The following is a 72,089-nucleotide window of genomic DNA, read 5'->3' on the forward strand; positions in this document are numbered from 1 at the left end:
CTCTGATGATTAAGTCACTCGAGTATAAATACTCTCAGAAATGTTGGCAGCACGGATTGTGTCCTCTTCAGTCTAACAAAATATTAGTCAGTGAAATTTTAAGCACAGCAAATGTAAAATCTGTCACTATTAAATCATGTACCTACCCGCATGAGAATTCAAAATACTTTAAATAACTCCATATGAATTTCCATATTTGTCCTATTGCTTTTTACAGTAAAGACACTTCTGCTCACTCCAAAAATCCACCTTCTAAGGATGACTTCTTCTTCTTTCTGACGCTGTGAAGTAGTCAGCCAGCACGTGTATCATTTCCTTACTGCCTTCGTAAAGGAATAAAGCTCAACAAGCTGCACTGCAGCAGCTCCTTGATAGACAAGTTTATTGAAACAATTTCTAAAAGCAGGTATTTCTGAATGTACTCCATCAATCCCAACAGCTCAGAAAAACAGTTGTTCAGTGTCCAAACGAAGTGTGCATGTTACAAATTGTACACTTTTCATATACTCATTTATACCACATGACATGAGCATAAAATACAATGATTTCTCCTGTTATTCCATATGCCAATTTATTGCTACAGTTCCCCCCAAAAGTAGGGCACACCTAGGAATAGCTCTCAATCCAAGGCTATTACAGCTGTTCTCATGCCTTGAGCTTCAAGATCAAGGGACCAGTGTTCTGATATAAATCAGCAGGGTTTTGTAACGTGTTTTCTTTTAGATTTACATTGAAATCCAATGCTTTTCTTGCAAGACTATTCTTAGATGTTATTTAGTGGGAACATTTGAATATTTACTATGATATAAATACTTCAAATTATAGGATATAAAATTTTCTTCACCTTCCTTTTGCTTGACATCTTTAGCTATACCAATCAGAAGAAACAGGCTCCATGTACAAAGTATAAAAAAAAAATAGAGGAAACAAAAGAAAAGACAAGTACAGAACTTAATCAACTTGCACAAGGAAAGAAGGCTCAGAGTTCATGGGCAAACTCTTAACTCCTACAAAATGAAAGGTGTTTGGGACGTTGGAAGTGCTGTCATGTACACTTGTGCAATACTCACAAGTTCTCACTGTATATCTGCATTAAAAAACCCCCAAACAACTCATTAAGCACTGATTGTAGTTTTCCAATGTGTTTTAAGAACAGTCTTAAGAGTTCCATCTTCCGAATGAAAAAGAATTGGTTTAGCTATTCTAATTTGAGTGCAGCACAGCTACTTCTTAAAGGCCAGGTTACATTTGAATATGTCTACTCCAGCTCAAATGACTTTGAGATACTTAAAATGTTCTGCCAGCCCTTTTGAGCAATAATCTGATCGGGTTGTCCTCAAAATAAATGAAAACCTCATTCCAACAGTACAAAGTCTCCATATCCAGTGTGAAAGCAAGATGGTGGTATAAATATATGCATACACTGCATTACACATAATATATCGTAACACATTCCAGTTCGCCGTGGAACAATTAACAGGAGTAGATGTCTGTCTTATCATGGGTACAAAGTCATTTTGTAAACAAGATCTTGAGAAACTTGAAAGGAAACAAAAACAAAATCTGACTTCTGAAAAGATGACAATCTTGGGACTCCATTTTTGTTTTTTTTTTAAAGGGTTGGGGTTTTTTTTTCTTCTTTTTTTCCTTTTTTTTTTTAAGGATGTGGTATATAAGAATGCACTTTGTATTAAAACAAAGATCAATACTTTACAGTTTAAGAAACTTTACATATGTACATAAATTACACATCAGGAATGGTTTTAAAGCTCAAAACGAGTCGTCAGAAAAGTCTACTTTCCTTCTATTAAAATCTTGATCTCTTTTACGTTGTGATCGTTCGCAACCGTCACAGCGTGATCGAGCGCCCGGACGCTTGCCAGCAGCTTTATGATCTGCTTTATGTGCTCCCTGAAAGTGAGGAAGGTAAAGTCAAGACAGGAAAGGAACAATCATGTACAAGAATTAATATTTCAACAGAAGACTACCTTACGAATCCATATAGCAAGTGAGTTTCCAGTAACTTCACCTGATTTCCTTCCCTACTTCCTTAGTGCGATAAAGTTTAGTACTGAAATCGAAACATTTATTTTGGGAGTAAGAATTAATCACACAATATAGTTTAACATAGAATAGAATAGACCACACCACACCACGTTGGAAGACACCTTGAAGATCATTGCGTCCAACCCATCATCCAACACCACCTAATCAACTAACCCATGCAACCAAGCATCCTGTCAAGTCTCCTCCTGAACACCGCCAGTGATGGCAACTCCACCACCTCCCTGGGCAGCCCATTCCATTGGGCAATCACTCTCTCTGTGTAAAACTTCCTCCTGACCTCCAGCCTGAACCTCCCCTGGCACAGCCTCCCCCCTTCAGGTAGTTGTAGAGAGCAATAAGGTCACCCCTGAGTTTCCTCTTCTCCAGCCTAAGCAGCCCCAGCTCCCTCAGCCTCTCCTCATAGGGCTTGTGTTCCAAGCCCCTCACCAACTTTCTTGCCCTTCTCTGGACACGCTCCAGCAAGTCAACATCCTTCCTAAACTGAGGGGCCCAGAACTGGACACAGGACTCGAGGTGTGGCCTAACCAGTGCAGTGTACAGGGGCAGAATGACCTCCCTGCTCCTGCTGGCCACACTGTTCCTGATGCAGGCCAGGATGCCATTGGCCCTCTGCAGTAGGTGCAGCAGGTGCAGTATGAGCTCAAGAAAAAGTCTTAGATTACTAATAGTACTGTGCAATGAGTCACAGTTCTCTTGGCAACAATAAAAAAAATAATCAAGGAAAGCAGCAAGTATGCTTTAATGTATGCCTTAAAAATGATGAAGCTTGGACCAATAAGCTGCATTACAATTCAGGTCACTCTAGGAAGCTTAGAGAGTGAACAAACTGCTAGGGGGACTGTACTTCTTCAGGTGCCAACAATAATTTTGGTACCCTGAGAGGAGGATGGATGTGAAATTTAGACCAGTATCATAAAAAAAAAAAATATTAGAAGCTCAAAATTAATCTTACAAATGAGCCTAGCTCATCTGTGAAAAAGCATCCAATGTTTGGAAAATGAGCACCAACAGGCACAGGTGAAGATACACTTCCCTCTCAGGAGAAATTACTGCACTTTAATTACAAAGAGCTGCAATAGGTTTTTATATGAAAAGATGTAACATTCTTCAGTTATAAAAAAGTAGTATTTCTACTGCAGATTTATCTGCTTACAGGAGGCAATGACAACAGATGTGTTAAATCTAGGGAAAAGCAGGAGGACTGAAGATAGAAATTATATTACAACTCAGTATGAAAACAAGGAGTAACTGGATGTTTCTCTGTAATTTCTCACTACACAGTTTTACCATGTTATCATTTCAGCTGGTAAAGAAAGTTCTTTCAGTTTAGAAACAGGCTACCAAAAGAAAGTTTAATCTTTGCTGGATTCTCTCTCCCTGCTTTTATTTCAATGTTGGCATCATGCTAGGCTAGGCATTTTGGTTTCAGAAAAGGAGGAGTAACAAGTCTATTTAAATCTGAATCATGAGGAAATTTAAATTGGTATGTGAGCCTACTATTCTACTTTGGACACAGAGTGCTGCAGCAAAACCTAAGAGCAGATAAAAAGTTGTTTGAACACAACCCAGCGTGGCACAAAACTCAGTGTTCTCTGCAAAGGAGATGATTCATATGGCACAGCCAAAGGTGACCCTAAAGATAGAAAAATGTCTAATAACCAACATGGTAAACTGGAAAAAAAAAATATATACCAGAAAAAATATCCCTTATCTCTTAACCAAGCCTCTTCTGCTACAATTCAAAGGAAACATCTATCCCTATGTTTTGGTGCTATGCCCAAGATCAAAATGGAAGAAGCATCTAATCCACCACAGAGCCTCAATAATTGAGGAGTAACTCAACAATGGCTCAAGCAAGTTCAGCTATCAAGAATGACTAATGCAGGCAGCAAGTGGGTTCATCTTTCCAAGTTTCAGGTTCAGAACTATTGACCTTGAAACCCCTCCTTCTTGTGCAACAGCACAGAAAAAAAAAAAATCACAGAATATATTTGGTTGGAAAAGACTTTCAAGCTCATCTAAATCTTCCAATCTTGTTAATATTCCTGCTTATCAGTGCAACAGTTTTATGTTCATTGTTGCTTATAATGATATACCCATAGCATATCACATGACTTGGCCAGCAGCAATGTTTGTGCATCAAATCCAAACTTCTAATTTTGTTGGTTATCAGGTACAAATAAAATGACTCTTCAATATAGGGAAAAACATGTTCACCTTGTTGTGTGTAAATAAAGTCAGAGCTTTGGTACTATACCCAAAAGCACAGTTTGCAATTTAAAAGCCATGATGCAGGAATTGGCAACAGACTCACAAGGGGGAAAGTCCAAAATCAGTAGCTATAAAATTTGCCAGAATCAGTGACAGTAAGCAGCAGTGCAAAAGATACTATGAATGTTTAAAGATTTCCAGCAGGTGATGTTTTCAGACACCATAGAAATCTCCTTATCTACCATACTGTTTCTTAAGTTTGAATGGAGCCATACAAAGACTGTTGATGCATAACAACAGGGGTAACTAAGCAATATAAAACCTAAGAACTGCAACTCAAATTACCTTGCATTTCTTTTCTCCACATCAGAGCAACCAATGCTGTTTCTATAAATTGTATCAGCCAGATGAACAAGGTATCTACAGAAGTTTTCTAGCTGAGGAATAGTCTTATCTCCTTTCAGATTAGCAAACCACTGTTTAGGAAAGCAAGCAATTACCTAGAGATAACAGGAAAAAGAAAATTAAAACCCAATGTAACCACATTATAGAAGTTACCTAACATGACTTGAGTATTCTCTTTAGAAGACTGCAGCAGCAAAGCCCAACTGAGTGACACAGTGGGAAACCCACCAAAACAACTCTCACAAATACTCAAAATTCAAACAGTAACTCTGAAATCTACACTCTCTTCAGTTTGTGTATGTAAAAATACATCTATTTTTCACAGACATCACAACTTTGAGATATAAAACTAAGACTTTATAGGTAGCCTCAACTTTTAGCTGCTTTTTTTTTTCCTTCATATGAGATTTGTGAATTACAAATTATTTTAAACACAATGAGATTTTACTTACACTTTGAGCTTTCTTAATGCTCTCCTCTCCATACTCAGAGTTTTGAAAAGCCATAAGAATGTATCTGTTTAACAGACCATCTATTGACAGTTCCTGGAGAGTTTTGTTTGAAAGGATTCCATACCACTGGAGAAAATTTCCTAATAACTGAAAATACAACACACGGGGGGGAAAAAAAGTGTTAAAAAATGTACTGAAAGCAGGAAGCTGATCAAACACTCTAGAGCCTCTTCAAATGCAAGAGCATGACCAAAGTAAGCAGTGCACATATGCCTTCTGTTAGCTTCACAACTATTCAGCACCCATACAGTATCAACCCAGAGTGCTACAAATTATTGTACAACCACCACCACAGCTTTGCTCATATTTTGCACAAGAAATCAGAACAAAAAAAGAAGTGTTAAGCCACTTTGTTATCAGAACTTAATGTCAATGCCAAGCCACATGAGGCCTAGCATATGCCATACAGGGGCAAATTCACAATCCCAGACAATGAAATCTCCAGCTACTCTGTCACCATACCCTTATTTCCAAGGCATGGTGAGACAGGAGACGCAGAAAGCATCACATGGGAGTGCTAAGCCAACCGTCTAGCTGCAACTCTCCATGGGGGTATGGCTTGTGGAGAATTGCTACCAGCCTCACACAAGTGAAGACAAAGCAGTGGTTCACTGTTGAGGCAGATCAGGAGGAAATTGTACAAGTGCTTTCCTCCTAGCTTCTATTTCTGCTCGTCTGTGATGCTATAACTGACTTGCTAGCGCAAGACAGATGCATTTTTAATGCTTGCCTAAAATAAAGCAGTGCTAACAGTGTGCATACTTCTAAAGTTCCCAGGCTCTGAGAGATATTGCCAGAAGCACACAATTTCACTCTTAAGAGAGACACAAGCCCTAAATAAGTGAACTGTTTTACTTTTAAGAACAGCATTTTAATCAATGAGCTTTGTGCATTTTTCCTCTAGACAGCATTTAAAAAGTTGACTTTTATTCCTTTCACAGTGTAAGATACCAGTGCCAAACACTTTAAATAAATGAAGTGACTGCAAATCCACTTAGAATACAGTATCCCTCACTGCTGCCATTTAAATAGAAAATTCCAGATAAGACTTCTGTTTGAAGGATCATGGAAATCAGCAGTTCAATCAGCACGGGTCTCATACTCTCCTGTTTAGTTGTGAGTTTATTTTCTTCACAGCCTTTTATGGGAAATAAACTACAACAGTCACGGCTGTTGTGTGTTTTCCACACACAGAGACTTTCTTTCACGCTCTTCATTTCAATTAAACTAAGATTACAACTGCCCTTATACTCCAAACACAGCAGTGAGCTTTTCAAAAGGGACCAAGTCATTTTCATGAGGATTCTAACACTATTTACCAAAAAAAACCCCAACCAAGCCCAAACCAAACCAACCAAGTTCTCTCATTCCCACATGAATTAAATGAAAGCAGCATATTTTATTCTGACAAGCACAATGATATTATAAAAAACCCTGACTTGAGTATGCTATGTAAACCCACAATGCAAAAGTTAAAGTGATGGTGCTTTCACATGGCAATCTTTTTGAAGAGTGAATGGTGAATTATCAAACACTAAGAATCCTTAGAATTCCTTTACGTGAATTTAAAGCAATTTCCACCTACCATTTTCCACAAATGTGATGAGGATTTTATTGCTACACTGTCTAGACCAAAAGGTTTACCAGAGGTATTTACTGACTTACCTTAACAGAGGACCAAAACTGACGTTGGAAAAACAAATATGGACCAGAGTTCTTGTTTTCTAAGATGCTGGAAAGTAAGAGATTTCTTTAATGAGCAACCAAGACCACCTCTGTCTGGAGTTTGCTGGCTTCCTCCTTCCCACACACACTTCATTTCTATAAATACGCCCTTCCATCCTGCTTGTCTTGGCTAAATCCTCACAGCACAACAATGAATCTCCTGCATCCAGCCAGTGAACCATATTGGGGAGAAAACCCCTGTTAACTATGGACAGAAGACATTGTCCATAGTTAATAAAGGTCTAACACCATAGTTGAAAGCAAACTTACTTTTTTGGATATAAGGGCATGAATACATCATCATCTAGTGTTCTCCTCATTCTTAGCAACAATGCCTTTAAAAGCATCTGAAACAGACAAATTTGTTTTTTAAGTGTCCAAAGCACTGCTTAGTAGTTAACCACTCAGAGACTGATTCTCAAAGCAGCAAGGAACATTTGTGACCCTAAGAGTAAAAGACATACATACTGAAGCACACATATAAATAAAGCTTTAAGAGATGTTTATAATCATTAACAAAGAAGAAATTTGACAGTTTCCATTGCCTTCAAGTTTTACTGAATTGTTTTAAGGTCAAGCTTTGCTACACAAGTAGCTTCTGTGAAGAAAGAATATATAGAATAGAATTAACCAGGTTGGAAGAGACCTTTGAGTTCATCGAGTCCAACACTATCTAATCAACTAAACCATGGCACCAAGCACCCCATCCAGCCTCCTTTTGTCCTTTTTAACCTCCTGCTGACTTTCCCACAGACCTGCACTTTAGCCTATCACCTGTTATTCTAAGGGCAGTGCATACACTGCAGTAGCTACCGCACCTGATCTCATGACATTTGCTCTTGTATTCATAAGGCACTTAGGAAAGCGATCACGTCTCAAGGCAACACACCTGAAAATGTTACAAAGACCTAAAAAAAAGAAAAACTTGACTATTTGTAGCTAACTCCTAAAACAAAACTACAGACCAACAAGTCTTAGTACATTTCAGATCTCTTTTTGTCTCTAGCATCTAATTCAGGGAGTCTTCAAGTTTCTCCTCCTGTACTTGACTCTTCATAGTCAGCTGTAGGGCATTTTATAGTTATGCAAATAAGTATCAAATATTTATAATATAGTTACAGTAACTATAATATAACTGCAAAATTCTCTTTCCTGCTCCTCACCAAGCATGATGTCTTCTCCAATGTAGTGCATTAAAAAAATGCATTCAAATTCCTTAACTTATGCAAGCTATTTAAGAAAAAAAACCAAAAACTTACTTGGGTGTTTTTGTTTTCTGCATTCACCACTGTGGGATATCCATCTACTAGTTTCTGTACAATTGCTACCATCCTAGATGTTTGTGTTGTAGAAAAAGGATCCCATATATTTTCAGAAATTACTGGAAGAAATGAAAGAATTACTCCACCTTGCAAAGTCTTAAATACAGGTGCCAAGACAGGCAACAATTCACAAAACATTACAATCTGAAAGCACAGACAAGCATTAGCTTCCACACATCCACCTTTTCCTCCCATTTTCTGTGGCTCTACCTGTTAATTTAGGAAGAATAACTCTCTCTACGATGGTAGGCAATAGTGAAATATCAGCATCATCTTTCACTTGCTCCTGTTCTTCACAGCCATAGAACAGCAATGATTCAAACCACAACATAGTCTCAAAATCTCGACACTTGCCCTAAAAAAAAAGACTTGAGGTTAGATTCCTAGACAGAGATCTGAAGTCAACATATTAAAAACCCCCAGTATTGAATATTCAAGTTTGACATTCACAAAACACAACAAAACTACTTTGAAACAGTCTCCAAACTGTGCTAAGCAGGCAGGGTAAGCAGCAACTGAGCACAATAACAACTTGAAAATCTTGTCCTGTGTGTCAGATGCTGATCTCCACTGGAAACAAAAAAACATTAGAAAAAAACCCAAAATAGTGCCTCAAAACCAAACAGTCCCTAATCTGGCACAAGGATGGGCAAATCCCTTAATCTGCTCTGGCCCCCCTACATCTGAAGCACTGATACTACTTCTTTCAGAAACACAGGCTAGCCTGATTTGTGAGAAGTGAAGACAATGTTCTGCCTCTTCGCCTTCACAGGTCAGATTAATGTACATGGACAACCCAGCCCTACCAAAACCAGAGAGGATGAGAAGCAAAGTCCATTTTTCATAAACCAGCTAAATGAACCAATTTACTCTACAACCAAAAGATTGCTAGATTCAATGAAAGTGAAAATGGGTGGAAATAAGACTGTTGGGGGCTTTTTTGGTAGTCATCACCCTGCAGATTTAAACTTCCAATTACACCTGAGCCAAACGAAAGCCCACAGATTAGGCAGAAATGACAACTATAGTTCATTTGTGCTGCATTATAAAGTGATGCTTTCTGCATTAAGCACCTCTTTTTTTGAATGCCTTGTAATTTTTCTAACTTAAAAAAAAACATGCTTAACAGTGCCAGCAACACAGAGTACTGGAAACACTTAGATTTGAGAATTCTGTGCCATGTCTCCAGTTAACCCGAGATTTGTTTTGCCGGCCTGGGAACTCAAACAGAAATAGCCAGGGGGAAAGGCTAAAGTACAAAAACAGTTTTAAATTTAATGAGGACATCTTCCACAGATGTTTTTTTCCTCCCCTTCCTTTATTCAAATTAAATACTATGAATGCTCTCTAAAGAGGATTCATGCTTCCCTTCCTCTGCAATCAGAGCAGAGGTGATGGAAGATCCCCTTCTACAAATAGTCCCTTAGTAGTTTGGAAAAGAAAAAACATAAAATCCTTCTGAATAAGGACATTCAGTCATTTGTGAGACTGTACTGCAGGGTGAGCTAAGTTTTGAAAGGGAAGAAGACAATCTGCCTTATTAGCCTAGTTTCCTAAATATACCCCAAGCTTATGCAACTGCACTCACTCTGTGCCTTGACCCACTCCCATTCTCTAGTAAAAGCCAACGTAACAGAAAAAGCAAGTGCCCACCAGTACTGTGAAACACCTGACCACAGCAGAAATACCTCACAAGAGATTTCACTGGTAGGAAGAACAGAGTGGGAGGCAAAAGCTACCTGAACTGTCCTGATAGATTCTCATGTCAGCATACATATGCAAGCTGGACAATGAACATGTGCCAAGGATATAGGGCTGCAACAATGCTGTCCTGCTTTTCCCATGTTCCTTACCTAATAATTGGCCAATGACTACTACAAGGAAGACTTGGAAGTTGCTAGCCAGAGTTCTACATGGTATGAAGTTGTGAGAGAAAGAAATGTGTAACAGAGACTTAAGTCATAGGTCAACATAGAAACAGGCATCTTTGTTCCTCTTCTGAAGAAACATCTCTAGAATCACAACTTTCCCTTAAATACTTTAAAATCTAAATATATTATTTAAGAAACTGTTTGGCTTTTTGGTCTATGCTATTCAATGAGAAGGTATTGGCACATGCTGAACTGCACTCTCACCTGCTAAGAACACAACAATCCAGAAACTCCCCATAAAAGCTTATAGAATCATAGAATCACTAAGATTGAAAAGGACCTCAGAGATCACCCAGTCCACCTAACACTAACTAAACCATGGCTTCAAGTGCCACATCCAATCCTCTTTTGAGCACCTCCAGGGATGGTGACTCCACCACCTCCCTGGGCAGCACATTTCAATAGCCAATAACTCTTTCAGTGAAGAACTTTCTCCTCACCTCAAGCTTAAAATTCCCCTGGTGCAGCTTGAGACTGTGTCCTCTTGTTCTGGTGCTGGTTGCCTGGGAGAAGAGACCAACTACCACTTGGATACAACCTCCTTTAATAAGGTCTCCCCTGAGCCTCCTCCAGGCTAAACAACCCCAGCTCCCTCAGACTCGCCTCATAGGGCTTGTGCTGAAGACCTCTCCCCGCCTCACTGCCCTTCTCTGGACATGTTCAAGTGTCTCGATGTCTTTCTTAAATTGAGGGGCCCAGAACTCGAAACAGTACTCAAGGCATGGCCTAACCAGTGCTGAGTACAGGGGCAGAATGACTTCCCTGCTCCTGCTGGCCACACTATTCTTGATGCAGGCCAGGATGCCGTTGGCCTTCTTGGCCACCTGGCCACACTGCTAGTTCATATTCAGCCGGCTGTCAACCAGTAGCCCCAGGTCCCTTTCTGCCTGGCTGCTCTCCAGCTACTCCAACCCCAGCTTCACCCATTTATGAGAAGCACACATCAAAAGTGTAATTTAGTCTGCTCTGCAGAGGTGTGAAAGAACCACTAATCAGAAGTTTACATAGAAGTTGCTTGCAGAGGACCTTACCTCCAAAGGAGTCCAGATAAGCAGCTGAAGTCTGATTAAAGGGTTAAACAGCTTTGGTAAACAGAGGCCAATATAAGCATCCTTGTAGGAAGCAAAGTATTTTGAGCGCCAAGCTTCAAACTGTGACTTAATGCAATCAATTGAGTAAAAGCTTTCCAGAACATCTTCAAAAACTTTGCTGGATTCTTTCAATATACGATCTGGTGGGGGAGAAATACAGCATTAAGTTCATCACCTGTTCCACATAGCACCTATTCCAAGGCAGACTTAGATGCTCACTGTCAGCACCTAACTCCTATGAGTAAAACCAAAAAAGCCATCTCCTTTAGAAGTATGAGCATAGGAGTACTCAACGATACACCCTTTTATCACAGGGCTTGCTTCAAACATTTCATGCCAGGATTTGCAGTTACCAGATATTGGACTGGCAATACATTGGGCTGTATTTATTGTAGATCTAACTTCAGAGCTGGCCTTCTTCTGCACAGAAGTTTGAAACAGCTGATTTCCATGTCCCTTCCAGCCCAAATGAATCTACAACTTTGCTCATGAAAGTGTACAAGAAGGCATCTCACACAAGCCAGCTGTATCAACACTTCAGACAGAGCAGGTCCTGATGAACCACACTGAGCTGCTGAACATACCATGGCTGTTAGCACCTGGCAACCATTACAATCCCTTAGCAGCTTGCTGAGAATGTTATATTTACAGCACTAGTAGTCTATGCAGGCCAAAACATTTCATCTATGTACTATTTCCCTTCATCTTGTCTACTTCTCAGGCTTAGTTTTATTTTAATCAGTTGGGGTTTTTTTTGCAGCCAACGTTTTAAACATTCACTTACAGTAGTAGCCTGTACATACCTAATATAACTAGTACACACTGCAGGTAGAGACAGGGCTGAGGGAACATGGAGATTATATCCTATAAACACACTTCCCACACTGGGATTAAAAAAAGATGCTACAAATAAAGTTAGCAGCTCCAAAGTACATCCCTCTGTTGTATATAGCTCACTGCTGATTCTGGACTAACACGAGAGCCACACATGACAAAAAAGCTTTAGAAATACTATGCTCACTCAAAGTGATGAAATTCCTACAAAAGGCTTTTATGCACATGAAAGTAGCACGTTATAAAGAGCAACTGGGCCACACTGCATTTTAATCCAGGTAATTTAACTTCAGCACAGTTAATTATAGCACCTAACAATCTTAAACGGGCTGCTTTATTTATCAAAGAATTCTCTCCATCCACAATTTTGGTAAAGCAGTCAGCAACTAAAGGGAGAGAAAGTGTTTGCACTTCTGAAGGATCCAAATGCTAGACAGTTAACTGCTTTTTAAATCTGTCCATACTTTGGGGCTCCACAACCACCTATAGCAATGACTTTGGCATTTTTACTACACTCTCTCTGGGTGTGACCGTTTGAGGTGGCTCTCGCTTCTGGTGCCAAGCACCCAGCTCCAGGGACAGCGGCAGGGGAGGATAAGGCTTGCCCTTCCCCCCAACCCTCGACACTGGGAAATGACTTGTTTGCTTTAAATCTATTCTACTACTTCCTTTCATGCCCCTTAGGCTCTCACACTGTGAAAAGTCAACATCATTCTCCTAGCTGAAGAGTCTAAAGCTCATACACAGCATAAGTCTACACACATGACCCTTGCTGCTCTTACTCTCCACATTTCTTCTAAACTGATTAAATTCTCTTTGGTCAGAAAGAATGATGATTTTACTCAGGTTCAAAATGAGATAGGATTCCCACAGTGATGCTCTACTTTCTTTGCTACTGTTTTCAGAGTAACCATTGGAATAGCCTGTTAACTGCTACTGTAAAACATGATTGTTCCATCAAACCATCCATACTTCCCCAAACCTCAGGTTTCTATTGGTTCTCCCAGTGCATAATAATGGTTATGCAAAATTGCATAATAATCCATATCCATCATAAAACTGCAGATAAGATTCAAGTCAAGTCAGCACCACAAGGTCTTTCTGCAATGCTTACTACATTCAACGTTTTCTATCATGTGCAAAACGTGCCAGGCTGTAGCAAGAGACTACACAACTTTTGTCACTGTATTTCCAGATGCTTATGCAAAACTCCAGAAAATGCTTCCTATGAAGCAAAGAAAGGTTTCCACAGCACTGATGTCCTCAGACTTTCACAAGTAAAACCAACAGATATTTGAAGAATGATAAACTACATTACAAATTAGAAGGAATACTTAGTGTCTGCTGAAGGCATAAAAATGTACTGCTAGGATGCCTGAATTAAATAGAGAATCTCACTAAGGATGGGGTATTTAGTTAGCAGCAAGCAGCACAACAGGTTGGAAAAAGAGACTGTTTTGGTCACATTGGTGATCCAAGAAGGAGCAGTTCCTAAACATTCTCCAGAATATGGTGAAATACATGGATAGGCTGCATTTGGATCCTTTACTTCTTTCCCTGCCAATTTTCTGTGTTTATCTAAAGCTTCAGTAGCTTTTCTAACCTCGCTCCATGTTGAAGTTGGTAATATCTGTTGATGTTTCCTCATCATCGCTGGAAAGGCCTTCCAGGTGATCTGCCATCTTCCCAGTTTGCTCTCTTGCTTGTCTACGACGAGTTCTGAAAGGGATCACCAGTATAAATCAGCTTATTTCACCCCACCTATACAATGAACAGACCCATCTAAGTTCATCATAATTTGTAATGCAAGGAAGTCCACATTGAACAAAAATTTCAACTATGTCACCATCTCAAATATTCCCCTTTGTTGATGTCTGAAACAATGGAGGGAAGAGAAACCAGCAGAGATCCTGTAGGTATGGAATGGGTTTACTATGCTTTACTTCAGTGATTTAAAATCAGTATCATGTCATGGTGCCTTGTTTTGTACACTTGCATGATAAGTTGGGACTTAAGAATCCCCCTGTGGGGCATACCAACTTCAGTGTTTTATTCCCTTTGCAGGAAATGAACAATGAACAAACACTGCTAATTACAGCAGTATGGCACACAGGTCAGCTGCACTCTGCAAACAGGCAAAGATTGCTAAAGGACAAGAGATTTTAGTACTCTACCTTCTAGCCTCTCTTTCTGCAGTCCGGCGCTTTACTTGTTCTTGATAGATAACTCTGTCTCGTCCAAAAGACTCAAGATTTGGTGCCATCAGTGCTTTATCTGTAAAATTACATAGGTGAAAATTAAAATGCTTATCTAGGATTATATAAATATGCTGTAGGCAGTTTCATAAGAGCCTTTTACCAACTTTAAACTAAGTGTAATTTGAAGTAGAAAGCCAAAGTTTTCAAAAAGGTGTACTCAGAAGCCTGAATTTGCAAGAGGTTAAAAGAGGAAGTAGTGATTAGAAAAATCTCCACTGAAATGTCAAATAGTTTTCACCATACTTCACTCTTGTCCCTCTCACAACAGTGCCCAACTATATGAAAGTGGACATTTTTTAACAAAAATGGCTTGAACTGAATATTCCGAGACAAAAGTGGTCCTCACAGAAACACGTTCACCATCTATCTTTTGGAAAGAAAATGAACAAAAAGAAAGGTAGAGAAGAGTCACTGGAGCAGGAATATATCATTTCAGAGTTCAAGTCATAGTGGTTTCTAAGTTATGTGTTTTAGATCACCTAAAGCTTAAAACACATGAAAATCTACAGGAAAATAAATCACCTTCTCTCCTCTTTTTAAGCTGCAGTTTATTATAGATGTTCCTGATTATAGGAAATGTAGCTAACTAGTGAAGCTGATCAGCAACCAGCATGCAGACCCAGAAGTGTTTCCAGTTCATCCTTTTCAGGTATCAGCAGACTTTTACATGTTAGCTACTGCTCAAGTGCACCCACTAAAATAAAAACATCTAAGTTTAAACAAAAGCCTACCCAAATTTCAGGAGTCAATCTGCATGTCCTAAATAAATCTATTTACAAGTAAGTCATTTATAACATTAATGATTAATCTATGTCAGTGTTCCAATTCTATACCACAACTACTAAGAAGACTCTTTACACACAGATGAATAAATCATCTGTCCCATTTTTAAAAATGTTATTCAAAGCTAAGCTACATGTCTTTGCACAGCACTAAAGCAAAGGTTGGCAGACTTAAATTCACTTCTAGCTCTTCAGTGTTCTGTCACAGTATGAAGAAAAGCAGATCTGTCTCCAACACACATCAAATCGAAGGGTGACGTCAATCCTTAGTCACTGTGATAATGTGAGGGACACAACAGAACTATTTGTAGATGCAGTGAAATTCATTCTCAAGATTCCCAGATTCTAAGTAAGACCTCTCTTTAAAAATCACTCTTGACAACTCCATTTTAAGCTTCTTTTAGGAAATCTGTTTCTAGTACACTAGGTTTCTAGTTCTCACAACAGCATTTCATGGTAAAATGGTAATGTCTACATATGAGGCTCAGGGCTACAAATACTGAGGGAGCTGGGGCTGCTCAGCCTGGAGAAGAGGAGATTCAGTGGAGACCTTATTGCTCCCTACAACTACCTCAAGGGAGGTTGTAGACAGGTGGGAGCTGGTCACTTCTCCCAGGCAACCAGCCCCAGAACAAGAGGACACAGTCTCAAGCTGCACCAAGGGGAGGTTCAGACTGGATGTTAGGAAGAGATTCTTCACAGAGTGATTGCCCATTGTAATGTGCTGCCCAGGGAGGTGCCATGGTTTAGTTGTTTAGGTGGTGTTGGATGATAGGTTGGATGCAATGATCTTGAAGGTCTCTTCCAACCTGGTTTATTCTATTCTATACTGTCCTAAAGGGAGTATTTGTGCTAATCACTCCATAAAGGGATGACCAACCCCGACGCTCTCATGTGTTATCACCCTCAGTGAGTTCTATCTAGTGGTGTTAACAACATTTAATCTCTGTGAAAAAGTCATCACTGTGACAGAACAGGAAATGGCTTTTATTATAGGATTTTAGGTCAGTGAAAGGAGGACAAGAAATTAATTTTTTCAAAATGAAACTCTTTCCAAAGCTGAAAGACAATTACTACTAACCTGGTATTTCACTCATTGATTGACATACTAAAGGGAACCTCCTTCAAGGAGCAACTATTTTCACCCAAGTTAACATTTATGCTTGTGTAGAATTTTTACGCACTGAAGAGTAATCACCACAAGAAAATGCCTCAATGGGAATCCCCCATCCCCACGCTCATCGTAGTAAGCAGGTATTTTAACTTGCTAACTTTAAGGTGTATCTAATTCAGGGTTACTTTTTATTAGTGTGATTGTTTTAAACAATGGCACCAGTGTCTTCCAGTTTTTAGCTGTACCAGGTAAGCCTCTGGAATGAAATACTTATACTGCCTACCCAAATAGAGCATTAGAAAGAAGTTAGTTCTACCCCAGTGCTTCAGATTTTTACAGGTTATGGGAAGTTTATAGATTCGAGGAGGTTAAGGGAGAAAAAGAAAAGTCTTGACTAAGAGGAAAATCATGAATCACATGCTACCACTGCCACCATGCATAGTTTCAGTGCTAGGAAAGAAAAAATATAGTTAGGAGCAACAGAAAGGAGAGATGAAGTCAGAGTTAGAGAGGCTTCGAGTTTAAAACAAAACAGATTAAAGAACTTTATCTAAGCTTCCTTCCGCCTATCTCAAGAGTCAGGATAAACTTCAAGACAGGCACACTTCAAACATTTACATTTAAATTAAGCCATACTAAGTAAACAAGGTTGTTTAATGAATAATAAAAACCTTCAAGATGGACTGACTTGAATGGCTTGAAAACTCCGAAGATTCATCTTTAATATCATCTTGTCGTCTTTGGACAAGGCGGGAAGCTCGCTGTTTGTACAGCTGGTGCATTGCGGATTCAAGTTCATTAATCAGAGGCACCTGTAAAAATACAACACACTACGTAATGCCACGGTCTTTAGGTGCTTAGCTTCTGGGGTACCATACTATTCCCAAGCACAGTGCTCTCACTTGTACTTCTAGCAGCATAAACGGTTTCCTTTTACCCGCAGGTATGGTTTGGGCCAGTGAATTGTCTTAATGTGAAGAAAATGCATGCATTTAACAATGCTGACAGCTTTCAACCACAGTAATAGCCTTCTGAAAACAACTGCTGTTCACTGAATGAGCCTACACAGTAGGACAACCACTTTAGAGAGCGTGAGATATTATTTCCAGTAATCTTGCTTACTTTACCAAGTAAGTTACACATTGTATTGCAGTCCTTACAATTCTCAAACCTCATTCTTTCCTCTCTATCTTTAAACAAGAATGTAGTAGTACTTTACACTCATTTAATGAGAAAACAATCTGTCTGCATAAAGTGAAAAAACAAAGCACGAAGCTAACCTCCTGAAGCCAGCAGATACTGGTTTGGCTATCACTCTTGGTAGCATATGCTGAAATGTTATTAGTGAAATTCAATAAAACACTGCATAAGCAGGTTATGCCCATAGGTAGTTCAAGTCAGTAAAATGTTACTCTAACCTACCATTAAATTTAAAGTTGTACACTTCATGTGTGTTATGCATTGAGTATAATGTTTGAACAATACAGACTTCAGTCAGATCAGACCTGCTACTTTTTCTTTCCTCTTCAAGTGGACTAAATTTCAACAGCAACTATAACAAAAATAGATGATGCTATAACAGCTAAGAATTTCCTGACATTAAAGAGCAGGTTCACTACTCACTTCTGCAAAAATTCAGTTCCTGACACAAGTTAAAATTAGATTAGAAATATTAAAATAGAAAACAGAGCTTTTCACAATCTCTTAATTAGGACAGGCAAGCCCTTTAATATGAACACTGAAGCCACATCCTCCTTACCTCCACAACATATGCTTAGTCCAGAGTCTTCCAGCCTTTTAGCTCAGATATTTCACTGCTGCCTAATATCCAGGATTACATTTTTTTTTTCTCAAAACAAAGATAAAATCAGAATGTCTTTCCTGATGTAATTTAGAATGTGACTCAGCAGCTACTAAAGAACCTCCTCCAGTAAAATACAGGATTATGAAATAATAGCTACAGGGCCATTATAGCTGTCTGAGAATGACACACACATCAGAGGTAATATCAGACAGAGAGCAGGTTTAGTTCTTTGTAATATAAACTGGGCTACAGGCATTAAAATGAAAATAATTCTGTACCAACTCAAAATAAATCCAACTTTCTTTTGGAGAAAGCAAGACAGAGAAATAGGAGGAGGGAATATCTCAGAGCTGGGAAATGTATATTCAGAATTGAAGACTATTTGGAAAAAAAAGAATAGAAATGTTTAAAAACCACCAGCTTGATGTCAGTTTACCATTGAAAATAGAGCATCTTCAGCACACAAAGGGAATTCTACAATTTAGAAGTTATAGAACCATGGAATCGTTTTGGTTGGAAAAGAACTCTAAGATTGAGCCCAGCCATCAACCTGACACTACCAAGGCCATTAAACCACGTCCCAAAGTGCCATGTCTGCACATTTTTTTAACACCTCCAGGGAGGGTGACACCATCCCCTCCCTCAGCAGCCTCTTCCAATGCCTGACCAACACTTAAATGAAAAATTTTCAAAGCATCCCCTGAGGTTCTTTCTATAATTGCCTCAGGATTAAAAAACACAAAACAAAACCAGCCAAACAAAACAAACAAACCCCCCCCCCCCCAGATATGTATTCAGATATACGAATCTGCTCAAAATATTTGCCCCCTAAAACACAGAAGTCTTACGAGTTGTTACTCTTCTGCAATCAATACTATGGTTGATTAGTGACTGACAATTTCACTAGCCTTTATAAAGCTACAGCTCTCACTCATTGTGGGTTTCTTATTCAACACTTTAAATTCTGGTTTGGGTTGTGGTTGGTTTTTTTTCCACTTTCACTGTAAACAGTGCAAGAGGAAAAGTTTAACGCTCACTGAACATACAGATTGCAAGGATAATTTTAACCTACAGTACCAGGCCCTGACAAACACAAGAGTCATTTGAGAATTTGCTTTTGTAGGTAAAATAGTGGCTCACCTAACTGTGCTGTCAAAGACAGGCCCAGAACAATTTAATCTTTCTGTATCCCTTGCATATTCCTACATTCAAAATGTAATGACACTGCTACCATTTTCTAGCCTGCTCAGAAAGTGAAGTTTTGACAGTAATTGCTTGTGAAGAAAAGTCATACAAGCACCTTACCCTCCATTGACTTTATCATTGATGGGAACAACAATAACAAAAAATAAACAGAAGGTCTGACATTTACATTGTTTGTTGCTAAGATAGGTATAATAGCTACCTCTCCTCTGCACCTTACCAATGTTTCTAACATCCAGAATCTCCTCAAAACCGAACGCAAACAAAATGGTTTTGCTTGGTTGGGGATCACAAAGGTTTGAGCACAGTGAATGAAATGGCAGAGGGAAGAAAGCCTAATTGATGATGATGTTTTTTGCTCTCCAAAACGAAGTCAATAGAGACACGGGAAAATTGGAATGAACTCTTCAAGTGGACAAGGATATTGTGAACCCATTAGCACTTCTGCAGCAAACCACATTCTCATTCTGATCAGTACCAGGGTGAATTTGATTAACAACCATGGCTAGTTCTAGCAAAATAACGCATCAGAGAACCGTATCTGGAAGGATAGGGAGGGACCTGGCTTTCTACATATATATGTGTGTTCATGTATGTGTATGTAAATATACACATACATAGAACCACAGGCAATACTGTTATTACACACATGTATACACATTTTATATGCTTATGTACAACAACTACATACATTATATGTTATAAACACACACATTTTGAGTATGATGTAGTCGGGGCCACAGGTCTTACAAAAAGGTTGAAGGTAATTTATCTCTACACTCAACAGATAAGATGAATTCACTGTCCTGCTACATTTTGTTATTTCATTTAAATAAAAACTGATATTGATTTTATTACTTTATTTTTTCCCCTCCTCCCCTCCACCTCCTCTTTAGAAAACATTACAGTGTCCTGCAGAGTCTGTTTTTGAATTGGATAGTACTTTCATCACACTGAAAGCACCTAATTCCAAAACAGATTGTCTGGCCAGAAAAAGGGAGCAATATAGAGGGTCTCATAATAAATGAAATGTTTCTGTTAAACTGACCGTGTCACCTCCTAATTTTGTAACTCAGTTGCACACACAGATAACTGCACCAGCCTCCAACTGAAAACAGCAAAACTCTGTGAACGTCCCTAAGAAGCATGAGATGGTAAAAAAAATCACATCTTATAAATTCAATGGACTAGCATGACAGGTGGGCTATGGGGACAGAGAAGGGGGAGAAAGGTGTCCAGGTGTAAAACCCTTAACAGGCCAACTACCAGGAATGCAAAGGTATATTTTAAGAAAACAACTTTAACAAACTGGGCTTTTTTTAATTACTGTGTAACAGCTGGGTTCATTTACTAGCATAGCCAGATAGGGCAACAAGCCTTCTTACAGACTGAACTGAAATGGTTACACTCTTACTTGTCAGTAAGTTCTCCTGGTTTATACAAAATTTAGGAGACTAAAAAGCTTGGTTTATACTTAAAATAGTGCATTCTGAAACAATTTGTTGCAAAAAAATATGTGAACAAGACAGCATGGGTTATTAAAAGAGAGCCTCCAGACACTGCCTATAGTTACCACAAAAGAAATTTAACAGGAAGTCTTCAGAAAGAAGATGCTGAATAAAGATACAGGTGTTTAAGTTCTCTTCTGAAATACAGAAGAGATGTTCTGAATTATCTCTTTTACCACAGAGACAAAAATGTAAGAAGTTATCTTTAGCAGGAATTTAGGCATCTGGGTAACAAGCTCTAACAATGCAGCAAAAGAAGGCACCGTTACCACCCTGAAACAGCTACTGCAAACAGACACAGGAATCCTGAGCTTCTTCAATGAGCAGAATCTATTGTAATTAATCAACTAGCCGGGTGAATTATCTGGTCCATACTTCCTGGGTTTATTCATGACATAGCTATTCTTCAGCCTACAGGATTGAAGATGGGGTTCTCCCAATACCACTAACCCTGAACAACTAATGCCTAACTGATTAGCAACCAGAATGCTTTTATACTTCTCTCCCACGCTTAGCAAGCTAGGTAGGCAGCAGCTTCAACCATATAGGTAGTTATGATAGCTAAAGTATTAAGATACTACGTTATTGTATTCAAGTCAGAAGACAATAAAGAAATAGCCTATGTATCACTAACTGAATTTTACATCTCCTCTGTTTGTATATATATTTCTATGCATGTGTATGCATATATATATACACACACACGTATTCAGGAGCTCCCTATTATATTTACAGCAAAGTAGTTGAAGCACAATGAGCAAGAAAAGAAAGACTAGATTTTCTTATACATATACAAAGGAATCACAACTACAAGAAAGGAGCATATTTCTAAGCTTGAATGTCCTCAGACAGCTACACTAGTTTTGTAACTTTTCTCCTTCATACACTAAAGCAATACCAAGTATGTGAAAATGCCTGGGAGGAAGAAGTTGACAGTAACACACAAAATACAAGTCGTCTTGAAGTGTTCATAAAGCACTCCAGAAACTAGCAAACTTGTAATTCAGACCTTACTTCTGTTGACCCTGATAGCCAACACAAGTGAAAAGCAGCCTCTAAGGAAAGTTGAAATGCCAGGCTATCTACTAAAATCCTAAAGACATAATCCCAAAGTTTTTAGGTAGCCTAAAGTCAGTGATTTCTCACACTGTGAAAGAGAGGTTCCTGATAACCAGCTGAGCATGACGAACAGTTACTTCTTCAACCTTCGAATAACCAAACCTTCAGAAGAACATGTTCTCAAGGAAATACTTTGGTTTGCAAGCACAAGGAGATGTGGTGGTTGGCATGTACTAAGAGTCCCCCTTTTTTTTTTTTTTTTTAATTAAAAAAAAAAAAAAAGAATGTTTTTGCATCCTTACCTTTTCACTGAAACACTCAAGCAAGTCTTGGACATACCCTCGCATTTCTTGCAAAAACTTATACTGTTCACCAATACCCCCAGAAGACCCTTCTAATCTTTCAATTGCCTTGGTAGAGTCCTCTCGGCTTTGCTGATGTTTCTCATATTGCTGCCGATTAGCTTTGTGCAATTCTTTCATAGAGTCCAACCTGAAGGGCAACGGATAAATAGCAAATTTACATCCAAAAGTCTGTATATTTCAGACCATTGAGATATTAAACAGACAGTGCAAGTACCAAGCCTATATAGAGGATATACTACAAAGACACAGCCTCTGACTTTCATTTCTCACTTTCTCTCCTCTCTTCATAAACAGCAAGGCTAATGGCTCAAATTAATTTGCTAGACTACGCTGAGTGCATGGCATTGCCCAGTCAACGAGTTTTTACAGGAGCTGACAGCACTTAGAATAGCGCAAGGCTGGCCCCTAAACTAAATCTGGGAGAAAAGGGGGCAGGGAAGAACTTTATCGTATGCAAAGCAGCCTTATTGCTCTACTAAATTTGATTTGCTGTCAAAAGCTGTAACACTACAAGGGGCATACAAACCAAGTTTGAAGACGTGTAAAGTGCAAGTCGTTCACTAGAAATGATTTCTCACTGCAATTGGGTTGATCATTCAGTAGAACCTTTTGCGTAACTGACAAGCAGATTACGGCATTTGAACTAAAAGAACCCAAAACCTGTATACACTTTATCTACTGAAGAGGAAACACCTGCTTCACACTTTAGGAGAACATAACTTGACAAGCTAAACACCTCACTGGGCTTTCAATTCTTGACTATAAGACTGTGCAGCGTCCAGAAGATGAAACTCAGACCTGTCTTCAACAAGATCAATGGCCTCATTTTTAACGCTTCACTTCCATAGAAGCAATCCAAGGAGATTTTCGAACAAAGTGTCAATGTCATCTTCAACTTTGAGCTTTTTTTGTTTGCCTTTTTATTTTTATTTTTTAATGGATGTGGCAGTCAGTATTTTTCCAGCGATGAAACTCTGTTTGCTCACCGAGACTAACAGACGCCTGAGGAACAGAAAGCTAGGGGACAGGTCTTTAAGTCTAAAAAGACGGTCTGTCCTACCTGTCTTTAAGCTGTTTCTTTACCAAATCAATAGTAACAGGAGTCATCTCATTACTGGGAGTTTTGAAAGGAACTGTGTTATCTGTTTTTTGAGACTTGGTTTCTGATGATCCATATGCAGCGTAACTGTATGGAATGCCATATGATGAACCATAAGACAGTGTCTGGTAAGTGTTCTGGTAGTACAGATTATTCACTTCAGCAGGCTGACTTGGTTGAACCTAATGGAAATGTAATTGGACCACATTAGACTATAAAGAAAGGACAACTTACTTTTCTTCACACCTCAAATGCCTACATTCTTCACTTTATAACAAGTACGTTTACAAAATGCACTTATCAAGTGGGTTTAAGTGTACAACTTCCTAGATGAAAGCTAGAAGAAGCAAATTCCCTCAGAAACACCTTCTGAAGCGGACAAACTCCTAGTATCACTGGAATTTTAAGTATTGATACATACAGCAAGTTATTAAATGACAATTTTAACCAGCCCCTAAACTCCTACAACAGCCAAGCCCTTGGTCTTAGCAAAATTTAGTATAACACCATTTGAAGGATAACATAAATTCTTAAGAGTCAGTGTATTTGGTTGTGATTTTGCTGAAATTTAATTGGAAAAAAAACCCCAAACACCCACAACTATCCTCTTTGGCTGAAGAGCAACTTCACAATGAATGCACAGGTACAACCTGCTATGAATTCCAACTCTATGCTGCACCCCTGTTTCTGCTGCACAGAAACAGCGACGAAACATGCACTGTTTACACAGACTCTACCAGACCAATGACATACAAGAAGAGAGGCCTGTTCAAAGCAGCATCATTCTACCGCCACATTAAGGCTAAAAATAAATGCTGGTAATAGCATGAAAAACAACTAGTATCTACCCAGAACAAATATGGATGAAATGGATACTACTGGATACTTAAAAATCTTACATCTCATTTCACTTTAAGGAACATTAGAAGCTACACACTGAACCCAGGTGAAACAGCCTTCTGTAAGCTATTCAAATTTGTAATAGATTTAACCAACACACAGAGAAACAAACCAAAAAGAGTTCACAACTAAATACATGCCTGAGGTATGTTGATTCCTTTCCGTATCTGCTCTTGCTCCCATCTACTGAGTTCTTCATCTTGTTCCCCTGCCACCAGTGCTTCATCATCGCTTCCCTCAATACCTTAAGATGAGTAAAAGAGGTAGCAAAAAGAAAATTAATATACTCATAGTAAGGGCCAAGAGGTCAAAAACCTGAGAGACCATGCTTTGGTGGGAACACCTGAATTCACCCTCCTTCCCTCTTCACGAGGTGTTAAAGGAGAACTACTATCACAGAAGTTCTATATAGAAACATCCAATAAGCAAATGTGCAATTAACTGCTGGTAAAGCTCTCTAATGTTAAAGTTCTATGTCTTGCTAATTCTCCTTTTCCAAATGTAACCTGCTTGTCAGCAAGGAGAAAGCAATACCAAAAAAAACCTAATGTTTTTCTTTTCACAACTACTTCCTGAAAAACAAAGCACAGAAACAATACTAACAAAGGCTTAGTGTAGATTGCTACCCGATTCAGGAGCATTGTGTGCTTCTAAGCACAGGAACACAGTCTGCACTCGAAATTTTACAGGCAGATTCCATTACACAGCAGTTTTTCCTTCAAAACAGAACACAAGTACAGATTCATCCCTCTCTGAAAAAACGTATTGTTTCAAAACGTTGAATGGGAGCACTTGCAGTGCAAACAATGCGAACGTTTGTCAGCCGTCCCCCTTGAAAAAAGCTTTTACCTATTTCCTCAGCAATCTTTTGCCTTTGGGATTTTTCCTTCACTGTAAAAACTATCCTCCTCTTCTCGTCATCATCTTCATCATCACTGGCATCATTCTCATCTTCTCGCACGAGGCGGCCTTTGCCTGGCTCACTGTCAACGGGGGTAAAGTCTCCAAGCTCGCGAGCCATTTGTCGCTTTTTCCTAGCGGCATGAATAAAAGCAGCATCTGGAATTTCTCCTAGAGGTAGATGTTAGCACCGTTAAACAACCACTGCAACAAACCAAGTATTACAAATTCCTATTACTCATCTCTGCCACCCTAACAAATCATCTCTGCAAAAAGGGGGGGAAAAAAAAACCAAAAAGAGAGACAAAAAAATTCCACGCTCTCAGAAACATTTGCTAGCAACTTAGAAGCTGCACATGCAAACTTGCTGAAAAGAAACTCCTGAAACTGGGATCTTTCCCAAATTTGGCTCTGCTTCCAGCAGCTCACATGCTGTAAGAGCAAATGCCTGATGTTCCTAGAGGAAATATTCCTAACCAAGAGCAAGCCCTTAAACAGGAGCTAATTATTGCAAAGGGAGGAATAAAACAAGGTTCTTGATTGTGTCACTTCCTGTCCTGATATTGTTCCCAACTCTTCTGATTTGGGGGTAGCAAAAACCATTGGCTGTTTCAACAGATGATGACAGCTCAGAGATTACAAAAACCACAAACTGGACAAAGCTCATGTGAGAGGACTGTGCAATGAAAGGGAAACAAGAAAAGCAGACCTAATGAGAAAAAAAATCTAAAATCCCTAGTACAAAATTAATGCAGATCACCCAAGTCATAAAAACAACAGTCCCCCAAACCAAAATTGCTGAAACAGGAATAATTTTTACCACTACTTTGATCAGCTATGCACAAAAGGTCAAATTTCAGATTTTCTTCATACTTGGCATGAGATCCTCTATTGAAGCCAGCACCTATCACACCACTTCACAATTAGCAATATTGCCCTAAAAGGGAAAATGTTTTGGGAGTCAACTAGGAAGTTCTTTCTCCCATGAAATATGGCCATGTCTGTGGAACCAGGATATCCATCTTATATTTGGGGAGCAAGCTACCAGGAGCTAGCTAACAATAAGTAAATTAGTTACAAAAATACTTCCTCAGACTGATTTCTTTGTCCTCAGTGTCTGACCAGAGCCTCATTAGACAAAATGAGATAAGAAAACATTTAAGATGCATTGCAGATGGGTAGCTGAGACATTCACAATGAAGAGAGCATTTTAACTGAAAGCAGTGAAAATTCATGTGAATTAACCTATTCTAGATCTAGAATCATAGAATCAGTAAGGTTGGAAAAGACCTCAGAGATCATCGAGTCCAACCTGTCACCCAACACTTCATGACAACTAAACCACGGCTTTAAGTGCCACGTCCGATCCCTTTTTGAACACCTCCAGGGACAGGGACTCTACCATCTCCCTGGGCAGCACAGGGAGGTGCTCTCTGTGCTCTCAGTGAAGAACATTCTCCTCACCTCCAGCCTAAACTTCCCCTGGCACAGCTCAAGACTGTGTCCTCTTGTTCTGGTGCTGGTTGCCTGGGAGAAGAGACCAACCCCCACCTGGCTACAACCTCCCTTCAGGTAGTTGTAGAGGGCAAAAAGGTCTCCCCTGAGCCTCCTCTTCTCCAGGCTAAACAATTCCAGCTCCCTCAGCCTCTCCTCACAGGGCTTGTGCTGGAGGCCTCTCCCCAGCCTATCTAGATATTCTTACAGTTTGTCATCACTCAGAGACAAATTATTCTGCAGTAAAACATTTTCTTTCAGACTGTAATATTGAACAGCTTTGCAAAATAGCAGTTTCCTGAATTCTCAGATGCTGGATGCACCACTGGGAAATGTTTCCTAATCTCTCAAACACATTAATCTGCTGTACATGCTGAAAAAAGCATTTGTTAACACATCAAACGTCTTACAATAACCAACCTGGGCGGAGAACATTCAGGGATGACAGTGCACTTGAAAAAGCCCCACCAGCTTTTGGTTTTTCCTCTTCCTTCTCACTTTCAACTTCCATTTCTTCTTCACCGTGCTCACTGTTTGCAGTTCCATCTTCTTGACCTATATCCTTAATCTGTCCTGTCTTTTCTAGCGGTGATTCGACTGGCAAGACAACAAAGCTCAGGTTTTAGTCTTTTTATGAGGATCCCTTGGAAGTAATTTTAAGGTCTAACAACCAAGAGTAAAGTAAAATGCAAATGTTAAATGATCATATTATTGTGAGAGATCTAGTAAAAGATGCCTTCTTAATTGTGAAGTTACTGACATCCTCACATAATAAAACCTGACAAAGCAGACAGCTCAACAACCACTGATTATTTTATATATTGCCAAGTATGTAAAAAGTGAGGGAACTCAATCATTTAGATCACATGTGCAGCCCTCAAACAGCTTCTTACAGAAGTAATTAGAAAGTATTGCCTGTACCACACCAAATCTTTCCGGAAGAAAAAACTCATTTCAAAATATCCCTTTGGTTTTCCTCTTGGGATGGGTGCAATATTACCCTACATTGGGTGGGTAACATAAACAAGCAACAGGTGTAAATCTTATGTTAAAAAATGTATGTTAGATCCAACTACCCAATCCAAGCTGCACGTATCTGAGTTTTCAGACTTGGGCATTTCTTTAGAAAATCCAGACTAATGAGACTGTAGTTCTGTGAGGTCTTTGCACTGGAAGCAAGTAAACTACAGAAATTGCAAAGTGGACAAGCAGGAAATAAGCACATGGCAGCCATGTGCAAAATTCAATTTTTAAAGGATCTCTGTGACAGAAGCAAGCATTTCTGGGTTTGCCCATGCCCCACATCCATTGCACAGGCAACTTGAAAGATTTGACTAAGAATCTGTGGGGTTTTTAATGCAGAAAAGACCTCTTTAAAATCTTTTAAGATATTTAAAAGACTAACTTAATTAACTCTAACAAGGGCAATTTTCTGCATAGGAAAATGTTCAACTCTCACACATTACAGCTATACCCTTGCAATCTCCATATCATAGGTCTCTCAGCTTGTGCTCATAGCACTGGAGGTTACTACTCCAAACCAAATCCTAACTAGAAAAGAAATCATTACACTTTAACAATGAGTTTCTCAAAACCCAGCAGAAGTGCAATTCCCAGGCTCTTTTCCAAGACCTGGAGAACTAAACATTGTTACAAGATCCTTCTGCTGCAAAACCTTCCTCCTGTCACCTTAATAATCAAGTCTGCTCTAAGGCTGAGGTCCTGAAACAGTTTTTGAATAATCTATTTAATAGGCAAGAACCCTGCTCTGCCCATTCCACATTCTTCCTCTTCGATATGTCACAAGGACACACCCTGTCTGATAAGCACCACATTTCTAAACCAATTTAATTACTTCCTGATTTAATAGGAAGAAACTTGTCTCAGTTCAGCTCATAAACAGAGCAGAAATACAGGAACTACTGACATCTACTGACAACTGTATACATAGCTGAGAAGTTTCATCCTTCCATATCTTTTTCACATGAGAAAGGATCAAAACACTCTCTACCAGCTTGTGAACAACATTTGTAAGGTTCAAATGAACACATTTAAGTTCTAATTGCTAAACCCTCTAAAAAGACTAACAATTCATCCTGAATAGAAGCAATTTGTATTTAAAATACTTAATCTTTTCCATTACAAAAGTAAGTTAGTTCTGCAGTTACCATCTGTTGGAGAATTGACCTCTGTCCTAACTTTGGATTTTTCAAGGTCTTCTTTGTATTCTTTCTTCAATTGCTTTACAATCTTTTTGCTGTAACTTGATTTCTTCACTTTAAAAACTTCTTCAGTTTCTTTAAAAGAGAAGTTGGAAAACATTACATTAGACCTGCCAAGAAGTCCACTTACCTATCAAATCTCCCAATTCTGCACCTAGAACTTACTGAAAGCCATTAACAACACAATTTAATGCAACATCTGCATTGCTGCAACAAAACCAGTCCCATATCCCTTCATCTGGACCCATGTCTACATCATTTTCTGGTAGTCACTTTCAAGTGTATTCATCCCACTCACAGCACCATCATGTGTACACACGTGGCCTGCTTTTATCTGATTGCAGTATTAAAAAACAAACAAACAAACAAACAAAACAGAACCAACCAAACCAAACAAAAACCAGCTGATCCTTCACTGTGACCAGGAATTTGGAAGAAAACCAGGAGCCCAGTTTTCTCCCAGCCAAACATATATCCAACCAGTGAACAACTAGTGAGTAAGGGAATGGCTGCTTTTGGTTGTACTACCAGTTGAAATGCCTGCAACCTACCAAAAGGTACACAGCAAGTTAAAGAATCAAAACAAAATTACGTAGGAAATCCACAAGTGTTTGGGGTTCAAGTCTGGAGTGCAATTCCACATGTCCAGTATTTCTGTCAAGATCTCAAGTGACTAGCCTTAGAATGCAAGTTCCAGTGATGACAAGAAAATTCCTCCAAAGAAAATTCAAAATGCACACTAACTCTATTGCTGAGAAAAGGGGTCACAAAAATAAGCTCGTTTTACTCAACCTGAACTTTTGGGAGTCTGAGGAGGGGATTTTGATATTTTAAACTAATTTTTAATACATAGCAGCTATCATCCATAAACAGATTATTTAAGTGTGAATGGACCAATTTGTGGCTGCAGTAGCTGCTGTGATCCTGATGAAGTATTATCTGAAGTCCTGTACAAGCACAGCTGTTGAATTTTTCTAAAACCTAAGGTGTAGAAACTGCTCAACCATTTTTCCCACTATTTGTGGAGCTTAATCTAACAAACCTTGTGGACAGCTAGATGAACTTACTCTCCGACAAAATACCAGTGCCTTCACATACTTTGCAAGGACAACAGGCGGTCCAACGTGGCCTGTTAACACCAGCCACATCAGATGAAAACGAACCACACAAAGCCGAAGGAAAGATGCCCCTCAACCATTACTCGTGGTTGAGGCGAGACATGGGGAGCTACACAGGTGCTGGGCTTACTACCTGCTACCAAACAAACCCACATCAGACTAAATCCTATGCTCTGACCAGCAATTCACCCAGCTGGAGTGTGCACAACAGTCAGGCACCTGCAACACAAAAGCAGAGACAATCTACCTCGCTGAACTAGAATTAAGCCCGCGAGCCTTCACCCTCGCTGGTCCCCGGTGCTGGAAGCACGCTGGTCGGGGATGGGAGCGGGGCCAGAGGCGGCTGCCGATGGGGCTCTCCCTGCCCGTGCATCCTTCGCCCCCCGCCACCGCTCCCCCAAGGGCTCTACCCGCTCTTCTGCGACCTCCCATCACCCCCGTGTCACACGGGGCAACCCAACTGCTGTAAAAAATAAATCAAACAAGGATGTTGTTTCTCTTAGGGACGGAGAGGTGTGCAGACGACGGGAGAAGGCCCAGTGCAGGGTGCCCAGCTCCGGGTCCCTTCCACCCCTGCAAAGGCCGCGCTGCCCCAGTGCCCGCGGATGGGCAACTCCCCGCCTCACCCTCCTCTTCGTCCTGGAAGCTCAGCAGACTGGCCCGCGGCACCTCTTTGTTCTCCCGTGACCGCTTCTTCTCCTTGGGGCGCCCGGCTCCCGGGAGCCCGTTGCCTTGCTGCTGCGGCGGCGGTGGCGGCGGTGGCGGCAGGAGCACGGGCGCCGGCAGAGCCCCCAGGCTTGCCCTGTCGCCTCCTACTAAACCCAGCCCCAAGCCGAGAGCCGCACCGTAGCTCGCGGCGCAAGCGAATGCCGCCGGACTGCCGGGCAGAGCGAGGGGCACGCAGCCGGCGGGCAGCGGCAGGAGCCCGGGGCCCCCCGGCAGCGCCATGGAGGCCTCGCCGGGCCCTTCCCCCACCGCCCCGGCCGCCGCCGCCGGCTCCTGAGGTGGCTCTTCATCACGCTCCTCATCCTCCTCCTCCGAGTCGTTCCGCTTCCGCACATTCACCCTCCGCGCCTTGCGGAACATGCCGCCGGGCACCTACGCGCCGCTCCGGCAACCGCCCGCTCCCGCCACCCCACGCCGCGTCCTAGGCCCGGCTCCCCGAGCATGATAGCCGCCGCGCCGGCGGCCACAGCGCCCCCTGCCGCCCGCCTCCCGCTGCCTCCCGCCCGCCAACGGCGCTCGGCCTCCCGATCATAGAGACTCATCAAGGGAGGAGAATAGAGTGTTCTCAGCAGGGAGCGTAGAGAGACGAGGCTAGAGCAGCCGTCTCGCCGCCTAGCCACTCCACTCCCCCCTTTCCCAGCGGCTGCCGCCATCTTGTGTTGAGAAAGTAGCGGGAGACTGTTCTGGGCGTTACGAGGCTGGCGAGGCAGGAAGGAAGGAAGGAAGGAGAGTCGTGCAGCGGCAGGGGAAGTGTGCTGCTGCGGCGTGTGCCGTGGTTGTTGTACCCTCGGGACCAAGGTGACGCCGAGCCTTGGCCTTCCCATCCCCGCCCCCGCTGGCTTTTCAGTCAACCTGGGAACGGGGGCAGCGCTCATCCAGAGACGGCGCAAATGCCCCGGAGCGCTCAGTCTCCGTCACTTCATGTTACCCGTCTGTGTCCGACTTCTGCCACAAAATTCCCGCCCTCCTTGAGGAAATCCTCGCTTCTGGCTTGAAGGGCGGAAATGCTGTGGTAATCCTTTTCGCCAACGCTAGATACTAGTGCCTGTATGTGGAGGACCCTTGGGGTTTCGGCTTCGTTTAGGCTGAGGGTATCCTCAAATCGGTCGAGCCGCTCAGTTGAGGGGAACTGGAAATGCGCGTTTGGTGGCAGACTGAGAGATCACTGGCCTTCAAAGGCAGCCTTGCCGAGTGCAAGTGTCGGGAGCTGGAGGACCCCTTCTCAGCCTTCGGTCATAGCAGGAGGGCCAGGCTGCCCTGCAGCTGTCCTTGCCAGCTGCTCGGGGGAGTCTGCCCAGGAGGAGCTGCAGGCGGTCTCGCTGGCCTCTTGCAGCCTTCCTCTGTGCCAGCACAGTAAGGTACCTCATAAAAACACGACAGTACTTCAGTGCTGTTCTCAACCTGTGTTGGCTTCCCAAAGTCATGCCAGTATTACTAGTAGGTAAGAGACCTAAATGTACGTCTCTCATCTCATTTTTTTTCTGATTTAAAAAAAGGGCTCAGATTCTGTTGATTGGCATATCCAATAACCATGCATCGATGTTAAAGACTGGAAAATACAGACAGGTTGGACCTGACACACTGAGATTAAGCCATTTTGTACATAAATATGAATTGCTATAAATGTATAGGGTGTTGAGTGTGGTTTAAGTGTCTCTTACACTGGCAGTTCAGCTCACAAAATCACAGTTATTCCTGCAGGATGATGCTTAATGTACCACTGAGCATAGGTTATATTCAACCAACCAGCAAAACTAATAAAACTCATAACATGTGTGAGATACACTTTGTATACATTGTTCCAAAGAAACTGCAAGCTTCTGATGCAGGACTTTGATATGGCAAAGCCATATAAAATTGAAATGGGGAGAAGCAGGTTGTTTGCTGGTTAAGATCAGGGGAGCTGGAAAGATCACTGCAACACTGATGCTGTGGATTTCTGCTGCACATGCAATTGGGAGCATTTTTTTCCCCTTTATACCAGGCAAGAGTCATAGAATCACAGAATCACCAAGGTTGAAAGAGACCTCAAAGATCATCAAGTCCAAACTGTCACCACAGACCCCATGACTAAACCATGGCACCAAGTGCCACGTGCAATCCCCTCTTGAACACTTCCAGGGATGCTGACTCTACCACCTCCCTGGGCAGCACATTCCAATAGCTAAGAACTCCCTCAGTGAAGGACTTTCTCCTCACATCGAGCCTAAACGTCCCCTGGTGCAGCTTAAGACTGTGTCCTCTTGTTCTGGTGCTGGTTGCTTGGGAGAAGAGACCAACTCTCCTGGCTACAACCACCCTTCAGGTAGTTGTAGACAGCAATGAGGTCACCCCTGAGCCTCCTCTTCTCCAGGCTAAACAATCCCAGCTCCCTCAGCCTCTTCTCATAGGGCTTGTGCTCAAGGCCTCTCATCAGCCTTGTTGCCCTTCTTTGGACATGTTAAGTGTCTCAATGTCCTTCTTAAACTGAAGGGCCTAGAACTGGACAGAGTACTCAAGGTGTGGCCTAACCAGTGCAGAGTACAGGGAGTCTGCAGTGCTTACTTGCACACAGGAAGAGGGAACTGGATGTAGCACTTGGTGCCCTGGTTTAGTAGTCATGACGTCTTGGGTGACAGGTTGGACTTGATGATCTTTGAGGTCTTTTCCAACCTTACTGATTCTATGATTCTATTCTATGAATAAGAGATCTTTAATGTCAACCTTTTTCAGGACACTACAGTGGCAAGTGACTGAAACTGTAAATTGCAGTGTTGGAAAGCCCATGGATTTATTAATCTCTTGGTTTCTTCCCAGCAAGACCAGAATATGTGCATTCTCACTTACTGCTGCACAAGTGAGTTTTGAAAAGTAACAGCAGCCAACTACTGATGTCAGAGCACTAAGTACTGCCTTATTCAGCACTTCTTTTACTAGGGGGCAGCAGAGCCTCAGTGAATTTGCTGAAGATCATTTGAGTTTGGTTATCCCAGATTTTAGAGAGAGAGTTGGAAACAGAAATCAGTGTATTTGTGTGTGCCAGGTTATGTGTGTGTGTGTTTTGCTTTGTTTTTCTTACTATGCTGTGCCACTATGTTGTGGAGGATTAATGACTAGCTAGTATGTTTCACAGTATCACAGTATAACTAAGGTTGGAAGAGACCTCGAGGATCATCAAGTCCAACCTATCAACACAGACCCCATGACTAGACCATGGCACCAAGTGCCACGTCCAGTCTCCTCTTGAACACCTCCAGGGACGGTGACTTTGTGAAGGCAACATTAGTACCCTTCCACAGGCAGTTGGAGCATGGGCTTCCTGGGCATTCAATATGAATTATTTCCCCATGTCTGTGATACATTTAAGGCTCAGAACACACACAACACACACACACACCCCTCCACTGCTAATCCTTCTCAGCCCAGCCCCATCTCCTAACCATTTTGTAACCTGTAACACAATTGTGTTGAGGTTTCACCAGAAATATTTGTGATTTGGAGAGAAGGTTTACAGCTTGTTGTCGAGGTGCTGACAAAGGAAAGAACATCTTTACAACAACTGATTTAATAGTTCTCTGCTTGAGTTAATTTGAGTTCACGTCCCAGCCTTCAAACCCCCTGGTGCTTAAATCTGTTAATTTTCAATTGCAGATCGATCCCATTGATTAAATAGTTACTGCATTGTTGATTTCAGTGGAAAAGCTCACAGCAGTGGAAAGGGTGATGAAAAAACACCTTTTCAGTATTCTGAAAATTACTTTTTTCTTCCTAGCAAAACTGTTCTGTCATTGATTGCAATCACAGAAAAAGTCTTTAAAGTCTTGAAGCAATTTCATTGCTTTCTCAGAATCTTGATAGCCCTTCCCCTCAGTACACATATTTTATCCCAGTTTCATGTAATCCCTTGCTGGCAATACAAGTCTGTTAGAACTTGCTATTCCAGAACCCTTATTGGGCTATATGGATGGATGCTGACCTTGATAGAATGCAGACAGCAGACATGGGCAGGGAGCAGACTTTGGGCCATGTAAATAGTCATGACATATGTTTTTCAGGGGATGATAATCTTGCTCCTGCAATGCATTTGAAAATTTTTTGCCACATGTTTGCCAGCAGCCTTGTCTCTCTTATCAAATGAGTTGTTGAATTGGGGTCTTTCTCCTTTCTCATAGGGGAGAACATGAGCAGAACTTGCCATTATCACAAGGGATGAAGTCAGGTTACCTGCATTTGGGGAAATTATGAGTGCCAGCACACCCAATGTAGAACAGACAGCCCTTTACCTGGGAAAAACACCTTTGTGAGCATGGTGTCTCACCTGTCAGGTGGCCTCTTGCCTAGTGCTTTCCAAAGATGTGCCATGGCTTGGCAGAGAACACACTTTCCTGGTTGTATCCTAAACACATCCTCAGTTGTGCACTGAGGTTGGAATCTGCCTGCGTGTCCTGTCCCTGCTTTGTAAGAGACTGTGTCACCCAGCCCAAGCATAGGGTTCCCAGCTCTGAGCAAGTACCAGAAGGCAAGGACAACTCAGAACTCACAGTTTGGGTAATCTGTAACCATCTCCCACCCCTTGAACCTGACAGTAGTGGGCTGTATCAACAGAGGTATATACAGCAGATGGAGGGAAGGAATTATTCCCCTGTCCCAGCTTTTACTAGGCTGCATACGGAGTACTGCATGCAGTTTTGCCCCTCCTAGTGCGAGAAGGATATGGACCAACTAAAGTGGTCCAGTGGAGAGCCACCAAGATGGTCAGAGGCTGACAGATGTGGCTGAGAAAAATGTGAGGGATCTGTGCTTGCTTAGCTTTGAGAAGGGAAGGCTGGGGTTAATATATGGGGAAAAAAAGTTTCCCCATGAGAGCTGGCAGGCAGTGGAGCAGGTTGCCTATTGAGGTTGTGCAGGCTCTTGGGTGCTCTTTGGACCCAACTGCAGAAAACCTTGAGCTATCTGGTCTGATCCCAGAGGTGGCCACATTTGGAGCAGGGAGTTGGACTGGATTTCTTGAGCTACCATATTAGCCAAGTGATTACCCAGAAGGCTCAGGTTCTAACACAACTGGAGGTACATGGTTATATCTTTATCTGTCTGAGGCACAACAAAACTTTTTGCAGATTTCAATTCTTAGCTTACAATATCTAAAAAGAATATGTACTGATGCTTTTTAAAACAGTAATTTCACATTGTCTTTGTTCTTTAAGAAAGTATTTGCTGATGTAGTCTGATGAATCTCTTACTTTAAAAATTGCCTTGTAAAGTGTTACCACAGTCAGAAGTGTCTATCCTGTAACCGTTTCTCTTGACCAAACCAGACAGAATTGAAAGAAATCCCATCTCTTTCTGAGTTTTTGACATGCCTCTGACTACTGAGTATGTTAAATAACTCAGTAAATGAATGTTACAACATAGCTGTTGTTGTCTGAGGTTGAGGAAACATCAGAGTACATCAGGCTTGGAAAATGCTCTGTGATACTGGAGATGTTCTCCACGCTGTACGACTTCAGCAAAGAATATCCATTGAAAAGCGAGGTATCCAGAAAAGAAAGATACACAAGCATTTGTCTGTCTTTGTTGTGCACTGCAAGTGAGTTGTCTTGTTCACTTTTGCTGCTGCTGTAGATGGTGACACTTTGCTCTGGAAAATGTCCCTTGACCTTCTTTACTCGGAGCTTTCGAAGTCCCCAAATGGCCAAGTATTCAGTAGGGAGAGGAGTAGTGCCACAGAAGGACAGTTTCAAATCCCACACCTTTGTGAAGTTCAGGAGCATCTCTAGCACAGAGGTGTCTGTGAACCAAATGGTCAGGTGGCTGCTGTAGGTAGTTTTTACCATGGTAGAAGGCAGCACTGTTTTGCAGTTGCACATCAAGTTTGCCAGGCAGTAATCGCAGTCGCGAATATCTGTCGCGCAGGTGCAGTTGCGAATTGTGTTCTCCTTGGTGAAAATTAGCGTATGGTTCTTCTGACTTCTCACAAACCTGCCAGTGATTTGTGTGCCAAAGAAACCAGCCAAAAGGAGAGCCAGCCAAAAGGAGAAAGCAGAGAAGGCTATTGGCTTCATTAGTACCGGTGCCAAGCTGCCAAATGTCTCCTCTTTTTACTCAGTGAATTATATCATCTGACTTTACCTACTGAGGAAAAGCAATTTCTTTATTATACTGAAGACCACTCAGCAGTTAATATTGCTTTGCTTTTCCCACTCATTATCTCTCTCACCTATTCAGAAGCATACTGCAGTTTTGCAGGCTGCCCTGTATTAGAAGAGAAACACAGATACACTGGTTCGGAAAAATTAATCTTGACTCAGGTTTGTGATTCTTCTTTCACTCCTCTTTTGCTCTTAATGGTTTAATTTGCTTATGGGACAGCTTGGAAACCCTCTTCCTTATCCAGGCAGCATCTCAGCCTGCCAGTGTGAAGGTAAGGGCAGGACTCCTGCTGCTCATTTCTCCTTTTTGCTTTGTCTGCTTCCCAACAGATACAGGTGACAAACGACACAGTTCTCCACTTCACTTGTGAGGCAGCCTGAGAAGGGCTAAAGACAAGTGTTGTGTTCTACATCTGAATTTCCAAGTAAGAGTTGCAATAACCTTCCATTTAAAGCGAGTGTGAGATATACCAGGCAAAAGGAAAGGAAGAAGGAGTCGTTAAGGGGAGAAGCACTGCTGGATGCAGCACATATCCTTCAGAGTTATGTGGTATGCTAATACAACCTAGTTCTGAGCCACGTGAAGCTATGTCTGCTCCAGCCTTAGCCTGTAAGTTTTGGAGACCAAGATGTAATAGGAAAATAATTGAAAAAACAAAGGAAACTGTGCTGTTGAATTACAGGCATGAATCAATTGTTTGCTGACACATACCTCTTATGTGCAGTTTTGGATTCCACCATTTCAGTAACGATACGATAGGACTGGAGTTCAGAGAAGAGCAACAGGGGTGATGAGCTATGGAAGGATTTTCCTTTAAGTACAGTGGAATTAGGTAAGGTAAGTGGGAAAAGAGATGGTTGAGGCAGGATATGGTGGTGACCTATAACAGCACAAATAATATGAAGATAGTTGAAAAAGATGAGTTTTTCACTGCTTCTTCCAGGAACAAGAGCAAGACATTTGGAATAAAAAGCCTAGAGTTGCAGCTGATGTGTTGACATTTAGCAAAGGAAGTTGGAGTTTCAGAAGTTCAAGCAGGACTGGATAAGTTCAGTGAGAAGTCCTCTTTAGTCATCATGTACACAGGTACCACACCAGGCTGTAGAAGGCCCTGTGATGGAAAAAATTAAAGAAAGTTACAGCAGTAAGTATCACATGTTCTTGTACTGTTTGAATTTCCTCCTATGCACCTTCTTATGGCTGCTTATGGAGATGGCTATTTAACTGGATGATCTTTGGTCTGACAGATTATGGCCTATATAGTGTAAATGTATGCAAACTGACTCAAAAATCATTTAATTCTGTATATACCCTCTGAATTTAGTGTGTTGCTTCCTTAAATGAAGGATACAGACATTTTAGTACTGAAGTATTTAATCAATGTTACACATACCAGAAATACCAGTCCAACTGTTAGCTAATGTTTAACTTCAAAGGTCAGGCTCATCTAAGATGAAGCTGTTCTGGTATCATTACTGCTAGATTAACTTGGTCTACAGTATGTAAGCATCTAACCACACATCACAATGAAAACCCTATTGCAAAACCTCCACCTGGGCCCTTAACCAGGGGTTTGTAGCTAACAGTTGTGATAAATCAGGAAGCTGTAATAATGCCACTGCTTCACAATTCAATGGAATTGAGAACTGAGAGATGATAAAGTGTCCTGAAGATGTTAATGATCAAGAAAGCTTTAGTGATTGGTATGATTTTCTTGATTTTCATCTGGTAAATAGGCTTCCTGAATTCAAAAGCTACCATCCAGTTTTCCTCACAGACTCCTTTAGAGAATTCACTGAGGTGAAGCTCTTGCATCACCACAAATTGTAGGACTTTTTGTTATATACAGATCTGTTTAGCTGAACAAGGAAGAATGGCCAGCTCTAAGCAGCAACAGCAACTCCATAACAACTACCTAAGTCTGTAGTAAAGCCTGTTGAGGAGTATCTGGACAAAGTACCTGAATCCCAGAGTACAGACTTGGCATACACAGGGGGATGAGGAGGAAACCACAAGACCCTGGTATGGTGAAATAAGAAGGGTGAAGGAGGGAGCTATAGAGAGAAGAAGGAGGAAAAGGGCCATGTGGAGCAGAGGCAAATTCAACCCAGGGATGGAGGAATGAAGAAGGAAGGAAGAAATCCTTCCTCAAGAAATGGGAAAGCTCTTTAATAGGGCAGAACATACAGAAAGAGTACAAAACTGAGGTCCTAGGGAAGATGTTTTGCTAACTTTTCAAACATGCCTTCCAGAAAGTAAAGTACAGGAATGACATTTCTCTAGAAGACCTACCAATTCTGCTGCTCTTTTGGCTCCTGGTTTCTGTGGTTTATATCCAATCCAATATTTCTTGTTCAGTAATGAGTTGTTCCTTCCACACAGAACCTGGAGAAAAAGCAGATCCCAGCAGCTGCTTCCCAGGCCCTTCAGCCTGCAGTGCGTAGTGGAAAAGCATCCACTGCTTTGGAGCTTGGGTCTCTGTGTTAGGGAATGGAGAAGAGAAGTGAATTCTCTGCTTAGCAGCAAACCAAAATCCTGATTATTTTAAGGAAATTTTACTTGCTTCCAGCAGCAATTACCTGCTTCTGAAAGAAAAGAAAATTCATTTTGGATCATCTAAATCTAGTTAATAATTTGTTAATTTTGGTCCTGAGATGTGGGCCTTTCAAGTGAAAATCAGACTAGGCATAGATACCATCAGAAAATGATTGCAGTTTAATTGCTTCAGCCATGCACATTGTTAGATATGAACTCTCCCCAGCATTGAAACTTCTGCTTTATCACGTTATCAAGTTTTCTAGTGCAAGTTTGTAGCCCCACTCCTTTTTCTTCACGTGTTTTGATAGCTAAAGGAGATTTTCAATGCTTATTCAATAAAAATGTCAGGTATCTGAATTTACTTCCATAATTAGATTTTTTTTTCCTTCTTTTTTTTTTTTTTTCCCTTTTTGTAATTACAGATCTGTGTATTAAGAAAACTGAAAAAGAAAAAGAAGGCAATAAAAAGCCTTTGACTGTTGTGTGAGAATGCTACTGTCTCAAAGAAAGTTAATCCTATTCAATGGAAGTCCCAAGTCTATACAATTAATTTCTTCACAGGGCGCTTTCTTCCATTCTGTATTCAGAAAAAAAAACACTAATTAAACCCCCTCATTGATTACTTGTGTTAACATGTGCCTATGTGAAAGTGTTGTATTAAGCAAAGAGGAGCTTAAAGCCACATAATCTTGTGCAGCTTGAGTAATGTACACAGGGTGAATACCTAAACCACCCAATTTAGATCAAAATAGCGTGAAGGGCTGGGCAACAAAAAAAGCATTTAGAGGAACTATGAACACTGCCTCTTTCTTTTCCTGCTTGTATGCAGGTATGGGAGGGATGTGTGAAAAAATACATTGCATTTCAGGGAGAAGGTGACAGCAAGGAGATAGGTAGAGAAGCTTAACTGGGCTGATCTCATTGGGGGCAATGCATTGCTCTCCTGCCACACAAAAACCTCAAACAGGAGGCAGGGGAAGATGGAGCTCGGACAAGCTCCCATTACTCTAAGGAGCAAAGCACACCTCAGGCTTTGCCTTATCTATGTACTCCTTTGGTGGTATTTAATAGCAGTCTAACTGGTAAAATGTTTGTTGAAAAAAACTTTCTTAAGGCTACACAGGGCAATTATTGGGTGGCTGTGATGTGTTCGCATCATAACTAACTGGAATGTTGCTTGAGAGCCTATCAGAGCTGAAAAAAAACCCCAACAAACCCTTCTAGTGTTAAATTGTAACTGAACAAAAATGCCTCTGATTTGCACATGAAAAAGACTGAGGTTGGTTTTTAACATCTGCTGAACTAAGCAGGCGTTAAAGCACAAGATTACACGAAAGTGTAAAGAGTTACGTAAAACACAGAGTCAGTCTCTTCATAAATCTAGTCTTAGTCTTCACTGCAGAGCATTATCTGACCAGAAAGCCCAGGGAGGCTCAGGCCTTGAGATAAACAAAATGCTGGATCTGACCTTTCTACACTGTGGGAGTTTCGGGAGTTCCCTAAGAGGGCTGATTGCAGAGAGAGAGGTATTTTGTTTTCTGTCTTTGTTTAAACAATTACCATACTTATTTAGTTACCCCAGAGATAAATGTAGGAGAATAGCTTTATGATAAAAGCTGATGTTCTGCAGGCTTCCAGGCTGCAGCATGATCCATACTTACTTGCAGTAACTTCAAAACTGTGTTTGCATTTGTATCGTGCAGCAGAAGCCTGGGCTGCTGTTACTAAACTGAGCAACCAGTGCTGTAGCAGTGATGCTGTCAAGTGTAGCAGAACAAATTCCTTCCCACCAGTGATAAAAGTACCAGATAAAAGAGGCAATTATGTTGCACTGAACTTGAACACACCTTTAAAAATGTTCCCATATAAGTATTTTGGTATTCAGATGCACACAAACTCTGGGACAGACAATTCATCTAAAAACACTTTGGCAAAATCATCGAGCCTGTCCATCCCATGCAAAAATTCTGTCCACACTGGAGGCAAACATACAGGTGGGAAGGCTGCAAGAGAGACAGATTAATAGGAGAAAACTTAAGGGAAAGGGGGGAGGCTTGTCTTCCCAAAGAACTGCCTTTTTCCTCTTGATGAAGGTCACCCTTTTCAGGTACAGCCTGATTATTCCCAGAGAGCAGAAAGGATGCATGTGTGCAAAGCCTTCATTTTCATGCTTTGCTTCAAGTCTGAAGTCCGCATTTTTCATAGTAGAGATGGGGGCCGAAATGAATGGCAGGACTTGCTTTGCCAGGACAGACCTGGAGCTAATCCATCTTAGAGGGCTGCACAGTACATGCTGTCCGGGACAGGTGACACACAGTGATCTGGGTGTTCACCTTTGAATTGCACCACGATAAGCACTTACATAAATGAAATGTGAAGAGAAAGTGGTAGAAGGCTTGTAAGGAGACCACTGTTCTGTGCAGCTTTCTAAAGCATCAGCAGATCAAATTTACCTTGCCCACTTGAGCAGCACAGGCAGGATTTGTCATTACACCTATGCAACTGGATTGAAATCAGTGGGTTTTAGGGTTTTTTTTTGTCCCTACTGTGTCACTGGCTCGATTTAGAAATTAAATGGCAGAATAAAACACAGGTCCCAGCAGCTTTCTCCAATCCTCCTTTTCCAGTCTTATTCTCAAGGCAGTTTTAACTGTCAGCTGGAATAATTCCCACCAAGACTTGTCAGCTTCAAAGAGTTGCCTAAATAAGTATTTGCAAAATGGAGCAAAATCATTCCCCCATTCTCTGGTTATTATTCATAGAGTTATTAATTATTACCAAGGGATACAGATAAAGTGTATAAACAATTGCAACATATGAAAGACAAACTTTCCAGAATCTGTTATTTCACCATAATTACAAAACAACGAAACTGGATGGGGGGGGAGGGGGAGAAGAGTGGGGGGGGAGGGGGGGAGTTGGGGGGGGGGGACACCAAACAAAAAAAACCTGCCGGAAACAGAGTTACTGGCAAGGAAATAATTGTGCTGTAAGAGAAACAGCTTAATTCAAAAAAATAGAGGCTATTAAACGTTCTGCTGTTACGTACCCCCCTGCTTCTCGAGCTGAAACAAAGACAGGGACTTACTTTCTCTTCAGATGCTGGCGGATGGATTGTTCACCACCCGGCTTCCCGCCTGGCTGAGCTTGCGGAGGCAGGGATGCTCGGCTGGGGCTGCGAGCGGGATGAGCCTGCGGGGCAGCCGGCTGTGCCTCCTCTCCCACTCGCTGCTGCTCTTTTATGTTTTCGCGGGGCCGGCAACCCATGCCGTTCCCCTGACAACCGGGAGAGAGGCCCAAGGTCTGCCCCTATCGTTAATACCACCGCGGCAGGATCCCTGCCTTCGTTACCTCGGCTCCCGCAGGCTCAGGTGTGCCGTCGGACACCAAGGGACTTCCTGGAAATGCTTGGAGGTGACAGAAGGGCCACCCTGATTGCTCTAGAAGGGGAGCTGGGGTGTAGCCGGGCTGTGGGAGCTGGTGACTCCTGTGTGCAAGGGGATGACCAGCGTGGTGTGCAGGGAGGGAGATGGGACCTCAGGCATGCTCTGCTCCCCCCCAGTACTGCGCAGGTCCTCCACTTGAGGAGCCCTATGACTGTCCTCATGGGACACATTCTGCTCTGCCCACTTTTGGGGGGCTTTGTGTGTAGGCTTAAAATATAAACCTCTCAAGTCCACTTTGAAAGCCTGATAACCCAACTGGCAGGAGTAACTGGAAATTTTAAGCCACAACTGAGGAGAAGCACAAAGTGACTGTCAACCACATCTTTAAATATTGTGGCTGTTTCTGCATGATCCATGGAGAATGTTTTGCATCATGTTTTACAACACTGCTGTTGCAGGAGACTACCTACTGAATAGTAGAATCTCTACAGCTAGGCTGGCACTAACTGGCTTGAAAAAAACAGCTGGATTCTTGTAAGGACAGGGCAGTCATAAGCAGTCATAAGAAAATGAAGTAGAAGCATCCTAGAAAAAAACACTGAGGCAACGTGCCGGAGGGTAAAGGTGCTCTGGAGCAAGGCCCCTGTAGGAAATACAGAGTAAAAATTGCTGGCATTCAAATTACAAGGTATTTGCTGGTTTATAAAAAGTGATGCCTGACCTTTGCATGCCTGAGAGCCCTCTGGAAACTGCTGATGCTTTTACCTCAGTAAGGGCATTTGGCTAAAGCCAGGATTGATCCACCTTGATGCACTACATTGCTTGCTCATGTTGCTATGGGGAGGTGGTGGAGGTGGTGGAGGTGGTGGAGTCACCATCATTGGAGGTGTTCAGGAGGAGACTTGATGGGGTGCTTGGTGCCATGGTTTAGTTGATTAGGTGGGTTGGATTGGTTGGTAGGTTGGATGCGATGATCTTGAAGGTCTCTTCCAACCTGGTCCTGTTCTGTTCTATTCTATTCTATTCTATTCTATTCTATTCTATTCTATTCTATTCTATTCTATTCTATTCTATTCTATTCTATTCTATTCTATTCCATTCCATTCCATTCCATTCTCCTATGTTGTGACACAAGGGAAGAAAGGTCCTTCTTTTGATGTACCTCACTGTGAAAACAGAAGATGCTATCACTTGTAAAAACACAGTTTATTAAAGGTTGTTAGATTCTTCTCATGCTCTGTTTGTATGCTGCTTTCATCTACACTACAAAAGGTGCATGCCATACATGCTAAATATGAAATACAGTTGTTTTTTTTTCTACTCTAGTGATTTTTAAAGAAGTTTTGTATCACAGTGTCCAAGAGGTTGACATTCAATAAAAACAGGATGAGGCCTACAGTCTTCCAAATGATTTCATCTTTCTGCTGAGGACTTGTGGATAATGTGTTTATTAATTATGACTTGCATAGAGGTTGATGTTGCAACTTCACATTATAGGTGGGAGCATTGGGAGACTCATGTCTCACACAAACTTGTGTCTGCAGGCTTGACTACTGACATTTTGAAAAAGCTTGCTCATCTTCATCAGACCAGGCTCCTCAGAGCTTTCTGCAGTTAGGTCTTAAAAACCTCCAAGGCTGGAGCCTGCACAATCCTTCTGGGGAGCCTGCTCCAGTGTTTGGTTGGGATTTTGTTTATTTTGTTCACTCCCCCTCCCTTTATATCATGTTGGATCCTACTGTACTTCCTGCTGTCTCTTGTTCTCCCATTCTACACCTCAGTTACAAGCCTAGCTCTATCTTTTTGATGACTTCCTGGTAGATAACAGGACATGGCTATTAGGTCCCTGCACAGCCTTTTTTTCTCAAGGCTGAACAAGCCCCATTCTCTCTGCCTCTCCTCCCAAGATTAGTGCTCCAGCTTTGACCATATTTGTGGCCCTTTCCTGACCTTGCTCCGGTTTACTGATGTCTTGTACAGCAAATGCCAAAACAATAAGGATTATTCCAGATACAGCCCAACAAGAGCCAAGTAAATGGGGAAAAATCCCTTCCCTTGACCTGCTGGCTGTGCTCTTGTTCAGACAGCCTAGGGTACTGATGGCCCTCTCTGCTGCTGAGGCAGGCTGCTAGCCAATGCCCAGCTTGCTGTCAGCCCAGACTCCCAGGGCCTTTTCAGCACAGCTGTGCCCAAATGGCCAGTCCCCAGACCTTTAGCATTGCAAGAGGCTGTTTCTCCCCACCTGCAGGATTTGGTAATTGTCCTTGTTGAACTTCTTGAGGTTCTTGTCAGGCAGGTCCACCTCTTTCCAGGCCAGGAACTACCACGTCTACCCAACTTCAGGCCCAGAAATGGCTGTCGGAGTTGGGGTTGTTCAGATTGGAGAGAAGGCAGCTCTGAGGAGAACTTACTGTGGCCTTCCAGTATCTGAAGGGAGCCTACAAGAAAGCTGATGAGGGACTTTTTAGGGTGTCAGGAAATTATAGGACTAGGGGGAATGGATCTAAGCTAGAGGAGGGTAGATTTAGATTAGATATTAGGAAGAAGTTCTTCACCATAAGGGTGGTGAGACATTGGAGCAGGTTGCTCAGGGAGGTGATGAAAGCCTCATCCCTGGATGTTTTTAAGGCCAGGCTGGATGTGGCTGTGAGCAACTTGATCTAGTGTGAGGTGTCCCTGTCCATGGCAGGGGGATTGGAAATGGATGATCCTTAAGGTCCCTTTCAATCCTGACAATTCTGTGATTCTGTGCCTCCAGGACAGGGAGCAGCTGTCAGGTCCACCCTGATCGGACCGTTTGACACGTGTTGTCCCCGCCATTCCTCGGAGCTGTCCAAGGGGTCTCTGTTTTTCTCTGCCTCCAGTTACGTCAATATAAAAGTCGGCGTGATTGGCGCGCTCCGTCGGTGGGCAGAGACATTGCTCTTGGGTCAAGGGCGGGGTATGTCCTTACCTGTCCGTGCTATGGGAGCAACCTCGATTCGTCTCTGGAGCGGGGCTAGGGAGCGGGTGCAAGTGCCGCGTCTCAGCCAGCCAAGCAGGGGGCCGGGCGGCATCACAGTATTGCAGGGGGCCGGGCGGCATCACTGTGGTTTCTCCCAGGCTAGAGCCGGAGCCCGCGGGGCAGGGCAACAGACCAGTGGGCGGCGGCGGTCGCGGGCACCCGAACACACATATAGCCGTGGGAAAGAAGGCGAAGCCGTGGCGACGGCCTTCCTCGTTGACTTCCCCAGCCCCGTGGTTGGGCCGATGATGGCAGCTTGCTGTGGGCAGGTGGCCCGAGGGGTGTTGGTCCTGCCGTGGCTTCCCCTGGCCTTCCCAAGAGCCCGGTAGTGGCACAGCTTTCTGAGGCTGTGCTTACCTAGCGGAGGGAGAGGGAGCCGCAGGTGGCGGCTGCGGGTTGGCTGGGTACTAGGTGCACGGCTGCCATCCTGTGGCATACAGCCTGCCTATGGGCAGCTGCAGGGCACAAGCCAGGTCTCTAACATCTGTTAGTGCCACTTACTAATACCTGAATTGGCATAACGTCTTCTGATACACATACATACATATAAAACATTATACTGCTATTTATAGAAGCTGCTGTACAAACCCAGAGGAGGCTCCAGCACTGAAATGACCAGAAAGAAACAAGAGACCCAGGAGCATAGTTCCTGAAGCTGTGCAGTGGAACAGAGAGGAAACTGGAGGTTCTGCCATTTAAATGGCAGCATCTTTTCCTTCACGTCTGCCTGGAGTAGAATCCTTATTTATCAGGTCTTTCCTGCCCCACGTGAAAATAAAGTCTCACTATTCCAACTAAGAAAAAAACATTTCCAACTACATACAATGGCCACATTGAAATTAATCACAGAAACCCAGAAAGCCAGAGCTCAAAAAGGTCTGAAAACTTGGTATACTCCATTCCTTAGGCTGTAAAGCAGTTTCAGGTCATCTTTTTTAAATCTTCACTTACAGGGATTCAGGGTTGCTGCTTACATCTGGTATGTCTCAATGTGTCATCACGGGGAATGGGAACGTGTTCCCCTCTGTGTGCAAAGTGGACTGCCTGCCACTAAAGCACTTGTATAAGATGAGTGATACTTTCTGTCATCTGTCTTTGGAGGAAAATAAATACACCTGTTATCTGGTCTGTGTTTGTGCCTGTGCATGACTTATTGAATCAGGAAATTATACCAAGTTTCAGCGTTCCTCCAGGGAAAATGCAAAGACTTGTGACCAGGGTGCTTCTTTCCTACATCCTGTGTGTTCTTCTCCTATGAATGTACAGAGGAGTCCTACAATGCATTGGAAATGCTACAGCCTTGGGTTAATAAAAATAAGCATCTATTCTGCAAGAGGCTAAGTAGCAGAAAGGTTTTATAGAACAAAGCATACATCTCACAGTAGGTAGTAGTATAATATCCCAGATGCTAACATATATGTTGCATATGTTACCTCAGCATTAAAACCATGTGACATGAATGATGACTGGTCATGACAGATCAGTGCTTGCTTCTGAGTTGAGTAGGGTTAACCATCAGGGTTGTTAGTCACTGTTTAGTATCATCCATAAAGTGAACTGGATGTTTTGTTCCATTGCCAATGGATAAACATTTCTAAATAAACATCAAAACACAGAATCACAGAATTGTCAGGGTTGGAAGGGACCCCAAGAATCATCTAGTTCCAACCCCCCTGACATGGGCAGGGACACCCTCCACTAGAGCCACACTTGTCAGAAACCAGTGCTCATCTGAACCCACTGAGGGCTGTATATATAAGAGCAATCATCTCTTTATTAAAGGCTTGCAAAACCTGATGAAACCCAAGGAAATAAGCTAGCTGTACTGATAGCCAGGTTATTTTAGAGGAGTTTGCTTTGGTTTCTTTGCAGAAGGAAGTCAAAACAGTGTGTCTAGCCCAAAAACGTGGAACCCACTGACTTTTTCAAGCATAGCCATACTTGCTCCTGCAGCTCTATGTACAGGACAAGCAATTTTACAGCACAAAAAGGTCTCAGCAAAAATAAATCTACTCCTATTAAAACCAGTTTCTTTGAAGACCTTACAGTAACTTTATCAAACCTAAGAGGTGATTTTGAGGAATACAAATCTGCAAAGTACTTTCTCATTGCATGCAGCAGGGAAAAAATAATGTAGTTTGAAAAAGATGAGCAGCGTGGGCCTCACACATGACAGTCATTATTCTGCTGCACTAATATGGAGTATCTAGGTTTGGGATTACATTACAGAGAGATTGCAGTATTACTTGTTTCAGAAGCTATATGTCATGGGTTTCTTGTTGGCTTGGGGTTGGTCACATCCAACAATCCCCAGAGGAACTCTGTCATCACTTATGGCTGTAGTTTTTTTGTTGTGGAGACAGTCATCTGCTAAAGAGCTGGACTGAAACCTCTGGCTGGTGTTACGTATGACACCATGCAGGTGCTTGGTGATTATGTCTAGATTTTGGCTGATGTGGCTGATCTTTACTTTGTGAACATCATTGCAGCTGAGCAGCCGGGTACAGATTGCCAATAAAGCTGGGAATTGTTCAGGGATTGTTAAGTTGGACTGCTAATGTTTGGTGATGTGCCAGGCCAACTTTGCCATTTCTACATGCCCTTTTACAGCAAGAAGGCACGTTTTGCCAGCTGGAGCCATTGACCTCTGAGGCAAGCAGAGGGACTGAGGCCCCGTGCATCTCAGAGAGATGCAACCTGTAGCAGGTCCATGAAATGAAGCCAGCCTGCAGTTGGGGTATAGGCTGAATTTCCCATCTTATTTCCCATCTTTCATTTCCCCCCCACTTCTTTTAGTGCACCAGCTACCCACTCAGGCAGTCCCTGAGTCAGTTCTACAAAGATAAAAACAGCTAATAACAAACCATGTCCAGAAATCAACAACCTGTTTGATCTTTAGGGAACCAGATTGCCAGCTTATTTTGACAGTCCAAAAGCACCAGAGGGGCAGGAAAAGCTTTTAGCTGTTGTGTGCACATCTCTGTAATCCTTCTGGGGCAACAGAGAATTGCCACGGTGCCAGGCTATATTAGGGGGCATGATGTGGAAGGGAGAAGGACAGAAGATAGAAAGAATAATGATAAATTTGAATTTTCAACTGTCTTGGGTAGCTGCCCGAGGGTGAGGGCAGCAGGAGCTGTACCTGCCTGCAAAAGGCTGGGTAGGTATACCTGTGGTTTGGAAAACCTGCTCAGTTGGTGTGGCAGACATTGCCGAGATCGAAGCAACAAATTAAGAAATTAGCAACAACAGAGGGATTTCCAGTGCTGTAGGAAGGATTTATCTTTTATGTAAACAAGACACAGATGGGAGAGCAAAGCTGGGATGGGAAGTGATCAAAAATGAAGAGGTTGCCAAAAGTCATCCCCCACCAAGCTGCTGTTTTCGGGCTGCATGCCTGCGTTGAAGCAACTAAGAGCAATTTAAATTTAAGAGCAACAGAGCTGGTGAAGGGCCTTGCAGACATGTCTTATGAGAAGCAGCTGAGAGAACTGGGGTTGTTTAGCCTTCTGAAAAGGAGCCTGAATGGAGACCTCATTGTCCTCTACAAGTATCTCAAACGAGCTGAAGCGAGGTGGGGGTTGGTCTCTTCTCACACGCAACAAGTGACAGGACAAGAGGAAACGGCCTTGAGTCCTGCCAGGAGGTTCAGCTTGGGTATTAGGAAAAATTTCTTCACAGAGAAGGTTATCAGGTATTGGAACAGGCTGCCCAAGGAAGTGGCGGAGTCACCATTCCTGGAGGTATTTAAAATATGCGTAAATGTGGTACAGAGGGTCAGGTGTACCTGTTGCATGCATGATGTGGGTGTGCCTCTGTGCATGTGTGTCTGTGCGTCTGCGTCTCTCCGTGCGCCGCTGTCTTTGTGTGTGCCTGTGAGTGATACGGGCAGTGAAGCAGCGATCGCCAGCCACCGGGGGGCGGTGTTGCTTTTCTTCCTGCTGGCGGCGGCACCGGCACCCTGTCAGCCCCACAGTGCCGGCCCGCGCCGACAGGCGGCGTCCGCAGCTTTGGCAGCTGCCCGGCCGCGGCCGAAACAAGCGGGTAGAAGCGCGCCGAGGACCGCCCGATGTCTTCTCTGTGGAGGGCGAGCGCCGCCTGGCGGGGGGGAAGGACCAGGGCAGGAGCAGGGTCCTCTGTGTGCCTGCTCCGGGCGCTGTAGCAAAAGTGGGACCGGCGTGGCGTTGCGATAATGACCTGAATTCCCTTTCACCCCTTCCCTTCCAAGTGACCCTCCTAGCTGATACACAAAACGTTTCAGCATGGAAGGGGTCTTTAAAGGTCATCTAGACCAACGCCTTTGCAATGCAAAGGTTGTTCCGAGCCCCATGCAACCTGACCTGAAATGTTCCCATGGCTGTGGCATCTGCCACCTCTCTGGGCAACCTATGGACTATTTCACTGTAAAAAATATATACATCTACCTGCTTTTGGTTTAAAAGCATTACCCCTTGGCATCACAACAGGCCCTGCTAAAAAAGCTGTTACCATCTTTTCTCCTTCTAAGTACTGACAGGTTGCAATAGGGTCTCCCTGGAACCTTCTCTTCTCCAGGCTGTACAACCCCAACTTTCTCAGCCTGTCTGCCGAGGAGAGTGTGGTGGGTTGAAGGTTCCCCCCCCCCAGCATTAACTTTTCCAGACCAACTCAGTTACTAAATTTTAAAGACACAGCCTAAAACCACCACAGAGAGGTGTTCCCCCCTCTGATCAATTTTGTGGTCCTCCTCTAGACCGGCTCATGGCTTTCCTGTGCGGAGTGCTCCAGTGCTGGATGCAGTACTCCAGGTTGTAGTCTCACAAGAGCAGAGCAGAGTGACAGAATCAGCTCCCTCGACCTGTTGGTTGCATATTGATTAGGTTATTTTACAGATTTCATCTCTCCCAACTTAACAAGCAATTTGCAACACAGAAGCTTCTTCTTTTGCTTAAACCAAAGGCTGTGGAGGACATAATTCATGGTACACCTTCCCTGTGCCATGTTCCACAACTAACAGAGGTCCCAGGAAGGAGGAAGACCCCTAGCAGCACAGAGCAGGCATAGCTTCTTTCCTCCAGCTCAGCAACCCTGGTCAAGAGGAGATACATGTGGCTGGGGAGAAAGTGAGTTTTACTTTTGCTAGCCATGCTTGGTATTTCCCTTCAGCTCTTGCTGCTATCCCCAGGCAGCTCTGGGGCACACAAACCAGGAGGCACAACGGAGACCTGTGTCAATAGGAATGGATGGTTGGGGAACCCAGGGCAACTGCTGGCTTCCCCCAGGGCAGATCCTCCCTGGGCATGGAGGCAGCAGGACAAGGGCTATGGGAGGAACAGGGCAGGAGCACAGAGGGAAACCACTACCATGTGCATTCCTGGCAGCTTTAGCCCCAGTCTGCTGAGCCCCTGATTTCTGTGGCTGCTCCAGCTCTGGCAGAGGTGCCTTGTCTAAGATTAGATGTGCCTTTTTTGAGCTAAATACTATGAGGTGTTCCTGAGCAACAGCCCCCTTCAGGTGCCTAGTGGCCATTCCTGCACCCACAGGCAGAGGAGCTGGCAAGACTTCCATATGTTGAGTGACTCTCTGCTTCAAACCCCAGGGTGTGCATCATGTTGGCCATTAGGCTGCACTGCTGATCAGATATCTTTTCCTTCCCTCCCCTTCCTCCTCTTAATTCCATATTTTTTTTCCCAAGGAACAAGGAGGCTTGTGAAGCTGGGGAAACCTCACATGTTAGATCTGAGCAAGGGGAATTCTTTTGGGGGGGAGGATGGAAGATGGGAATCCTGTTACCTATCTCTTTGCCTTTGGAATTACTCTCCTAACAGCCTTGTTTGTGGAAGATGCTGCCTTGATTTCTATGCCTGAGAGTAATAAGAATTGAAAATAAAATCAGGTTTTATATTAAAGATGCAATGGAAAGGTGTTATGTCTTGGTCAGGAAAACAAAGCAGAAGGTGCTTAAGACAGTAATTTCAGTGTGAGTTAGGAAGTTGGCTTAACCAAGAGCAAGATGTTCCTGATTGCATTTTGGCCACATGCTCATGGGAAAATTCAAGGCCTCTCAGATACAGGGCTGCTGATCAAAACCAGGACTAAATACCCAAACTGTGTCACTCATATACACTTACCTGCTATTTTTTTGAGGCCATCATTGCTCATCCTTTCTCCTAATGTGCCCCAAGTTCACCTCTAGAGTAATACATCTCATTATTGGTGCTCTGAATTTCTGTTTAGTACATTTCTATGTTTAAACTGGAACACTGAAAACAACAATAATATCTTTACTGATGATCAGTGTCTAATCATTTCTACATGTTGATGCTGTACACTTGCAGCAAGTATCATGCAGGATTTCTGTAATGTGTCCTTCCCTTTGTGTCACACCTTTATCTCATTACCCAAGGTAGGAATGGTATTTAGATGCAGCACATTCATTTACTTAGAAGTGCTTTTTGTTTCCACTGTAAAATGTTCCCCTTTATTAGGATCCTCCAGATTAATTGCTTTTCCTGTATTCAGCATCAGAAAACAAGGCACCATCCCCTGGCAAGGACAGCTCCTAACACAAAATGAGGGAACGAAGTCTTGTGGCAGAGTTTGCAATGTTCCAGTTCTAATGAACAATTTGTTCAGACATTGTTGAGGGCTAGGACTAGGGGGAATGGAATGAAGCTGGAGGTGGGGAGATTCAGGCTGGAGGTGAAGAGGAGGTTCTTCACTGTGAGAGTAGTGAGGCCCTGGAATGGGTTGTCCAGGGAGGTGGTTGGGGCCCCGTCCCTGGAGGTGTTTAAGACCAGGCTGGACGAGGCTCTGGCCAGCCTGATCTAGTGTGGGGTGTCCCTGCCCATGGCAAGGGGGTTGGAACTAGATGATCCTTGTGGTCCCTTCCAACCTTGACTGATACTATGATACTATGAAATGAGGTGAGTGTGGCTGAATGAACATGGTACCAACAATCTTCTGCTTACTACTTACCCTTTTACAGAAGGCAAGAAGGCATTAGTTAACTTTGTGTAACAGTGCTCTGATTACACACAGCAGGCAGATGAAAGAGGTGCGAAACATTTAGTGAAGTGCAGTCTCTGGCAAGTTTCATCTTCTCTGATCTCTCTCTGCTCCTATGATATATCCAGCAGCAAACACTGGAGGTAAAGGCTTGAAGCTTGTTCTTAGTTTAAGTGTAATTTTTTTTCCAGGATGTGACAGTTTTTGCACACTCAGAGAAATAGACTCAGGTCTATTGCTATTTATTTGATCCCAAATATGCCTCTGGCATTAACAGCCAACTGAATAACAAATCTGATCAGCAGGCTCGTTTTCTGCTGGGCACTCCTAACAAACTTCCTGCCTACCTAAGAATCTACCTAGGACAAAAAAGATGAGGTGCTCAAATACAGACTGAGGATGTGAACACTAAAATGTTTCATGAAGAAGCTGTATCTTCACAGAGCAGAAGCTTCCTAGCTAAAAGAATACATCCAGAATACAGAAATAACCAGGTTGGAAAAGACCTTCAAGATCATCAAGTCCAACCTATCACCCAACACCATCTAATCATCTAAACTGTGGCACCAAGTGCCTCGTCCAGACTGTTTTAAACACTTCCAGTGATGGTGACTCCGCCACCTCCCTGGACAGCCACTGGCCAATGGCCAATCTCTCTTTGGGAAGAATTTCTTCCTAACATCTAGCCTAAACCTCCCCTGGCACTGCTTGAGACTGTGTCCTCTTGTTCTGTTGCTGGTTGCCTAGGGGATGAGATTGATCCCCACCTAGCTACATCTACCCTTCAGGTAGCTGTGGGAGGGAGGGAGGGAGGGAGGGAGGGAGGAAGGAAGGAAGGAAGGAAGGAAGGAAGGAAGGAAGGAAGGAAGGAGGGAAGGAAGGAAGGAAGGAAGGAGGGAAGGAAGGAAAGGAAGGAAGGAGGGAAGGAAGGAAAGGAAGGAAGGAAGGAAGGAAGGAAGGAAGGAAGGAAGGAAGGAAGGAAGGAAGGAAGGAAGGAAGGAAGGAAGGAAGGAAGGAAGGAAGGAAGGAAGGAAAGGAAGGGAAGGAAGGGAAGGAAGGAAGGAGGGAAGGAAGGAAGGAAGGAAGGAAGGAAGGAAGGAAGGAAGGAAGGAAGGAGGGAAGGAAGGAGGGAAGGAAGGAAGGAGGGAAGGAAGGAAGGAAAGGAAGGAAGGAAAGGAAGGAAGGAAAGGAAGGAAGGAAAGGAAGGAAGGAAAGAAGGAAGGAAGGAAGGGAAGGAAGGAAGGAAGGAAGGAAGGAAGGAAGGAAGGAAGGAAGGAAGGAAGGAAGGAAGGAAGGAAGGAAGGAAGGAAGGAAGGAAGGAAGGAAGGAAGGAAGGAAGGAAGGAAGGAAGGAAGGAAGGAAGGAAGGTAGAGATATTCCAACAAGACAAGATGAAAGGACAGCTTTGCTTAATATCAGCCACATATGCTTTATAGTATCACCAGAAGATACCTGTGAGTGTTGACATTCAGGATCCACTGACAGCAAGAGGTACCTTCAGGGTGATGTTCTTTATTCATGGAAGTGGGAGGGCAGCAGCAGCCCAGTTCTGGAGAACAAATAATTCTACAGAACTAAGAAGCCACATTAAATGAATACTAACATTTTACAAATATGAGATTTTTATTCACACTGTTTGTCAGGAGTGAAATCACTAAAAAGCTCTGAAAAAAATCTTATGACCAAACACTGTACTGACTTTATCACAATTACACCTCTCAAATATGGAGGCTTCTAATGCTGTTGCTACTCTAATATCCTGTCAATTCTTTGTACTTTGTAAAGCCTTCATCAGCTTGATTATTAACATGGAAACAACTTTTTGATTTCATTCCTATGTCATGGGTTTTTGAAGACTTTTTTCCTGTATAGGATGAAATCTCCAATTTTCCCTATTTACTTGGCAGAGTTAGATCCCAAGACAATAATGGAGATTGTTTCAAAAACAGTGAATCATGAGGATTTGAGAAGAAATGTGAGAATTTCTAGTTAGGATGGTGTTCAAATCTGTTAATTCTTTTGAATTATTTCCTAAGGTATATATCTATAGCTGCATTAAAATAAATCTGGTTAGGATGGTTTATATTATCTTAGATTGCCATCTTGCAGGAGGCAACAGGCTCTTACATTTTTACTTGTCAATTTGCCTGTTTAAAGATACCTTCTCTAGCTAAAGTCTACTGCCCTGATAGTTATTTTGCTGTGAGATGGTGTACTGGCCCTAAGCACAACTGAATTTAATTCCTCTGAAATAATGAGAAATCTGTTTAACTTCATATTGTGATGCCCACAGACTTCTGAGCCATATGGGTTTAGACCATCGTTGCCCACGTATTTCATCGTCAGCATTTTCTTGTTGAATCTTCCTAAGTGTCTGCCATGACTAAACTCCCTTGGGGGTCCTTCACTTTCATTTCCCCACACCAGCACTTCAGGCCTCTCCAGCAAAACAGCTCCTGGGCAATGGGGCACCAACAGAGACATTTCACAGGAATGTCAAGGACGTTGCAGAGTAGGAGAAGAATTTAGGTTGTAGGGTCTATCATCACAACTAAAACAGTTGCTTTCCTCTTAGGATGAAGTACATCTTATGGTCTAGTCTTAAGGCTAGTAAGGAGTCTTAGGCATTGCAGGAGCTAAAGGACAGGAAAAGAAAAAGAGAAAAGGGAGACAAATAAGTATTTGAAAGGCCTGCAGGCAATATTTGACCCTCTGCAAATATCAGACTCTGTGAAAGGAGCCCTTTTGGAAACCATGGCACTGTCTGCCTGACCAGTCAGGAGTTGAATTAAAGGAGTCTGTAGTTGGGTTGCCTTATATTGACAACACTGAAGGAGAGCAGGAATAGAGTGGTCCAGGGTTTACGTGATACAATGAAGTTGGCCAACATGCAAGTGCCAGACCAACCTCTTTTGATATGGTATGGGACTGATCAAATCAAGTACATGAAGGTTGTGTTTCAGTCATGCCTTTTCCACTCATTACTGGCTGACTTGGGCAGGCTGGTTGTGTTGAGTCATATCCCATTCCCAATCTAAACCTCTGTCACCACACAGGAAGTCTGGGTGCCTAGCTGAGCAATGGGGATTTTATATCAGGACCAAGATGTGTAAAGGTTAGGTGTTGAGTTAATGGATGTCATATCTCTGAAGGATGTGGCCTCTGGCACCTAGATTGGTGATGCTTCTGCTGGAAATAGTTACTAGATAAACACTGGTTAACTTGAGAACTGAGATCACAAGCCATACTCGTGTGGCTGGAAGGACACACCATACAATATATCTATACACCACTGGAATAAGGCTTAATAATTCTTAATGATGTATACCAATTGATGTCTTTTAATATTACCACTTTGAGGAGAATTTTTTACCATTGGATAGTCTTACAGGTGATAAAGTCACAGGATGAAAACCTGCTTTACTTAAGTTGGTGAGGAGTAAAACCACAAAGAGATTTAAAGCCAGTCCAATAATAGACCATAAGGTGCATCAGAACACAGAAAAGTGTGATAATGCTTGCAGTGAGCCATATAATTGATAGTTAGCATCAAGCTCAACAATTATCTAAAATGCTACCCTGAAAAACGAACATTTGGAGTGGTGCCAGATTGTGAACTCCTATGTTTATGATCAGACAACGCAGGCAATGCTTTCTTTTAGAAAGTGGGTACAATGAGAAACAAATGACAAAAGCATTTGATTTTATGTGTGTGGTCTTCATCAAATTAGCAAAAAAATCCTTGGAGGGCAGGATGAGAATTTGCAGGCATCATTAAAGAAATTTATTTGTAAAGAGGCCTTAAAAGAAGGCTGTATGAATAGTTGGGGGGGTGGGGGTGTGTGTGAAGTGTGGCTGGATGGTATACAGACAAATTAGAGAAGTTATTGCTTATCTTTGTTTTCATCTTTGGTAGCCAGTCCTAAGACTTGTGATTTCCTGGAAAGACCTATTACTGTGAAAACAAATCTGTTTAAGAGAGTCTTAAGCACACCATCCAAAAGCACAGTTCCCCACACACTGCTATGTACATGTGGATATTCGGGGCAGCACTAGGCCAGTGTCTTTGTAGTGGTTTGTTTGTTTGTTTGTTTGTTTGCTTTTCTGTTGTTGGAAAAGCAGATTGGATTAGTACACACTATAATTCAAACTTCCTAAGGTAGGAGTGATCTGACACTGAGACTGCTCATTGCTTGTTAGTCCTTAAAGGGTTTGGCTTTTTTTTTCATATGTGAAGAAGATAAATGCAAGTGAAGAAGAAAAAAGAAAAGGATGCTAACAGGTGTTCTCTGTACAATGTGCTGTTCAATGTTTTATGCCTAGCCAACTATACACATGCTAGGATTTTTCTTGTTCAAAACTAAACCTAATTAGTCTACTTACTCTACATGCAGCAGGCATTTGAGGAAATATCTAATGAACATGTACAAATGAAAGGTCACAAGCAGAACAGCTTTTGCTTGTGAAGTCTCCCGCTTTAAAACGTGGCTTCTGGACTGGTGGTCACGCTGGTCTTTTACTTATCCTTTTGGACAGCAGATGCCCAAACCAGCAGCAGCCAGTCAGATTTAGCCACTGTTCAGGTGAAGTGTCAGTCATCTTACCACTCCAAATAAAACCTAATTTAAAAATAGTTATTTCTTCCACTGTCTTCAGCTCAAAGGTCTTTTTGAAGAAAAGCAGCTCTCCAGAGAAAAGAAAAGAGAAAAAAAATAAGAGAAAAGGGGAAAAGATGGCAGAGGAGAAGGTGATTTTTCCAGTTTCAAAGTATATGGAAAATTGCAATGTTATTTCCTTTTGTCATCTAATTATGAGAAATAAAGGCTTCCCTCTTTTCCAGTCTTGCATTTGCATTTATAATAGCGTGTTGCCATGGCAAAATCTTATAATCCTTGACTTCTTTGATGGAAACAGATCCTTATAGGAATACAAGAAAAGAAACCCAACAATCAAAACCAACAGCATCCAAGTTTGTTTGTTTGTTTTTTCCTCTGCTAAGCAGATACCTCCCTTGCCAGTAGGCAGCATTGCAGGCAGTGGTGGAACTGGCAGCACGGGGCTGGAGACAGGGGCTGGCTGGGGCTGTTTCCTCTTGTGACACTCAGGGAGGGTGTCCTGTGCGGAGCACGCGGAGGTGGCGTGTCCTCACCGAGGGGACAAAAGAGGGCTGGATGTGTCAAATGGAATCAAGTCACCAAAAGCTGGAGAAGCTGCCTATTGTCCCCAGCTCGTGCTATTAAATGTGGGATTAAAGAGGAAACAGCCCCCCGGCTCATTGGGCCCATTCAAGAGAAGCTTGTTCCAAAATTTTTTAACAGGAGCAGCTTCTATTCAGAGCCCCAGCTGATATCATCAGCTGCACAAAGGGGCTTTAGGGGGTTAATTAAAACCAGGTAATGGAAAGAATCAAGTACTGACACTTCACAAATGCCACCGTGGATCCAAAGCAAGAGAAAAGACATATGGTAGGAAGAGCAACCTCCCTGCTGCCACCAGCAATCTTGCATTCATCTGGTGATTGACACTTGCTTATTTCTTTGGGTGAAACTGAACATTAGCAGTTAGTTCCCATTCTTCTGCTGTGAAATATGATCAGGATTGGTTCACAGCCAGCATTGCAGGAACCAGCAGCCCTTACCAACCTTAGAGAATCCCAGATGGTTCCCTCAAATACTCCCATACAAATCTTGCTGCTCTTCCCTTGCACTCGTCTTCGGGTTATAAAACACTGCAGTCAATGTTTCTCCCATTGTCACTCCTGCGTGAAACTATGCATAGTATTAGCCATAATACTAATGATGTGCTGGTTTCTGAACATTGTGCTTGGAGCATACCTGGGACCCTGAGGTGTTTGCCCCAGGCAAGGTGATGGAGCAGAGTAGTGATTCTGCAAGTTGTTTATAAATGTGACAGTTCTACAGCTTCTCAAAACAGAGTGAATCCAAAGGAAAAGAAAAAGGCACACTTAGGGACATCCACTAAATGTCATAAGCTTATGCCAGGTTCAGCTGTGAATTCTCTGGAAAAAAACAGTTAGAAGCATTTATCATTTATAATGAGAGATTGTGGATGTGTATTACTTGGGCATTTCTTTCATTAAATTTATTTCTGTTTTATTTTCTAACCCCAAAGCACCTAAAAGCAGAACAAAACACTTCTATCTAGACCAAAGCAAAAGGTTGAGCTTTGAAGTTTTGTTTCTTTCTTTTTTTTTTTTCTTTTCCCCCCTACCAATTTTTGTTTAATTATTTTTGTGGAAATCCCCTTTTTTCATCCTCTACAGGGAACTGAGCTCAGAGCTAGCACTAAATCAGCAGTCCCAAACTTTTCCGATAATGCCACTTTACCGAGCAAGTGCTTTTTCTGATTTAACTGCTGAACAGCATTGTATTTCAAGTGTGGTCTCTGCTCCTAAATTCAGAAGTGCTTCACTAACTAGACATGAATATTACAGCCTGGAGAGAGGGGTCTATTCTAGAGATATTGACAGATGGACAATTTGCTGTAAATCAACCTGAGCCACTAACGTGCAGTACAACAGCTACTTCATGGCAATTTGTTTGCAAGTGGGCTATTACTCAGCGGTAAATGCGAAACAAATTTCCCTTTTCTGAGGGAGCAGAGAGCTTTCTTCCAACTCCCATGGTTTACCAGGGTAAGAGCGTGGCTGCAAGCAGTTAGTGCAAAAATAGGGAGGTATAAACCCTCTGGTCTCTGTGGACCCCAGTCCACAGGCAGGGTGAAGATGACTTTAGTGGGTTGCAGTGCACAAAGCCCACCCCACACATCGAGGATGTTGTTGTGTAGCAAACCTAATGCTTGCACATCTCGCTCTCTTCCCTGCCCTTTGGAAAGGGTTTGACAACATTTCCCTATTTCACAGGTACTTGTAAGGATCAGTCAGTTCATGCCTGGAAATCATTTAAATCTTAGAGCTGGGGAGATGCTGAAGGAGAGAGATGGGGCATATTATTCCCCAAAAGAAGTAACTGTCTTTCCACAAAAATATATTTATGTGCTTAATTTATTAATATTAGGGAAATATTAATTGAATCTTAAATCCAAACTATAACAAATATCTACCTGTCCTTTGTAAACTGTTAGGGAGCAAACTTTGCACAGTCCCACAGGCAGAAACCTGTCATGAAAGCTTGCTCTGTTGTAGGATTTCTTATTTTTCTTATCAGTTGGACAAGTATGTATCAAGGTCTTACCAGGCACTCTTTGGGGCTGGAGTTTCACTGGTAGAATATACATTTTCCCAGGGGAAGTATACTATGTGCTGCTGTAGTTTGTGTTGTTTTTCTGGTGTGAGGAGAGGCTGTATGACAGTGAGGTTTGTAGTGAAAACTATTGCCAGGCTGAGAGAAACAGAGTTTGAACATCATACTAAAAAGCAGATACCCAGAACTGATGCCGCTTTGGCCCAGCATATGTAACTGCTGTGGGTGTCTTTCAAAAGCTGAGCATGGTTTCATGTGAGGGGCTCTAATCCTCAGCTTTTATAGAACCACAGAATTCAGTCCCAGCACAGTGACATTTTTCAATCTCTCAGTACATAAAGGTGTATAAATTGGCACTTCTGTGGGATGCACGTGTTACTGTACATCATGTCCTGGAATCAGTGCTGTGGGGGCTGCTGACAGGGGAGAGAAGGGCTTGCAGGGTTTGACCTGCTGCCTTTGCCCTCCAACCTCCCCATCACCCTCCCCCTGCTCCCTCCCAGATGGGATGGTGAGAGGTCAGCTTCAGTAGCTCAGACTCAGACAGCCTGGGTGTTTGCCTGCTGGCGAGTAGTGTCTTGTGGGGAGGGGTTGGACCCCAAGTGCTGACCCAAAGCACTGGATCAGAAGCTTACTGATAATACCATTTCTTGCAGCTTTTGCCAGCAGGCAACTGGAGGGAAAGAGGCAGTTGCAGTATGCTTGCAAGGGGTATCTAATCAAAGACTTTGAAGTTGTTGAACTAAAGAGGATTAGTCGTGGCCCAGCAGAGGCAGGGTAAAGACTAACTAAAAGCAACACAGTTCATATTGTTTTATGGGTCTGTTAACAGAAACATTGCCTTCTGGTAAAATGGGCACTTTGTGCATTGTTTCTGCTTTAGTCCTTTCCAGCCCTTGGACTTATTTTTTTTCTGTAAGAGATATGGTTCCTTCTTATCCTGGTAGCACTTCCAAGGTAGGGAGACCTACTGCCCCAAAGTGCAAAAGGCCGTCTCACTTCCAAAAAGCCCCTGTTACAGACATGGCCTCAGTGGATGGGCAGGGGCACAGGGGCAGTGTGAGACACTGATACTAAATCTGCTCAAGGCAGAGAAGCTGTAGCTGGAAGGGAGAGAAGTTAGTGAGAGGATCTAAGTGAGTCAGTGAGCCTTGAAGAGTGGTATTTACTGAGTGAAAAAGCTGGGGGAATGTGATGAGGAGTTTAAGGACTGATGCCCTCTCAGGGAAGAAAACTGAACTGTATAAATCACTGCATAAAATAATACCCAAAGAACCTGTCCATTTTCCTACTGTCTGGGGTTTTGTGTGACTGATATGATATGATACTACTACTACTGATATGATATGATACTATGATATTACTCAGAGTAGTTTTGCATTATTTTCATGGCTTGGCAACAGTAATATTTGGTTTAATATGTGTCCATTCAGAATACAGTGAAGCCTGAGATAATTTCATGGCATGATACAACTGGAAAAATAGAATAAAATAAAATATTCAAGAGCAGTTTCTACTAACATTCATTATTGAAGCAGGTTGAGGAAATATGTACTTTGAACATAAAGTGAAAGATGATGTGCTCTAAGGGATGTGGCACAAGTGGTTCAAATCAGTACCCCACTTTGCAAAACAGCTTCACACAGTGCAAGTCTTGGACCAGAAAGACTAATTAGCTGAGACTCCTTGGCAGCCCTGATGCCACCAGAGCTGACCGTGTGGTATTAATTCAGGTGTCTCTCCATGGTGCTCCCCTCCACCTCCCTGCAGGAATTCAATACCAATACCCAAGTTGTCTGGAAAGCAGTAATCCCTGTTGGACCCTGATTAACTCAGCAGTAGCTCAGGTGTCTCTGTGTCTGTGATGTAGTTTATCCCCAAACTGGGAGTAAATCCATTATTATACCAGAGGCATTTTGCATCATCACTCAAAATATTTAAAAGCTGTGTTTCTTAACTTGGCCTTAACTTGCTGGAAGAATGAGTGGCCATTGGAATGGGCTGCCTGGGGAGGTGGTGGAGTCACAGTCCCTGAAAGTGTTTAAAGAAAGACTGGGTGTGGCCCTTAGTGCCATGGTTTAGTTGCTTAGATGGTGTTATGTAATAGGTTGGACTTGTTGGTCTCAAAGGTCTTTTCCAACCTGGTTAATTCTGTGATACTGTGATCGGCATATTTTGTGTTGAATCTTTTGAGAAGCATATGTGTGTTCCAAGTAGCAGACAGTTGCTCTAGGCATCAGGAACAGGAGCCATAAATTGGGAAGAGCTCAGGCCTGACCCAGCAGCATTTATGCCCATGCTTTCAGCAGTTAGTGTGTGTTGACCAGATGACTCCACACATTTCCCACCACACTGTCCCAAACAGCTCTGGTAACTTTGGCCTTTGAAGCAATGTCTCCTTTTGCATTGGCATACTTCTAATACAGAGCATAATTCTGTTAATACTGGCTGATGCAATTGATCAGGCTCACTCATACTCCTGAAGGGAAGGCTGGATGTGACAGGTTGGACTCGATCTTTGAGGTTTCTTCCAACCTTGGTGATACTGTGATACTGTGATCATGTAAAGACTGTACATACTTCTGACCTGGCCTAACATTTTGCTTTCTTCTAGCACTGACATGCTCCTCCTCTCTCCCACAGATCTGCAGACTGGCTTGTGGCCTGAGGACTCTTCTCCCTGGATGCTTCCCCCACTGCTGTGTCTCCTAATGCCCTTGCTTACCCACGTGGAGGTCACATTCCACCTCATCGGCTGCTTTGGCTGCAGATATTTCATAGAGTTAAACTACATTTCCATCACTAGTTAAAAGCAGATCACACGAAAAGGTCTACTCTCAACAAGAACCCAGTGCTAAAGATCACTAGTGTTTAAATAACAAGCTGGTTTAGTTCACTACAGTTGTTGGAGGATGACCATCCAATTCAGATGCTGTCAAAACAGCATCCCCAAGGAACAAACAAAGGAGGGAGAGTGAGATAGATTGCTCACTTTGGAGCAATTTACTCCTTTTTCATTTTTTTCCTATATTTTATCTTCTTTAACCAGTCACCCTTCTGACCAGCTCTGTGAGCTGCTCCTCCTCTAGTGGTCAGCCTGAAGAAGTTTAACACTTCCAGCCATATCTTGTCAGTTCTATTTAAGGAGCTTTCGAGCTTTTAAGCATTCACAAAACTAACTGAAAGCTAAAAGCCAAACCATTTCTAATCATGTGTCTTAAGTTGAAGGAAAATACAGAAGACATTTTCTGTCTTTTTGCTGTAGGTACCAGCACAGACTGGGGGCCATGGAGCAGTGCCTACAAAAAAATAAAGAAAGAAAATCAATCTGTATTTTTATTATCCACCTGCTGGTAGGAAACACAGTAATAACTAATGGTGTCATTTCCATTCTGATCCCCATTTCCTGTTGAATAGCTTTCCAGAGAAATTCCTTCTTGCTAGAGCTTCCTGTTTGATTTCAGCTGGAGAGGCCCTTTGCTGCATAGGCCACCTCTGCTACAAGGACAGGCTGAGGGAGCTGGGGTTGTTCACTCGGGAAAAGAGGAGGCTCCCAGGACACCTAATAGTGGCCTTCCAGTACCTGAAGGTGGACTACAAGAAGGATGGAGAGAGACTGTTTACAAAGGCCTGCAGTGGTAGGACAAGAAGCAATGGCTTCAAAGTAGAGAAGAACAGATTTAGATTGAATGTTAGGAGCAGAATCTTTAGTATGAAGGTGATGAAACACTGGAACAGGTTGCCCAGGGAGGTGGTTGTGGCCCCATCCCTGGAGATATTCAAAGTGAGTCTCAACAGGGCTCTGGGCAGCCTGGTCTAGTTGAGGACACCCATGTTGACTGCAGAAGGGATTGGACTAGTGGAGGTCCCTTCCAACCCAGACCATTCTGTGGTTCTATAATTCTGTGATTTTGGGAAACCTTAACAAAAGCCTGCTCAAGACTTCTTTGAGTCATACAAGTGAAGAGAGAGTTAACTTTTACATTTAAATGTCAGTGATGGGCACAGAATCACAGTTATGATCAGCCGGGCTTGTTTTTATTTCCCTTACTTGTGAAGCAACACAAGATTGAGGAAAAATTGTCTTGCACTTACTAAGCTCCCAATCATTTAAACCAGAATAGAGACATCTACACAGGTCACAGTGGTGTGTACGTGCTGATAGTTATCTTTAAAATTCCCCAAAGAGTTTAATGATGCAAAGACTGAAAGGCATACTAAAGAAAGATATACTATCAAAGTGGTGTAATATCTTTTCCTCCCCAGCCTTTCTACTATTTATCTTCATCAGTGAAACAAAAACAAGAGAATGAGGCAACATCAACATTATTAGTGATGAGGCTACAAAATCAAGCCCTAGAAGTGGGGACATGAAAATGATTATGGATTCTCATATCAGAGCAAGTTGTCTGTGTTATGTTTAAAGCTCACTGTGTTGTGGGTGTCCTAAGCTTGGACATATTTTGGTGCTCTACTAAACTTTCCATTTTAAAAGTTCATTTAGTATCTTAGTTTTCCCAACCAGAGCACTGAATGAAAAAAACAGCCCCAGATACTATGAATTTAATATATTATCCTGCCAACAGACACCCTTAGCAATACAAAGGTGCAGAGGGACCCAGCTTATTTTGAAAGAGCTTGGAGTGCTGAAGCCACTCATGTCTATAAACTATATTCTTAGCCTGAAAGTTTGGACTGGATGATCCTTGAGGTCCCTTCCAACCTGGTATTTTATGAATCTATGATCAGCAAAGTAAACCCCTTCCTCGCTTACCTGGTTCCCAGATGGAGCTTACCAGGGTGAGGAGGAGATTCAACTGCCTGTGAAAGGGGACATAGAGTGACAGAGAAAGCTTTGGTCCTTTTTCACATTGTTTTCTCTGGTAGGGACAATGAGCAGGCTCCAAAATGGTGAAGATGAGGTTAGTGGTATAATAGTAACTCCCAGAGGTCAAAAAGCTGTGTTACAAAACCAGTTCCTAGTGGGACTGGGTGTCTTTAGTGATCCCAGGGGACAGATGAGGATGTCAAAACAGGGGGCTCTTTCCTTTTTGGAAGGCTTCTGGCTGAGGTCATGCACCACCACCTGCACTGTACCTGTTGCATGGGATGGTCAGAGGGACTGGGCTGGAGAGTTTCTAGAAAGACTCTCTTCTCAAACTACTTTCATGTAAAATGACTGACATAAGTTTTACACATGGCAATTTCCACAGCTCTTGTTTAAAAGGGTAAAATATTAATGCCTTTTCCTGTACAGACCAGAGTAGTCTCACTACTCCACAGTTCAGAAACTGCTCTTAATTAGCAGGTGTCCCTTTACCAGGCCAGCTGCATGAGAAATTAATTATATTTAGTGGATGTAATTTTTTTTTTCATTTGAGACCTTCTTTTCTTTAAAGCTTCAGAAGGAAGAAATTGATTGTATTCTATAACATGTATTCAAACAGAAATGAAAATCACATGGGAAAATGTGATCCATGCTGATTGGCAAAACCAGCATAAGTCAATAACAACCAATGCAGGAGGAAATTATTTGCTACTTCTGGGCTCCTCAGTTTAGGAAGGATGTTGACTTGCTGGAACATGTCCAGAGAAGGGCAATGAAGTTGGTGAGGGGTTTGGAACACAAGCCCTATGGGGAGAGACTGAGGGAGCTGGGGTTGCTTAGCCTGGAGAAGAGGAGACTCAGGGGTGACCTTATTGCTCTCTACAGCTACCTGAAGGGAGGTTGTAGACAGGTGGATGTTGGTCTCTTCTCCCAGGCAAGCAGCACCAGAACAAGAGGACACAGTCTCAAGCTGCACCAGGGGAAGTTTAGGCTGGAGGTTAGGAAGAAATTCTTCACAGAAAGGGTGATTGGCCATTGGAATGAGCTGCCTGGGGAGGTGGTGTAGTCACCATCACTGCAAGTGTTTAAAAAGAGACTGGATGAGGCACTTGGTGCCATGGTTTAGTTGATTAGATGGTGTTGGGTGATAAGCTGGACTTGATGATCTTGAAGGTCTTTTCCACCCTGGTTAATTCTGTATTCTGTATTTGTCCTTAGGTTGCTGTTGGATGCCTGCAGCCCTGGAGCAGCCTGGCAATGAGCACTAAATCCTCAAAACAAAAAGGGAAAATGCCAGCAAACCAAGTGAAATCCTACTGTTTTCTTCTGCTGGGTACAAGCAAATAAGAAATGAAGTCTCTGTCCTAAAACCTGACAGTCAGAATTACTCTCCTTCCTTATTTATATTGATCCTTAGGGAGAATAACAGGTTATAATCTTGCTGAAACTAGCAAACTCTTGCAAAAAGAAGGAAAATAGTATTTTTAAATTGAAAACCACCTCTAACTCTAATAATTTGAGATTGGAATGCTGGGTAGAAGCTTTCCATCCCCTGCCTCCTCTTTCAGCCAGGAAGCCGTTGCAGGTGACAGGTCCACACAACCTCTCCTATCACCCAGAAAATCATCTGGCTGCATCCCTTTGCAGCTCTCTGGCCCCCTATAGCCACCCTCACCACAGCCCAAAGCCCATTGCTCTGCATGATAGTGTGTAAAGCCTTACTCCTGCTTGGTTACAGGCTGTGGTTAAATTTGAACTTGTGCCACAGAGTAAAAATGAACAAAAAAGAACAAACAAGCTGAGGTTTTGCCTTCAGCCCAGGGGAAAATCTGCCCTGGCCTTTTTTTTTCTGGAAAGTGGTGCAGGGAGAGAGGAGAAAAAGGATCTTTTGGTGGCACTCTTTTTTTCCCCATCTGAGAGCAAGTCAGCAATTAAAGCTGACTCTGCTTATTCATTAGATCCCATTAAAAAAAAACCCCAAACCCCAAACCCAACAGTAGAAGTGGAGGGGCAACTCTCTAAATAAATTTGGTGCACTCTTCCCTCGTTCATCAATAGTTATGACTAGTCAATGTGCTCAATTTGTAAGCTAACTGCTTCTGAAGTAGAACCATATGGTTGCTTTAAAACATCTTTTTCGTGCTTAATTTGAGGCAATGATGCACCCTAATCAGCCGTGTGCGGATGAGACCCCTAATTGATGAATAATGAATCACGTGCTCTGGCGCTGATTGCAGCATCACCAAATTAATCCTTTTAATCACTTGAAGTTGAATTGTTTTGCAGGCTGAGGTTTTTTTTTTTTTCAAATGGTCAAATCGCAGTGCTGCAGGTGGAGGGGATGCCTTACAAGGCAGCATCATCCACTTGCTCTTTTCCCACTTCTCCAGGGGCGCAGAAGGCGCATGGAGGAGGTCAACAGTAAGACCTGCTACATCGGCTTTTAACCGTGAAGAGAGAAAGGGCTTTGATTTCCCATGGTGCTACCACATGGTGGTGGCACTGTGGTCACTGTCCCTGCTTGCTCTATGGCAGTTACAGTATCACAGTATAACTAAGGTTGGAAGAGACCTCAAGGATCATCGAGTCCAACCTATCAACACAGACCCCATGACTAGACCATGGCACCAAGTGCCACGTCCAATCCCCTCTTGAACGCCTCCAGGGATGTTGACTCCATGACCTCCCTGGGCAGCACATTCCAATGACGAACTACTCACTTGGTGAAGAACTTTCTCCTCACCTCGAGTCTAAACCTCCCCTGGCACAGCTTGAGACTGTGTCACACCTACTTGTTGGCTGGGAAGCAACTGAGCCCATGCCACTATGGTAATGGAGGGGAGGGACATGACACTTGTACAGACAGCAGTGTTGCTTCATGTCACTTGTTAGCATCCTCCCAGGAGGCTTTTAGGACATGGTTTAGGCTATGAAAGGATGCTCCTGCTGTGACAATAGCTTATCAAGGTGAGTACAAGCAAGTTACCACTGAGTGGGAAATACTAAACCTGGGAGAAGACTGACAGCACTTCCAGTCTACATTTCTTTCTTTATGAAAGATGCTGTAAAGCCCTCTGTCCTGAAGCTCAGCCTGATTACACATGAAAACCTAAGCAGGAAAGAGATGTCACTGTCCATAGCCATGATCTTGCAGCTCCATGTTTCTTTCTCCCTGAATTTGTGATGATTGCTCTCTGCCCAAGGCCTCTCTGGGGCTCATTCTGCCTCTGGTGTCATGGATTCATGTGCTTCCAGAGCCAGATTTTAACATTAATTTTGATGCACTCAAGTCTGGATGCCTGCTGACATGAGAAGAGCTCAAATAGTCTCCTTCCCCTCTGCAACAGGACAGGACATGGTAGATAGCAATTTTCATGATAGTTACCTGTGCAGACAATGAAACCACAATGAGAAGACTTTGCTGCATTTCCAAATGACTGTCTTTGCTTAGATCATGTTTAATCAGAGAAGATACTTGTGCACTAGCACTTAAAATAAGTTTAAAGGGAAAAAAAATGTCAATAATGATTTGTCTGGTGTTCATTATAAGACTGAAACATTTGTGCTGTGTTATTTTTCCATTGCTATCTGCGAGCCTTTCATACAGAGGCTGAATTGATTATCCCCTTCTGTCAGAAGCATCCAGCTCTGGCATTATTGACCTCATACAGTTAATTGCACAATTATCTTTCAACTCTGCAATGAAGTGCCATTTATTCTTATGTTTTGAATTTTAAAAATCTTACTGTTGAACTCCTGTACACAGACCTTTAGCTGCAGCTGAACAAAAACCCCTGTTTTACTTTCTTCCTCGCACTAATAAACATGACATAGCTGCACTAGCCTGTGCTGTCTTTCCAGGTTTAATGGCAACACAGTTCACAACTGTTTTCATAGTGCAGTGCATGATCAGTATATATGCTGGTAGTGTTGTCTAGTGATCTCAGGAAGCCTAGGAATAAGAAGGTAATTTACATCAAGAGGATGAGAATGCTTTAAGTTAGAAGATGAAAGGCTCAACAACACCAGCATGGAAAATTGATCTGAAACATTATGGTGACTCCCTGTTACCAGATTGCTTTGCTTCCTCATTCCTTCTCATACACAAAATTAACTTGGTCTTCTGTGGCTGATGTGTTATTAGGCACACACCCCCCCCACACACACCCTGCAACCCCCCTCCAATGCTATTTGCCCTTCAGTGCCTCTACAAAAGCTGGGACGGATAACTTCTACCCTTCACAGTATGTTTGAGGCTGACCAGGTGTCTGAAGGTTGAGCTGTGCTCTTTCAGCTGGCAGTCCTCTCAGGCCTGTGTTTTCTGAATGGCCAACAAGCTGAAGAAGGAAGGGCTTGTTTTCAGGGAGGACACTTTTAGATGCTGTGCTCTGATTCTCAGAACTTCTGCACAATGGCAACTGCCCTCAATAACAATAGGGGGAGAGAAGAACTTGTTTACAATACTTTAACAAATTGTGTTCCTCTGGTTTTCAATGGATCAATATTGTCAATGACACTGTGGTTTTATTAAAATGCTTTAATCCAAAACAGTACTAAAACTCCACTGCATCTATAGTTCCACAATCAGACATCCATGCAGAAGCTGCTTTCTGTCCTTTGCAAAGTGCAAAAGCTCCTTTCCTACCCCACACTGCAAACTCCAGCAATCCCACACACCTACAGTTTTTCACCAATGGACATCAGCATTTTTTTTTCTAGTCTTAGAGTTATAGAATGCTAGGGATTGGAAAGAACCTCCAGAGACCAAGTTCAACTGCCCTACAAATCAGGACTGCTTAGGGCAGGTCACACAGGAGTGGGTTTTGAAGATCTCTAGCAAAAGAGACTCCACAACCTCTCTGGGCAGCCGGTTCCAGTGCTCTGTCGCCTTCACAGTAAAAAGGTTTTTTCTCACATGAGATGGAATTTCCTGTAATGGTGTTTACATCCATTGCCCCTTGTCCTATCACTGGAGAGACTGGCTCCATCCTCCTGACAGCCTCCTGACAGATATTTGTAGACACTGACAAGGTCCCCTGTCAGCCTTCTCTTCTCCAGATTAAGCAGCCCCAGGTCTCAGTCTTTCTTTGTAAGAGAGATGATCCAGTCCCTTAATCATCCTCATAGCTCTCTGTTGTACTTTCTCAAGCTCTTGAACTCCCTCTTGAAGTGGGAACCCAGAGCTGTGCACAATATTCCAGATGTGGTCTAGGGCTGACTAAAGGGGGGCAAGAGCCACGAGGGCAGGACTCCAGACACTACCACAGATACAAGCCTGTGTCTTTTTTCCTCATGGTGCAGTGCTGGCTGGGAGCTAGAGAACTATCAGGTGCTTTCTCAACTTCTGAGGATTCAGACACATTCACAAACACAGTCTCTGCCCTCTGCTGTAGCTATAACCCAGATCGTTGCAGTCACCTCAGGATATGTCAGGGCATCAGATTTATTTCACATCCCTTCATCCATCTGAGCTAGGTGCCCAGCCTGAAGGCGTTCTGCAGGCTCCTTCTATAGTCAGTGAAAAGGGAGATCAGCTTCTCTGAAGGGGAAAGATTTTACCTTACAACAGAATCCAGAGATGTTCAGTTAGCACCCTATGGCTAAGCATGGCTTGAGAGATTTGGCTTCAGAGAGAGATTTGAAGACTGTTGCAGGCCCACAGCCTCAAGTTAGTCAAGAGCATCAACAGAGTGAGCTGGCAGCTCCCCAGCAGATGCAGTGGGAGATATGTCATATGACTCTGGACCCAAGCTGAACAGTACCTGCTGTTATCTGCACCAATATGACAAAAGGTTCTGTCAGAACCAGAGGCACATGGGCTTGCAGCTTATGCCAAACATCCCCCTACTGTATCACTCTCCCATAAAAGCAGAGGCTGTTGTCTCAGACGAAGAGATCATTCTGCCATCATTGGTGCCCTGCAGGTTGAGGCAGTGGCTGCCCAGCAGGATAAATGGCCCAGTGAGCAGGAGAGGGGAGAACTAAATCTCTCCTGCCCCTACTCCTCATGAAGGAAATCACATCCACCACAAGTAAAACCTTTGTCAAAGGGGAAAATCTTCCCAATAGCCCTGAAATCCCATAATAGTATAGATCTCGTGACAGGGGGGCTAAGCACTACAGCCCCCAGCCTCAGCTATCAGGGTAATGGGGACAGGGCAGAAGTTTTGTACTGATGTCTCTATGTCTTTCACAGCAGTTTCTCAGGGCTGTTGGAAAAAAGCTGTCCCTCTTGTCCTATGTAGTCACAGTAACACCCTCACGATGTGATGTGGGGTGACTGCTTTACACTTGCACGGTCATCCCCAGGGAACTTCCAGTGAGGAGCAGCCATGACACTTGCTCACCCACGTGCATTGCCAAGGATGCATGTTTGAGTTCCTCTGAACTGTGTCCAGTTCTGGGCCCCTCAGTTTGAAAAGGACATCGAGACACTTGAACGTGTCCAGAGAAGCGCAACAAGGCTGGGGAGAGGCCTTGAGCACAGCCCTATGAGAAGAGGCTGAGGGAGCTGGGATTGTTTAGCCTGGAGAAGAGGAGGCTCAGGGGTGACCTCATTGCTCTCTACAACTACCTGAAATTTGGTTGTAGCCAGGAAGGGGTTGGTCTCTTCTCCCAGGCAACCAGCACCAGAACAAGAGGACACAGTCTCAAGATGCACCAGGGGAAGTTTGGGCTGGAGGTGAGGAGAAAGTTCTTCACTGAGAGAGTCATTCATCATTGGAATGTGCTGCCCAGGCAGGTGGTAGAGTCACCATCCCTGGAGGTGTTCAAGAGGGGATTGGACGTGGCACTTGGTGCCATGGTCTAGTCATGTGGTCTGTGGTGGCAGATTGGACTTGATGATCTTTGAAGTCTCTTCCAACCTTAGTGATACTGTGAATTTTGAGGGAGAAAGGAGCAGTAGCTGGGAGTCCAAGCATAACCCTCAGCTCTGCCAGTGGACATCTGCAGAGAAGGGAGTTGTTAAACGCAGACCCTTGCAAGTGAAACCCGTGCCAGATGAGGCTAGCACTCACAAGTTATTTCAAACACATCCTGAGATTATCCTTGCTTGTTACTTGAAAACCATATTTGGCCGGCTCTTTTGGGGCTTTGCAGAATGATGGTCATTATCCGATATTGCAGACAGCTATTATTACTGCTCCGGCTTTAATAAACGCCAGGCAGATTGAATAAAACTGATCCAGATTTAAAGTGTCCCTCTGGTGATAAATCACCTGGTAAAAATTTTCCACAGTCTACTCTTGCTCTGGGATTTCTGCTTAGTTCACTTCATTAGGCAAAATAAGTCCCCCCCTGCTTTACGAAAAGCAAACTCTTTTCATCTAGTTCACACGTAGC

The 72,089-nt window shown here is 42.8% G+C and overlaps 2 protein-coding genes across 2 annotated transcripts; both read right to left on the reverse strand.

Moving 5' to 3' along the window:
* Positions 1-365: 365 nt before the first annotated feature.
* Positions 366-31,094, reverse strand: PAXBP1 (PAX3 and PAX7 binding protein 1). Its single transcript, XM_068144526.1, has 18 exons — positions 30,551-31,094; positions 28,753-28,881; positions 27,005-27,181; positions 25,040-25,261; positions 24,331-24,434; positions 23,252-23,472; positions 22,129-22,318; positions 16,941-17,064; positions 14,273-14,372; positions 13,702-13,817; positions 11,205-11,404; positions 8,453-8,597; positions 8,180-8,301; positions 7,191-7,267; positions 6,861-6,927; positions 5,136-5,282; positions 4,624-4,778; positions 366-1,911 (listed from the first exon to the last, which is right to left on the reverse strand). Exons 1-18 carry the CDS (start codon positions 31,008-31,010, stop codon positions 1,794-1,796), a joined length of 2,874 nt encoding a protein of 957 aa, XP_068000627.1. The 5' UTR covers positions 31,011-31,094; the 3' UTR covers positions 366-1,793.
* Positions 31,095-35,691: 4,597 nt separating this feature from the next.
* Positions 35,692-37,451, reverse strand: EPCIP (exosomal polycystin 1 interacting protein). Its single transcript, XM_068144528.1, has one exon. The coding sequence runs from the start codon at positions 36,689-36,691 to the stop codon at positions 36,017-36,019; it is 675 nt and encodes a 224-aa protein (XP_068000629.1). The 5' UTR covers positions 36,692-37,451; the 3' UTR covers positions 35,692-36,016.
* Positions 37,452-72,089: the final 34,638 nt, after the last annotated feature.

Source organism: Melanerpes formicivorus, unplaced genomic scaffold (genome assembly GCF_026170545.1).
Source record: "Melanerpes formicivorus ecotype bairdi unplaced genomic scaffold, bMelFor1.0.p_v2 SCAF_11, whole genome shotgun sequence".
NCBI lineage: Eukaryota > Metazoa > Chordata > Aves > Piciformes > Picidae > Melanerpes > Melanerpes formicivorus.

Coding starts and splice junctions, on each gene's coding strand:
- EPCIP (XM_068144528.1), bottom strand. CDS start 36,691: ATGAAGCCAATAGCCTTCTCTGCTTTCTCCTTTTGGCTGGCTCTCCTT.
- PAXBP1 (XM_068144526.1), bottom strand. CDS start 31,010: ATGTTCCGCAAGGCGCGGAGGGTGAATGTGCGGAAGCGGAACGACTCG. Junction 28,882..30,550: donor CTTCCAGGACGAAGAGGAGG/GTGAGGCGGGGA, acceptor TCTCTTTTAAAG/AAACTGAAGAAGTTTTTAAA. Junction 24,435..25,039: donor AAAGATTGCTGAGGAAATAG/GTAAAAGCTTTT, acceptor ACTCATCTTAAG/GTATTGAGGGAAGCGATGAT.